Genomic DNA, 72,089 nt, shown 5'->3' on the forward strand with positions numbered 1-72,089 from the left:
TGCTTACATTTAGTGCCTCCAATTCCGTTAACCACGTTTTATACTTGGTTATATTTCAGCTTTAGGTTAAGCTTTGCCGTTTCTAGTGATAAACAATCGCATTTACTACTAGCTAATTTGTATTAATAATTTTATGTATAATTCCTTACCCGAACTTTAATTATTAAGTGAATGTATGTTTATTATATTAAATAGAAAAATTGCAAATAATTTAAAAGTTGCGCACAAACTCGCTGGATCCTCCTAACTCACCAAGATGACACTCGCTTAGATCACTTCTTAAGATGACACGCAAGTTCCCTTGATCCCATCCGATGACAGGCCACGTCCGATCAGCCGTCGATAATGTAAACAGCGGCTCCAGAGTTGTTGTGACTTCTGGGGGCGTTTCGTCTCTGATGTAACAGCACCTATTTGACAACTTCGAAATCGAAACACGTTTACCACCAATCATTACCGCACAAATTATGCAAAATTCGGACCCTTGAATCGTATGATGGCCACTTACAATCAATACTGCGAAACCATTGGCTTTACAATGTCTCGGCATGAACTTAAACATTTTTTAGCTCAATACGCAATAGCAACGCTTATTGAATAAAAAAAATAGTTTGTAAGTAAACATTGTATTAAAATATTAGAATATTGTATATTGTCTACTTCTGATTGACGAAATGAATAAATAAATAAATAAATCGGATATTTTCATACGCATATTCGTGTTTCAACTGAAATATCCGTAGTACTGATATGTGATTTTTAAATAGTCAGAACTTCACGTAAAATGAAACAATTGCGATGAAACCAATTTCTTTTTACTGGAAAACTATTTTAGTTTTTTAAAATTACTAGGGAAGTTCACGGAACCAACGGACACCGAACAAGTTCTGGATTTTAGGAGTGTATTTCAAAATGTGCATTTTTGCAACGCGTAGAACTTTTTCTAATATCTTGTTTCATTAAGGTTTATATTTTTCCAATGAACTAGAATTTATTCTGAGTTCATTGGTACCCAAAGGTAGAAAATCCGTCAAGAAACCATCGTGATTTTAATTAATTAAGTATGTACATAGTACACGAAAAAAATTTTGTAAGAAAAACTTTTGACGTAGAACTACGTCTCTCAGTAGGTCTGGCTACACACACGGCTACACTGCCTATAATCGCATACAAGTCCCATATGGATTTCCATCGTTTTTGAGAATATCAGATTCTATCTATTTCTTGTTCTACTATCGATTATAGAAACACAAAAGTATGTTTTATTTGAAAAGTCAGAAAAAAATGTGAGGTCAAATTGTCCCATCTTAAAAATAATCGCATATCAGTCCCACCAAATGTTTTTTCGAATGTTTTTGAGTATGGCCATTTTTTTCAATCCATATAATAAATACTTGGTGCTGTTTTTCAAGCTTTTTACTGTTAAAAAATCATCAAATAATCAATAAATCCATTGAATTTCAAATAAATTCCATACTAAAGTTAATTTTAGGTAGACACTGAAACTGCAGCTTTTTCTGAAAGTTCGATCCCGAAAGGCTATTGGTTTTGTCAATCAGAGGGATAATAGCCTTGAGCAAAGCTGCTTTATGTAACGGGTAATTTCCTGTTAATGATCTGCTCACTTCAAATGATCATTCAAGTTGAAATTTTCAGAACTCGTTTTTAGTTGCTTAGCTAAAAACATCTTGTACCTTTGTTCATCGCCGTCGTCTTCCGTCAAATCACTGTTGTAATGAAATTGGAAACTTCTTTTTCTCAATACCAGTTTTCCAATATGCTAAATACATGGGCTGATGCGGAATAATTTTATTCAGTACGTATTGCGAAGCACTGAAGACGTAAGAAAGGAAATTATTCACTAGCATATCCAAGACTTCAACATTATATTTTGCTTTTCAACGACAAGTCGGGGTAAGTAATGGGTGGACGTCCCCGCCATTCTCCATGCAGCATATTCAGAAGCTGTCTGTGGCCATAAACGTCTGCCCATATTCAAAATACTTGAGAAAAATATGACTACTCCTGCACCGAGCGGTTGAAAGTAAGTTTGAAAGTTAGACTGGTATGCGATTATTTTGCTACTTGATGGCGTAAATAATCGCATATCAGTCTCTTCTTTACTTTTCATTGTAATTTTCACGAAAAAGGCAGTTCTTTAATGATGAAGTTATGATTGAGGTCTAATTCATTACATTATAACGAAAAAAATACAATAACCCATCTCAAACAGGTGAAATACGCGAAACAAGAAAAATATCTTTAAGCGCTGTTTTCGCAACTCGATGATTTTCAAGATGGGACTGATATGCGATTATAGGCAGTACATAGGGATGTAAAATAAAAATCTAAAACCGGACAAAGTGAAAAATATGTCCAATTTCAAATGCTAATAAATCGGTTAGTTTTCAATGGACTTTCTTCGTTCTTGCAGCAATCGATTGGAAAATCTTCTAAGACTCCTCCTAAATGCAGAAAATTGTTATTTTAATATTCGAACTATCTTACTATTGAAAATTTTCAAGCCTTGCCAAAACGCAAAATTCGACCTCTGATTGGTCGTAATATGATTGCTTCCCAAGCACAGTCGAAGGAATTGTAATGTGCTATTTGCCTTTATGCAGTAGCAGGCTGCATCAGTAGTAGGTACATTTACATTAGCCGGCACCTCCTCTAATGAAAAGTTGTCGTATTTTGACAACACACAAACGTTCTGGGATGCTGGTATTTAAAATATATAGACAATCAAATCAATCAATCAAATCAATTCAGTGTAAAAATAGCTTTGCATACAACCCTAGTGATTTTTTTCTTTAAGCGTTTCCACTGAGTTTTTTTTAATAGGGGGGATGTTTTGTGATGAATTAATTATTTACTAATATTTATTCAGAATTAATATTCTGTGTTCTGCCACAAACGGTGACATATCAACACTATTACATATACTTTTTAAAATTTTATTTCATTGAAAGATAGTAATTGCTTCCGCAGTGAATATAATTGTAGGAAAATTGTAAACCTTCTTGTCACGATTCCACTGTGGTTTATTTTGAAGAGTTTTAGGTAACTAAATTGTCTATTTAAAAAAATTCGCTTGAAAGAAAATCTGAAATCTCTTTTTGTTTTAAATTTATATATTTTCGGTGCAATATTTTAAACTTAACTTTTTAATATATTTAAAGAAAAGTTCAGATAATTTTCTACAAGTTATCCATTTTGACAACCATTCTCTATCTCTCGTCATTATTTAGATATCTTGGTTTATAAGAAAAAGGTTTAAATACTTCAAACCATTTCAAAAGTTAGTCCAAATAAATAAAGCTTGCAAAGTTGCTTGATTTAATAAGGCCTAAACACACACAAAGTTTCATTGCGTTCTGCTAGGGTGCCCAAGAGAAATTGTACCCAACAAGAGTAAAAACTGCCAAAAACAACACCCATACTTAATTAGTTCATATCTTGATGGTTCTTCAACAGATTTTCAACCTTCGGGTACCCATGAAGTCGGAATGAATTCTAGTTTATTAGAAACATATAAACCTAAAAGAAACAAGATACCAGAAAAGGTCTACGCGTTGCAAAAAGGCACATTTTGACACACACTCCTAAAATCCGGATCATTTCCGGTGTCCATTGGTCACGTCAAGTTTTGAAGTAATACTTGGAAACCTGGATAGTTTTCCAGTAAAATGAAACCGGTTTCATCAAATTGACCGCTGTTTTGATCCACGAAAAAAAATTTCGTGGTACATCTGTTAATCTGTGCTAAAACTGTTCCATTGTCAAATTCAAAAACTTGAAGTAAACACAAACTGTGTTTAGTTGTTTGGCCGCTGGATATAGACTGTGTACACTGACGAACAGACATAACACTTTGAATAAATTCTCAAAAAACTCATCGTTCGGATGACAACAGTACTTTACAGCTGTCAATATTTTTTTATCCGAGCACTCAGTAAATCAGGTGCCGTTCTCGGCACCGAGACCCGGCAATTGATTTAGGTGAGATGGTAGAGCCACCTGGAGACTGGCAGTTAGCTTACGCTGGCATGTCGGTGGTCAACCTGTCGCCTGCTTTGCAACTCTAGGACTCTTTGAGAGGAGGCAAAGGCTGCAAAAACCGCCCTCCAAATGTTCGGTTATTCACACACCCTCTGAACTATGTTGTCAGGAGTAGTGTCTGGCCTGCTCACTACCATCATGTGACTCCGCGCGCGTGCAAAACAAGGACATACGAAGAAGACATGCTCAGCAGTCTCTTCCGCATCCACGCACTCGGCAACCATGACCTGACAAGATCTGCCTTAGGTGAAAGTCAACTTCTCCATGGCGCCTCCCGACGGCCGGTGCGTCCAATTGGGACATCCCTGCTGCCATCTGATCATCAATAATGATCTTCTGGTACCTCGTATGCCCCTTGTGTCACGTGGGTCGAAGCATTCTACGTCCTCTCTAATGGCTATGCCGATAAACATCACGCCGGACAGGACGCAGATTGTATCGTATGACACTATAGGAAACGCACTCACAATTCTCAGGCACATGAGTCTGTAGGTACTTTCCAGTTTACTACGATAACTGTTAGTACCTAGCGCTTTGGACAACACTGGGCCCCCATACCTGAGTTTGGACGGAACCACACTGGTAAAAAGTTTACGCTTGCTGCCATTCACCGCTAAGCTATCCAACATCATGCGGGATAGTGCTGCAATAGTCGCTGAAGACCTCTTGCAAGTATAGTTGACGAGACTCTCAAATGTGAGCTTATCTTCAACCAGAGCTTCAAAGATCGCTTTGAGATAATGGTGCAGTCTGACTCGCGCTAGTTCCAGTGCATCCAGGCTCCGACCTTGCGTATACAGTAGGCGTCCGTCAACTCGACCTCCTTGACCGACTCGCCGTAGACCTCTAGCGTTATGTCGTCTGCAAAGCCGACGATCACATCTCCTACAGGGAGCTAGAGCTTCAACACACCGTCATATATTCCACAACACCGGTCCCAGGATAGAACCTTGCGGAACTCCTTCGGTAATTGGGACGCAGTTCTGACCCTCCTCCGTGTTGTAAACAAGTACTCGGTATTGGAAGTAATTTTCCAGAATCTTGTACAGCGACACTGGTACATGGATGCTCCTGAGCGCAAGCGTTATAGAGTCCCAGCTGGCACTATTGAACGCATTCTTCACGTCAAGCGGACGATTGAGCAGTAGCGTATGCTCCTTCTCTTTCGCTGATGGCTTCCCTGGCGGTTTCCCAGCTTTCCGCAGTAGGACCAAACTCTGCCGCTTTTACCTCTCCGGGAAGAGGCAGTCATCTAGGCATCTCGGCATGACGTCGCACACGGATTGGATGTTCGGTAGGTTGGCCAACCATCCCTGGTCTGTGTCTGAGATACTGGAACGTCGGACGTGAGACTCGATTGTCGGATGCCAAGGACTGCGCTCGTGGCGTGGAAAGAGTCCCCCGATGATACGCTCCAGCATCGCAGGTGATCACTCTGCAGCCTATCGAAGCAGGCCCTCTTGCTGTCTTTAGTCGCATTTTTTAGCGCCGATCTTGCAGAACCGAATGCTGCACGGCGCTCAATCCTCTGTTCGTTTGTTCGCGCACGTTGCATCCTCCGTCTTGCACGAAGGCACGCACTGCGGACAGGGCCGACGTCACACTATTTTCCCGAGTGGGTAGTAAGAAATAGAGAAGGGTTCATGGGTAACAAAGGCGTAGCCAGGGCGCAACCTATTGATACTTGAATAAAATTTTTAACAGAGCATCAATAAAAGGGTGCCAATGTAATGTATAAGAGAAATTTGACCTTCGAATTTCGTTCAGCAGTAGGGCTCAAAAGTTTCTCCGATAATTCCGTGTGGGTAAGTACCCACAGAGATATATTACGAGTGGGTACTACTACCCATACTACCCACATCAACCGCCGGCCCTGACTGCGGAGGTCCGCTATCGCATCAGTCCACCAGTAAGCCGGTGGCTTCCCTTTCCTTGGCTGGCGAGTTCTAGGCACGGTGGCGTCGTACGCCCGCGATAGTATGGCAACTAGCAAATTTTCAACAAAATCATCGTTTGGATGATTCCAATACTTTACGTTGGGAACATTAGCACCATTTGCTGTCGTGTTCGCGCTGCATCTTGTATTTTGATATCAGCGCCAGCGTTACTGTATGTGTCAAATGGGGAACTACAAAGTATGTATGAGATTGCATGACAGAGCCCCAGACGGCGTTGTCGCGTGATGACTATTATTTGATTGGAAATTTGAAATGAACGTTTTTGTGGCGATGGAGCTAGGCTCCAGTGTTACGTCTGTTAGTCTATGGTGCCAGGTTTCCTAGTTGTTATTCGGGTTATTCGCGTTGAAAGAGATTTTGAAGGCTGTTCGCACTTACGTGAACACTCATATGCAATTGCCAAAATGTGCGTGATGACAAAAGCAAAAATATTTCCTTTTTTCTTTTTCGCATGCAAAAACCAAACAAATATCAGCAACACCGTCAACGCGAATAGCCGAGATAAAAATTTTATAGTTCATTCCAAGTCCAACTTTCAACCTGATCGGAAGCTTAAATAAACGTTCCTTGTTCACAACAAGTCTTTGCGTTCCGATACATAGTTACAATTTTTTTTCACAAAATTATAATCTACAACTTTGCGAAGACGTCACACCGATCAAACAAACTATTTTGGCCCTAAAAAAGTTTGTAATCATCAATACCTTCCCAAAATAACATTTTTCAATAGCCTCTCAAAAATGAATCGTGTTTCAAAAAATTAAACCAGTAGCACAAAATGGCATCGTTTGCCGATAAAAACGTCTATGCAAAGTTTCAGTCAAATCAAAAATGACAATTAAATAAAATAGTAATAAAACTGGGGCATTTTTTGCGGAACTGCCCATTTCAATGGGACACCCGAAACAATGTTCAATTCTCGACTACTTTGTGATAAGGTCGTATGTCTAAACGTCAACAAAACGAGTGAGAGATGATTCGTGCTTGTGAAGTACAAGGAATATAACTCTCACTCGTTTTGTTTACGTTTAGACATACAACCTTATCACAAAGTAGTCGAGAATGCTAAGAGATAGCGCTGTAGTGGTAGTGGTAGTGAAATCAAATTACTACGAGCATTTTGCATAATGACTGGAAAAACTGCTATTAGTTACCCTGTTGACGTTGACTAACGTCTATATCGAAGTTAGGCCCCTGAATTTGAAAATCTAGTAATTCAACCAGGGAAAACCTGGAAAAAGTGGTCAGGTTTTAAGCGCTTATTTTGCAGTCATCTCTAATCAGGTTTTCGAGGTTTTGGCATCAATCGATCAGAAATTCTTTTACGGTTAAATTTATGTAACAAAAACAAACTATTTTTTGAGATACACTATTGAAAAATTGGTAATCAATATCGATTGTCTAAATCATACCGCGCAGCCAATCACTACCTCTCTTCCCAAGCACAGTCGACACTAACGGATACAATCGATCTGACTTTGTTGTTATTGTTGTTGTCACTTTCTGTTTCCGATGTTTATGCTGCTGCTAGCGGATAAAAAACCTTGCAATATGCATCTTTTTGTTGGTGTTAATTTTACGACAGCGGCCGGCGCCCCATCATTCTGATTCCAAAACCGCACCAGTGACATGCGGACGCTAGGTGATAGCAGCTGAAAGGAGGAAAGACAAAAGAGTACCGGTCATCTCGTGCCGGTTTCACCCGTAATGCTGGTGGCTTTTAGTAGTAAATGGCTACTGCAAAACACTTAAATGGCTGGAATTCTGGACGGACTAACCAGAAAACAACAATATAATCGGCAACTGGCACCTTTTGGTGCCTCGAAATTTTGTTACAGAAGCGGCTAATTGAATTTTCTGTTTTACCAAATGCTGCTGCTAGTGGAAAAAACCTTGCAAAAATGCATGTTTGTGTTGGTGTTAATATTACGACAGCGGCCGGCGCAGCTTTCAAGAAACATTTGTTTCTACCATTTCATCATCTATGTAGCCCCTCCTTCTTTCTAATTATCTAACGAAGCCTTGGTATAAAACGTATCGTTCGAACATTTCACCCCATCAATTTCATTACTAAACCGTACCGGTTACATACGGACGCTATCTTGAAAGAATTCTGGACGGACTAACCAAAACCAAGGATATATTCGGCAACTGGCCCCTTTTGGTGCCTCGAAATTGTGTAATAGAAGCGACTAATTGAATTTTCTGTTTTACAAAATGCTGCTGCTGGCGGATAAAACCTTGCAAATATGCATCTTTTTGTTGGTGTTAATTTTACGACAGCGGCCGGCGCCCCATCATTTTGATTCCAAAACCGCACCAGTGACACGCGGACGCTAGGTGTTAGCAGCTGAAAGGAGGAAAGACAAAAGAGTACCGGTCATCTCGTGCCGGTTTCACCCGTAATGCTGGTGGCTGTAAGTAATACATGGCTACTGCGGAATACTAAAATGGCTGGAATTCTGGACGGAATAACCAGTAAACAAGAATAATCGGCAACTGGCATCTTTTGGTGCCTTGATGTTTTGTAAAAGAAGCGTTGCATTTCCCTCTACCACAGACTAACAGACATAACACGTCGAACAAATTTTCAATAAAATCATCGTTTGGATGATTCCAGTACTTTACGTTAGTAACACTAGCACCATCTGCTGTCGTGCTCGCGCTGCGTCATGTATTTTGACATCAGCGCCAGCGTTACTGCATGTGTCAAATGAGGAACTACAAAATATGTATGAGATTGCATGACAGCGCCCCAGACGACGTTTTCGCGCGATGACTGTTATTCGATTGAAAATTTGAAATGAACGTTTTTGTGGCGATGGAGCTTCGTTCCAGAGTTACGTCTGTTAGTCTGAACTTCTACTATATGCAATCTATATTTACCAAAAAAATGATTTTCTTATACAACTCCGTTGAGCCAATATAGTAGTACAGCAAAATCAAGTTTTTTGATAAAAATAGATTGAATATAGTAAAAGTAAGTACTAGAAAGTTAGAATAATATAAAAACAGAGTAACTAATAGCAGTTTTTTCGGTCATTAACCGTAATGCTCGTTTAAATTTCGGTTTTACTACCACTACCACTACAGCGCCATCTCTTAGAATTGAACATTTTTCGGGTGTCCCATTAGAGATTCGAAAAGGCTTTTACACTCAGCATACGTTAGCTTCATTCTCACGTTTTGCCATCAATCCTGCCATGGGTGTAGGCTTGGCTACAATAATTATAGTAAACCATACTTCGCTATCTATGGACTAAAAAGAGACGAACACTAAATGGTTCTTATATTAAATAAAGAATTTCGTGAATAAGTGTTACAAAATGAATTTTATCCCAGAGAGATGTTTTCATGGATTCAAGTTTCCTCTCTTTGTCAACGTCAACTTACGCCCTTCTATTGATGCATGCTAAATTTGACTCACTTGACAGATATTTTTTTACTCTCTACGAAAACTAGTTTGGAATTAAAAGCATTAAGAAAACGTCGCGATATTTATCGAAGTGCTCTCAAGTTTATAACCACATTTACTGCTTAAATAATAATATTCAATCATGGGGAAAGGATTCAACAATTATATGTGCAAGAAGTTCTTCCATCCTGCTTCACGTGATAATCTGAAAAGGGTATAATCGATTCTTGTAATACACTTCAGTTAATTGATTCTAATTTCCATATATCCTTTCAGGTATGGATGGCAGAGCAACAAGCAGACGCATATAAGAAAAAACAGGAGGAACTTCGGAACCAATATGAGAAGGAACAGGAATTGCACGATAACAAAGCAATGCTAAGTAAGGAAAGCAAAGACAAGCTTAGCGTAAATTTCATGTACGAATTGCCTCCGGGTATGAAGAAGGAACGGGAAAAAGAACCATCCGACGAAACCGAATACAAATTTGAATGGCAGCGGAAGTATAATGCACCGCGAGAGAGCTACTGTAAAGGAGATACCGAAATTCGGGATCAACCGTGAGTATGACTAAAATCATCGAAAAGAATTGCATAAACATAAGGTGAAATACATTCTAGATTTGGCATCCAGGTACGCAACGTCCGTTGTATCAAATGTCACAAGTGGGGCCATATCAATACCGATAAAGAGTGCACAATGTATAGTTTATCGATGAGTGAAGCAAAAAAAATCCATTCTGAATCGGAAGCAAACCAAATTTTATCGAAAAACGATCTGGAGCAAGGCTTACGTGAGGATGGACTTGCAATGAAGAGAAGTGCCAAAGAAATGGCAACATCCCACAAGCTAATCGAGGAACCAGGACTAGATAAAATCCACACAGAAACTGATTTTCTGAAATCACTTACTACAAAACAAAAGAAAAAATTACTGAAAAAATTGGAGAAAATTGAAAAACGTCACAAAGCAGAGGTGAGGCATAAAAAAAAGAAAATGGGTTCAAAAAGCTCAAAAGACTCGTCATCCGAAGATGATAGCAGAATGTATGGCTCACGAAGCAAAGCAAGAAGATATGATCGAAAGTACAATTCTGACCTAGACTCCGAAGAAGACAGCAGAAGCAGGAACCGAAAACGATCTCGATCTCCACATACAAAACGTTATAAAAGTGGTAGCAGTAAAAGTGACAGAAATCGTCCTGATAGCTTCCGAGACCGTAGAAGACACTGAAACCACAATTTATTATTAAACTGAAAAAAAATATTGCTTTGAAAATTGTTTATTTCAAAATTTATCGAATAAAACATATCAATTACTGCTATATTATGCTTGAAGATATGATATTGAATATCCATCGGGAGCCGTTCGGTACAAGGGTTACAAATCAACTGCGGAATTTTCAAGGATCTCTATTTAGTTTCTTTCTGAAGCGTGCAAAAAACTCCTCTTCATTTGGATTTAATCAATTGCGTACTAATAAGGACGAAGAGGATCCGGTAGCCGGAAGAATTTCAGTAGCATGGTTACTTTCGCGAGGCTGATTCTAGAAGTAAGAAAATATGATATTATTGAGCGTTAGATTTAGTTATCAATAGCCGACAACATAACAAATGGATCATATGCTCATTCACTCCATTTTCATTTCTCTGCCATTTGCATGACTATCTGTTGATTACTGTAACAATCAATCACTAGAGTCAATGGAAAATCGTGTAAATTGCATATTTACCTCTCCTGGTGAAGTAAATCATATATTGCACATACATTATATACACAAGCGTAAATATTTCGAAAGCATCGGTATCCAAACAGAAATTAAGTTAGCTGAAAATTTTCTTGTTAACGTTGAATTCATAATTAAATGTGTATAAATTCGAACTCACAGTTAACCCTCTAGTGCCCAAGTCATTTTTCCGATGGACCTCGGTAAAATCACTATGAATTTTCTTTAACATTTTTTAAGTATTAATTGAAGCTTTTTAGAGGTTCAACTGAAGCATGTCAAAAGGCGGCACTGGAACTGGACACTAGAAGCACCTAGAAGGTTAATCGATCATTCTGTTTTCTCGTTCTTATATCTGGAACCTCTGTATCGCATTGCACGTTGAGGTTCACAAACGAGACTACATTTAACCCATGCCAGGCGGGAATTAGGTCACCTCTTTCCCCTTGGGTGTCACCCCCACCAAATTGCAGTGAAATAATTCCGTTTTCAAATATTGTAAGAGTTAGTTCCAATTGCACTAAATCCACCCAATTTTTAAGAAATTAGTGGAAATTATACTCTCAGAAGAGAATTTATTCAATTTTCGAGGTCTTCACCTCGACCTCCAATTTATTGAGAACTAATCCCACGGAAGTCACCCTTTTGAGGTTGACATGCAAAGTTGCTCATGGGTGTCACCCTCTAGGGGGTCACCTACCGCCCCCTCCGCCCACCCGATACGCTACGCCAGTGACAATTATAATTGCAAATTTGCACAAAGAAACATTTCAATAACGTTAGAGAACTAGATTTAGATCTTTAAAATGGAATACAGTTTGTGGCAATTATGCTTATGGTTGACGAGTAATAAAAGTTTGAAATTTTAGGATTAAGGTCGACTAATATAATTCTGACTAAGAATATCAGAAACATATATCGACATCGTAGCTAAAACCTTTGCAAAGAGCACTGCTGCGTACATCGGAATGAAGGCCGAAGCCCAACAAATTAAACTTGTCATAAACATATCGAAGAAGAGGATCAGAAATCAAGCCTGCTTTTGACTCCTTTTGTCTCCGGAGGACACCGAATTCGCTGCCTCTATGTGGAGACACCTCTTACGTACAACAAAAGCAACATCACGGCTTGGGACGGTTTAGTAAGGTAGGTACGTTTAATAACAATTTAAATAAGGCACCATTAAAACATTGAGAGTGTTTTATTGCACACTAGATTGCAAGCCTTGTCTTATCTTCAAATATCAATAAAATTGCACGAGTGAACCTATTGTGATAGTATGAACCAAAACTCAAAAACTACTTGTTTAAACAAACAACGACCATCACTGTTCTATCAGGAATAAAAAGAGGAACAATATATCATCCAATTATGGAAAACCTACCTTAACATGGATATGGTGTCTAACCATAGCTGCTCTAAGAATCAGCATGCGTGAACGTCGCTGAAACTCTTTACCAACAATGATAGCCTTTTCAAAGGTTGCACTACGGTGGTCCGCATCTTTAGCATATAAAATTTTGTTGTGTGAATCAATTCGTGCCTGGATCTGCCCGTCCAGGATAAGCTGCATTAATTCGTTTTCCAGTGCTCCAACCGACCGATTGAATGCAGTGGCCATTTTGCGCATATCTGCTGACATGTACGGACTGAAGTACTGAACTAAAGCTCGATTTCGAATTTGCGTATAAAGTGCGTTAACATGTGGAGCTATGTACATATCCAAAAGAAGGTTGTCTTTGATTTCATCCAGCAATTTCAGACAGGAAGCGTATTTGGATTCATAAAATTTAAATATAATGTCGCGTAGCTGTGGTTCCAACTCTAGAAAAAGTTTAAACGAGCTGCTAGAAATCACGTTCTTTAGTTCCTGCCTGTCAAATGTTGCCAACGCACATAATCCTCCGTACATTGCTACGTTGTTAGTAGAAATCATTTCCGGAAAATCACACAAGTCAAAATTTGCTTGTAAAAAGTGTTTAGCAGCCGATTTATATTTTCTAGTAGCTAGCTCAGCTAATCCTGCAGCACACTTTAAACGAGTAACAACGGCTTGATTAGGATCCTTCTCTTTAGATGTATCCGCAATTTCTGTGGTTCCCTCTGCTTTTGAAACGTAACTTAGAACGTGAGACCAATTTTGCAGGTAAATTGAAACTTTTATGACATTTAGGCACATGTTAACTACATGCTTTCCGCTAGTGCAGTAATCTCGTGCTCGTGAATAACATTTCAGTGCATTCGACAGGTCGCCACAATTGAGATAGTGATCTCCAAGATCATCGTGGCCACGACGAATACTTTCCTTAATCGAATTGGCTTTATAATTTTTCAGATCGCAGTCCAACTTCTCCAACTTTAAAGCTGACTTTTTACTTTTAGTTTCAACCCATGCTGCATCAAAACTAGGAATATCCTAGATTGGGAAAAAGTCATTATTCTACTTAAATTTATTAATGCTGGTTCAAATACCTGGGAACCGGACTGAACAGCAACATCCGGTAACGTGCTTCCTGTTGATATGTCGGCTAGTTTTTTGTGCAAATGTTGGTACAAAGTCACATTGTAAGTAGTAGTAACATAATTGATGGCCATCTTAAGTGCTTCTAAGCGGAGAGAGGGGCAGTGATCCGCAATGTAGATGAGACGATGCAGCTTAGCCAATCCAATGTATTGATTGGCGTACACTTCAAGATCAAGGGATGAGTTTTCGACTATATAAGCGTCTTCCTCATTGTTTTCATTGTCTTCTGGTTGGGCATCAACTTGCATTGGTTCAACTGCGTTCTGAAACCATGATATAATATAATCTTCATCAAAAAATAGGAACCTGTTTCATTCAAAGATTACCGATCACAACAGAAACATTCAATACAATACCAACAATATAACAACGTACTTTTCGATAACGATTTCCATTGGATCATACTTACCGGTATTATCAACGGTAGCGGCATCATAAAATTTAATAAATATTTCAACTCCTAGGACTTTTTTGCAGAAGCAAACGGTGCGATATAAATATGAGTCTTAGATATGAATGGCTAACCTAGTATGTAACACCTTGTAACACCAACCAAACTGTCAGAAACAAAGTAAGTACTCTACCAAAAATGGTAAAAAATGATAAAAGTCGAAGCAACGAGATGCGATGATTCACAGCAATGAGTATAAAAGAGAGGTGAGGAGGAAACTTACTAACACTTGCACGCGCCCCTCTGCTCATCCTCCTCTGCCCATAGTTGATGCCAAATAGTGACGTAGTTATTTGGGTTTCCCATTGAGTTCATCTAGTTGTTTACATTTGAAGCATTTACTAATACTAGAAAATTTCACTCTCCTCCTCACCTCTCTTTTATTCTCATTGGATTCACAGTTTGGAGAAAACAAAAGCAACTTTACACGGGTTTGCACGTTTACTAGTGTGCGTAGGTGAAAAGTCACTTATCTCTATAGAGACATTCGTTGTTTACGTAACGCGAAATTCAGCAATTTTCAAACCCTCCTACCACCAAATAAGGCATTTTTGCACGGTGGCCTTACGTAGTGTAACACTTCACTGCAACATCATATGGAAAATCACCAAAGTTTTGATGAACATCTGGTCTCTGTGGTATATAATCGGTCTACCCAAAAAAAATTTACGATAAATTTACGTGAATGGACAATGCACAGTGGTCCAGATCGTCGATTTAGCGGTATTGAATTTTTTGTGCAAAAACAGCTGTTGTTAGGTTAATAGCACAGACTAACAGACATAACACGTCGAACAAATTTTCAAGAAAATCATTGTTTGGATGATTCCAGTACTTTACGTTAGTAACACTAGCACCATCTGCTGTCGTGTTCGCGTTGCGTCATGTATTTCGACATCAGCGCCAGCGTTACTGCATGTGTCAAATGGTGAACTACAAAATATGTATGAGATTGCATGACAGCGCCCCAGACGACGTTTTCGCGCGATGACTGTTATTCGATTGAAAATTTGAAATGAACGTTTTTTGTGGCGATGGAGCTAGGTTCCAGTGTTACGTCTGTTAGTCTGTGTTAATAGTATATCTGAAAGATAGTTTGTGTTTAAAAAGGCGCTTCTTTTTAGAAAATAAAAATTAAGGTGGCTCCATTTTTAGCAAAAATAGCAAAAAAAACTTTTTTGCTGATAAAGATACGGTTCTTTTTAGTTCAGAGAAGTTGTCGATCCATTTATTCTAAACAACTTTGCCGAAGAAAGCTAGTCTCTATCTTGCATACTTTTCGCGGTATGATGAATTTAAGATAGCAAGTTAGGGTGTCGCTGAAAATCTAGTTTTTTTTATGTAACTTTTTTATTTTTGATTCTATCAAAACTTGGCCTTCAAACAGTTTTTAGGTCTTTTTGAGGTTCATATTTTCTCTGAATACTTGAAAGCGCTATCTCATTCACAAGAAAAGTTATTAGGTTTTTCCCTTTCAAAATACGCCCTTTTCAAATGTTTGTATCTAGGTAAATAGCAAACACAAACTAAAACTATTGATTGCGTTTTAAAGATCGTACTTTTCTGTATATAATATCTTAAATTTGGAGGGTGGATATTTTCTATCTCAAATAAATCTAATTTGAACTTTGCGTTTTTGGTTGGATTTCGCGATACATGTAACATGCATGCTACTATTTTTTTTATTTTTTTTTTTATTTGATCGGTCTATATCATTAAACCCAAACGTACGATCATAATGAATAAGATGTTTTTTAATAGTTTTATGACTCATGAGAGCCGTTTTCATAAAAGTTTGCAACACTCAACAGAATATTTTTATGTTCTGTTTGTGTTGTGTTTTCAACATGGTATGCACTAAATGCAATGTGTTTTCTGATTTCTTCTGGCGTAAACAATTTGAATTTGAATTTGTTTCGTGCTTCCTGTGCCTCGTCGTTGCACAGTCCAATTGATAGAAGCGTACCTTTGAAATTTTACGAGAATGTGAATAAGAACGAGATCTAACAGTTTCACGGAGGCTTAGAAGAAAATATTTTCATCATCATAGCTCAAGTTCGATTTTCTCTGAATGTTTCATACTCCCATTTTATTGTTGATTAACGTTAGGATTACGTAGAAACTCTCAAATATTACTTCATTGAGGCTTGTGATCTCTGATACTAATTCATATATATTGACAAATCTGCGAGCTAAATTCTGCTATTCTCACCATCATATAGAAGCTCACTAATTCGCTTTCAACGCATTCCGAATGGCGATTTCTCGTGCTTTAGAAATCAGGTTGTCGCTACTTACCACAATGATTTAGCCATAGTTAACCACAGGCAAGAACAACATTGATCAAAATTTCCGTGTAAGTTTTCAAAGTAAATGGTGTTATAAATCACTTGTATACTAGCGCCGCCTGGTGACCTTGTCGCTACAATACATTTTTTTTTCGCTGGTGCACGAGGCTGGCGGTACTGGTAGCGCTATCTGGTTACGGATTGCTACTACAAAAAACTTTACACAAGTTTGGAACCCAGCTTGGACGTCTGTCTGCGGTTAAACGATAGCTTACTTTCGCCAAGAGTTGCATTAAGCGAATGTAGGCGTGCGAGGGTGCAATCCTAAATTTGTATTTTTGAGGATCGTCAACCTCACGATCGCTTTTCAATGTCCTTCCTTAACGATGACATATATAAAAAGCTTGTGAATTTATTTTAGTAAAATAATTCCCTTTGTCTCCTTTATTGTAGGAAGTCATTTTTTATGTAACCTAAATGCTGTCGATAGAAGTAGCACAGACTAACAGACATAACACGTCGAACAAATTTTCAATAAAATCATCGTTTGGATGATTCCAGTATTTTACGTTAGTAACACTAGCACCATCTGCTGTCGTGTTCGCGCTGCGTCATGTATTTCGACATCAGCGCCAGCGTTACTGCATGTGTCAAATGGGGAACTACAAAATATGTATGAGATTGCATGACAGCGCCCCAGACGACGTTTTCGCGCGATGACTGGAATTCGATTGAAAATTTGAAATGAACGTTTTTTGTGGCGATGGAGCCAGGTTCCAGTGTTACGTCTGTTAGTCTGTGGAAGTAGGGTGAAGTTTTTTATTTTCCGAGATGATTTTGCTAATTTCCTGGGTTGTCATTTGAGCGTTTCGTGTTTAAAAAACCTTTTTTGGTAAACGTAGCAGAGTTAAAGCACAGACTAACAGACGTAACACTGGAACCTGGCTCCATCGCCACAAAAAACGTTCATTTCAAATTTTCAATCGAATTACAGTTATCGCGCGAAAACGTCGTCTGGGGCGCTGTCATGCAATCTCATACATATTTTGTAGTTCCCCATTTGACACATGCAGTAACGCTGGCGCTGATGTCGAAATACATGACGCAGCGCGAACACGACAGCAGATGGTGCTAGTGTTACTAACGTAAAGTACTGGAATCATCCAAACGATGATTTTATTGAAAATTTGTTCGACGTGTTATGTCTGTTAGTCTGTGGTGCTAGTGTTACTAACGTAAAGTACTGGAATCATCCAAACGATGATTTTATTGAAAATTTGTTCGACGTGTTATGTCTGTTAGTCTGTGGTTAAAGCTTGCATATAATGCAATACTTTCAGTGCTGAAGTAATGCACTCCATGCTAAAACACATGTAGAATATAAAAATATACTGTTGACTGTTTTTTTATGAAAAAGGCTTACATGAATCATCAAACTATTTGAAAAAAACTTATTTTTCATGATCTTACGTTTGGGTTTAGTGATATAGACCGATCAAATACAAAAAAAAAAAACAAAAAAAATAGTAGCATGCATATGCATTGAGAAATCTAATCAAAAACCGCGAAGTTCAAATTAGATTCATTTGAGATAGAAAAATATCAACCCTCCTGATTCTAGATATTGTATACAGAAAAGTACGACCTTTCAAACGTAATCAATAGTTTTAGCACAGACTTAGTCTGTGGTTTTAGTTTGTGTTTGCTATTTAACTAGATACAAACATTTGAAAAGGGCGTATTTTGAAAGGGAAAAACTCAATAACTTTTCTTGTGAATGAGATAGCGCTTTCAAGTATTCGGAGAAAATATGCACCTCAAAAAGACCTAAAAACTGTTTGAAGACCAAGTTTTGAGAGAATTAAAAATAAAAAAGTTACATCGAAAAAACTAGATTTTTCAGCGACACCCTAACTTGCTATCCTAAATTCATCATACCGCAAAAAGTATGCAAGATAGAGACTAGCTTTCTACAACTTCTCTGAACTAAAAAGAACTGTATCTTTATCAGCAAAAAAGTTAGTTTTGCTATTTTTGCTACAAATGGAGTCACCCTAATTTTTATTTTCTAAAAAGAAGCGCCTTTCCAAACACAAAATATATTGCAAATACACTACAAACCTAACAAGAGCTGTTTTTGCACAAAAAATTAAATACCGCTAAATCGACGATCTGGACCACTGTGCAATGATTTTATTTAGTTTTTTTATTGTAACCATGAAAACATGATATTTTTACTGTAAGCTTGCAAACGGTTATTGTCATTACCATGTTTCAACAACGTTTTTTGTTGTTGAGCTTTCCACCGACAATAATTTTACCATGAGACATAGTCAGTGACGTCTGAATGTATGGGGAAAATGCCTATAAAAATGCTGTTAAGAAACATAACAACACCCCTTTTCATGGTAAGAATGTTCTGGACAATAATATTCAATGTAAAATTGATGTATTTACAATGAAAAGCATGGTCAAACTATAGTATAACCACAGACTAACAGACATAACACTTCGAACAAATGTTCAATAAAATCATCGTCCGGATTATTCAAGTACTTTACGTTAGTACACTAGCACCATCTGCTGCCGTGTTCACGCTGCGTCATGTATTTCGACATCAGCGCTAGCGTTACTGCATGTGTCAAATGGGGAACCACAAAATATGTATGAAATTGACAGCGCCCCAGACGGCGTAGTCGCGCGATGATAGTTATTCGATTGGAAATTTGAATTGACCGTTGTTTTGTGGCGATGGAGCTAGGTTCCAGTGTTACGTCTGTTAGTCTGTGACAATACCATTCTTATAACCAAATAGATTTTTTCTGATTTGCGCCGAATCAAAATATAAATTACTTAGAATCGGCTCAATCACATAGCGATTCTATATTCATATCCAGCTTTTCCAAAATAGTGTGACGCCGGTCCTGATTACGAATGTGAACTTACCTTATACCGCAGACAGACGCCCAAGCTGAATTTTCAACATTAAGTAAAGTTTTATATAGGTACTAGCAATACGTTACCAGATAGCACTACCAGCGACATCAGCTTCGCATACCTGTGAATTGATTTTATTGTAGCAATTAGCTCAACATGCGGCGCTAGTGTAGTGAATTCTAAATGACAACTCAACCGAATTTCTATTTCTATCTATAAAGTGCATCCTACCATTTTGTTATTAACTTTGATAAATAAGTTCTTCTTTCTTAATCTTAATTCTCAATGCAATAGTTTATAATCATAAGATCTCAATTTTGAATATAAAGTAATTGCGTTTTGATCATCAACAAAATTGGTTGAATACACCAACAAAGTAAAAAGGGCGGTAGATTATTCTGAGGAGTATTTACTTGAAGTCTAGTTTCAGCAATAGTTATTTCTTAGGTTCTTTGTATAGCAGACGAATTACAAAAAAAGTAACTCATTTATCCATTAAAATTTATTTTACCACTTCATGTAATCATTAGAAATCTTTTTATGTACATCGAACAGACTACAGAACACATGATTGTCATCTACAGTTTGGCCATACTTCCGCGTTAGTTCATCGGCGGATTTTTCGTGCACCAATAATCCATACCAGCCTGCATGCCTCGCTCCAAAATAATCAGTTGCCGGTGTTGCTCCTATATGCAGGCATTCCTGGGGTTTTAGGTTCTCTAGCTCTGCAGCTTTCATAGCAGCTGCAAAAATTTCCTTAGCCGGTTTCATGTATCCAACATCATAAGAATTGAGCACAAAATCAAAATAATGATTTATTTTCATGTTTCTCAATAAAACATCTAGCCGTGGATCGAAGTTCGAAATTACTCCAAGTTTGAACGGAGGATCCTTACTACTACTAGATTCTACATGTCTCTGAAGCTTCAGGTAATTTAAAAAATCGATAGAACCATAGCAATGTTGCCAGAATCCACTAGTTTTGAAAAATTCCATAAAGTGCTCAGTCATTTGTTCTATTTTGTCCTCTGGAATATTATGAGTGCCATTTTCGTTGAAGATTCCTGAAAAACAATCAATTTTTATATTTATTTTTTTGAAATGTGAAAAAAAAATATTATAAAAAAAATGCTGACAGGAATTAATGGCTAGACTAAATCTTCAAGAAAAATATGTTGATAATAGTATACGATATTGGTTGACATATTTTGATATTTATCATTTTTCTGTCACATTGATATCACACCGACGATAACGTGACTTAAAGGAGTTTTGATATAGATATAGGAGTGCCTAAAAGAGCAACAATAAATACTTTGTAATATTGTAGCCTGCATACGATATTGGAAATAATTCATAAAATATCAAGAGTTTTTTATCCCAAGGATAAGAGTATGTCCGATATTCATAATTCCTTTATTCCTTTTCATTCGCTTTGTTTTCAATAAAATCTAAGAGAAGAGTTTATTAAAAAAAAGTTTCCTATTTCAACTCGCGTTTTTCAAACCAGTCATCTACGTTTGTTAAAACTATACTGCCGCGCATAACATGTCAGTCCCATCTGCATTTTCTGCAAAAATGCGTTTTTGTATGATGTCATTAAATTGCTGCTTATGAGATGGGACAATATGTTTGGATGTTTTCCCGAGGGTTTTAGAACAAAGTTTATGAGTTCATCCGTTTTAACGAAACTATGCATAGTTAGCTACTATTTCGACTCAATTTTATCAAAAATGCAAATGGGACGGACTTGCTATGCGCGGCAGTATAATAATTTGTTAAATTACCTTGTTTAAACTCCACAGTAATTTTATTTTACTATTTGTTAATGAAATTATTTCGAAAAGTTCACAGCTTAAGGTTTTGAAAAAAAAATTCATTAACTTTTTGAATAATTAAAAGTTTTACATTTTGCCCCTTCCGCCTTTATTGATCACACTTCCGATGATCAACCTTGGTTTTAAAAAAAAACAGTAGACAAGCCTTTGCAAATCTGCATAGGGCAGCTTTTTTTGAACAGTGTATGTATTTAAACAAAAATAGTTGATGTTAAATGTAATTGTTTACTTCGTCATGATGTACGATAATTATACATCAACAATAACAGCCATAACGGAAAAAGAGAGCTTCGATACGAAATGATAAGACGTCATTATTTACAGTTTTTAGTGCGTTAGTTAAATTTATGCCTTATCCTTTATATGTGAACAAAATGTCAAACCTAGACCGTATTGTAATGCTTTTTCACAAAAGACCTGTTTTTTCCAATTATAAGTTATTTCTGTAGATAAAATATACGAATGCTTCCTTTTCAGATGATCATTACGCGATAGATACCCCATTCTCAAACGCAGTACATTGGGTTATCGTAGTAGAGTACATGTAATCTATGAGGCCAAGATGCTAAATGTATATGAAATGTGCTGTTTATATTGCTTCATGAAAGCTAAATAAATACAACTTAATCGTAATAAATAAAATTACAAACGGTTGTTACGAATTCGTGTATATTCACCGATTGCTATGAAAGTTCGGTTTTTAAGTTTATTATATACTTGCAGTTTTATTCAAGGGGTTATATACCTTTTTGGTTGAGAAAAATGAGGGAAGTTTGAATCTATTTTTAAGTGCATAGCACCATTTTCATTGCATCAAAGGAGTATTTTTCTGAAAGTACAGTTTTTTAATAACAACAAAAATACGTTTGATTTTGAGATATACCAATTATTACTGGAGTAATGGCCGTTTCCCCGAAACGCTATTTCTTTGCAGAGGCTTACGGCGATCCTGATAGAGACTCAGCGGGTCAACCGAAATCAAAAAACTCATGTTATTTCATTAGTTTAGAAGTGTGCCGGGTCCTTGAACGATCGCTTTTATAAGTTTTTTGTTGTCATTGCAAATGGGATCGTTTTTCCCAAAAAATGCACGTTTTGAGCGCTAAAAATTGCATTAAAATTTTTTTTTGCGGCAAAATGTAACTGTATGTTTCAAAAAGCGATCGTTCAAGGACCGGCGAATTTAATAACGAAAATTTAAATAAAAAAAGATGAAGAAAATCGGTTCAGTAGTTTTCCCGCAATCAGGATCACGGCAAAGTCATTTTTCGGAAAACACTATTCCGAGATAATCGCGTGTAAAGTTTCAAGTTTAGCTTATGCGGCCGTCGCGAGGCGCGCTGCAAATCGCTCTAACTTTCTTCCTATTGCTCAGATCTTTATGAAAATTTGTGAAAATGTTCTCAAGATGTTGTATTTGAAGATAATACAATAATTTTTTTTTCGGTTATAACCCCTTAATATAACCCCTTAATCTCCTCCTAAGTTCCTCGATGAACTTATCACCGAGAAAAGGGTATCTAGCCGTTTGTTAGAACATTGGTTGAGTCTTGTTTTTTTTTTTCATGATTTGTAGTTATTGTTAATATTAAACGAACAATATTTTAACGATTTTACCTACTCAAACCCATGTTTCTTACTACCTAATCTATCATTTTGAACTGATTGTAAGAAGATTATTTTGCCATCTCTCATGTCAAGAAAAATCTTTATCATGTTTGGTAGACACAGGTCTAGCTGTTACAAAGCGAAGATAGATCCATTCGAATGCACTTCCACTAAGGTCCTATCTTGTTCGATCGATGTATTTGATTTTTTTTCTCTGTGTGGACTCATCACTGCGACCGGGGGCATTTCATCTATTGTGATATTGCCCAGGTGTTTTTTTTATTCCGCATTTCATACTATTGGCCAGTATCACTATTTAAGTAAATGAAACGCTTTTCATTTCATATTCGTGCTTGTGTGTGAAATTTTACCCTTCCATTTCAAGCTTAATGCTCTACAATACCGAGGCTCTTTCTATCCTACCAATATCGCCATATTTTAATTCCCTGAAGTGAGACTTCACCTAACGTTCCTCTCTGGCCAGAATTATTCTAAGAGGGACTTATTATGTCAAGAGGAAGGAGTCTTATCGAAACCTCGATCCCCGTGCCAATATCGCCAATTACAATTTCCTGGAGAGGATAAATATTCCTATGATCAGTATTATTATAAAAAGGACTTATTTTGTTAAGAGGAAGGAGTCTTATCGAAACCTCGTTCCTCCTACCAACACTGCGTCACAATTACAATTCCCTGAAGAGGCTCTTAGTAGTTGTTTACGTCTGGTAAGTTTTATTATAAGTAGAACTTTTTTTTTGTTAAGAGGAAGGAGTCTTATCGAAACCTCGTTCCTCCAGCCAAGATCGTGCCTTGAGTGATGAATGACCAAATGGTTGAAATTACTTCCTAATAAACAAACATCAATAATAAAAGATCGTGCCATAATCACAATTCCCTGAAGAGAACTACTATACGTTACTTAGACCAGTTTTATTATAATAGGGACTTATTTTTGTTAGGATGAAAGTCAGCAGGGATACTATAGAAATCAGCTTGAAGGAAGGGTATGTAGTGGAGAGCCTGAGAATAAACCCATGTTAAAGTCCTTGGACAACCAAATGGCCTGATTCTACTAAGATTCGAACCCACGACCACCCGCTTAGCAAAGCGGACTCTGTAACCTTGCAGCTACGAAGCTCCCTAGATGTATTTGATTAAATTTTAATGATATCTTCAACAACTTTTCCTAACATATAAGATCGATCGAAAAATCAAAGCGGATTGGATGGTTTTAAAGTATTTCGCTAGACATATTTGACCGAAAGTTTGAGAATCGCAGGAAATCACCAACTTTAGATATTCCGAAAATATCTTATAGCCAAACAGCTCGTAGTTATGGATAGAAACAACGGTGAATACCGCAAAATACCAGAAAATGTCGATTTACTTTGAATTAAAACCTTATCTTAAAAAGTATTGTGTACACATGGTGTTTTTGCCTGCAGAACCTTTTTCAATTTCTTAGGCATAATTTTTTATCTTTTCCATATTACCCTGCTTACGGAAATACGAATAATTGAGCGTTGCAAACTTTTCACAAACTGGAAGTTACCATCTAGGGCTTCAAAATAGCGATTTTCAGTTTTTCATAAGCAATAAATTCAACTAGGGTATCGAACGTCTTCGTCACTGGTTTTCTTCGGCATTTTTTTGCAGCAATCTTATGCAAAAGGGGGCCGCAGAAAACCACTGACGAAGACGTTCGATACCCTATAAAATCTGTGATATAACAATTTCGTAATAATTTATAGATTAGCAATAGGCAAAAGTTCCACCGGTTCCGCTAATATGAGTTTAGCGCTTAGCGACTACCGAACTAAATTTCCCAGTTCGTGCGAATTAGGAATTGGCGTCACTAAATTTTTGGCGATGACTACCATTGTCACAATGTCGTTGTTAAAATCAGATAACAAAACGGAAAATCAAAATGAGTTATACAAAGATTATTTTGCGATATTACTGCGATATTACCCAATGTCTAGGTAAAATCAAAGGATAGCCTTGGTGCTACATTCCGATTCGGAATTTGATCTTTTGTTTACTATACACAGACTCCGCAGCCAACCGTTAAGGTGAAACGCCGTCAAATTGATTTTCTTTTCTTTTTTCTTTCTTTGAAAGTATTGGATTTACATAACAAACAAAATGCTCTAATAGTGTGCGTACTTGTTCCGCGAACTATAATATTGAACTATTCTTGTTTACAGGAATGAACAACCCACATATCAGAATAAAGGACACTTCTTACAACTTATGAGCATTTGTTTTGGTGCGGAGAATGGTTAATTCACAACCGTTTAAATGTTATTTTACACGATAACACTCCTTTGGTTTTTTTTTTCTGTGAACGATTAATATGTCGATTAAGTAGCATAAATGTAACTTTCAGTTTGTAGAAAATGTAGCGGATCACAACATGACCATGTATTAACAGGTTTAGAAATTTATTTTCCATTTTGGAAAATTTTTATGCAATGCTTTATTCCGGAGTATCAAAAAACGGTACAAAATGGTAAAAAGACGAGACGGGTAAAAATGTTCAAAAATGTTAGTAAGCCTACATGTTGGAGTAATCAATTCACTTGATTATCAGGGAGTTTTCGTTGTAGTTCAGAAAAAGCATTTCATAAATATTTTCATATTTGAAATATTTCAATTTATTGTCAATTTTTCATGGGAACTCCTTCTTGGCAAACTGTTCTTACTAAATAGTTTTCAAAAAATTCTTCAACTTTTCCTTCAATTTTATGTTTAAAAAAGAGGTCATCATATTCCAATTGATGCAGTATATAGTCCATGTGATTGGCCGAGTTGGTAAAATATATAAAGCATTTGTGGATGCCACAAATGTGCATAGCCGTTTGGCACTCAATTTGGGTGCATTTGTCTAAAATTAATTTCCAATCTCTGAAGCTACATCCCAACCCATTTTTTGGTTTGGACGCATACTCGATAATTTTTCCTTTTAAATCCTTTTTTAATTATTAGAATTGCTGAGGCATCTTGTGAAATAGCCTAAAATAGAGAGAAAAAAAGAGACATGGAATATAATATAGCGTCAGATAATTGCAACACTGTCACAAATCAATAATTGAATAATTATATTTATTTTATAATTTTTTTACCATCAGGGACGCAGCACAAGTAATTATGGCAACTATCCACAAACACCTTCCATGGCCAGTTTAAATTCAGTGTATAGGACAATTGCGGGGCTAGCGCTATGATCCTACTGACACTAAGAGTCTCTCCCGAGTTAAGACTCGAACCTACGACGACTGGCTTGTTAGGCTAGCATCGTACCTCGAGACCAGCTGGGGAGATGTCTAGGTATAAACCTACCCACTTAAAACTGGATCTCGAGCTCGGCAAAAAAACATCCGAGTTCACTCGGCATCTTTGGATTCAACCGGTATTTCAGCAAAATAATGCCGGTTGCTGACAGTTGTCAGATCATTTTGCCGAGACTTCGTCCAAAAAACTAAGCTTGACGAATCTCGTCTCTATTTTTTGCCGAATTTATCGTTAAACACCGTTGATGCCGAGGTCAGCAAAAACATTACTGGTATCTCGGCACAAATTTTACTCGTTGCCGTGTTTCGGCAATACAGCTGTCATTCTCATGAACGAGTTGCCGCCATTTTTCTTAGTGCAAATTTATGCGTGTTACGGGTGAGCAAACAGGAATCAGATACAAGTTTGGCTGAAATTTGTGCAAATTACAAGTGTTTACAATCCGGTAGTCGAAAAAAATGTAGTACAGTTTGGGGGGAAGTGGCTGGAACTCAAAAAGTGTAGTTTTAAATCGTGTGAATACAATATTGTATTTGTTTTAGGGATAGGCATTAGACGTAATTTTAGATTAGATGTTTAGCTCAATGCCCTACTGGCGAGCAAGATAAAGATAAGTAATCAAGATTTAGTATGAATGAATTTCTTTACTTACTAAAACTCATCGAGCTTATAATTTATCTTTTGAAAGAAAACTACCTGATTCACAGCAAAACTATTTTCTGCGATTGGATTCCACTGAAAAAACGGCTCTTTACTGTGCCGAACATTCAGCTTATATAACCGAAAGGTCGTTGGACTGGTTTGCCGCTTCTCGGCTGGATTCGCCGAGAGCACAGTCAACTGTGTACCGCGATTCTCGGCATAAAATGACATCTGTCAAATATTGGTTTTCCGAGATTCTCGGCAAAAGAGATTCAACCGAGATGGTTGCCGAGCACTCGGCTGTCCAAATCTCGGCACAAACAATGCCGAGATTCGGCGAAATTTTTTAAGTGTGTAATTTTGTTAAAAATCAAAAGAAGGTTGTATGCAAAGCCACGACCGCAAGGTTGAAGAAGAATACTTTTACAAGAAAAATAACCCAGCTGCTTGCGTGTCAGTTGGCAGTATTGTAATTTCTTTTTGTCTGATATTTTGAATGAAGTTCATTGAATATTTTTAAATTTTGTGCAAATGAGACGTTGAAGTGCTGCCGAATTGTAATATGCACATTTAATACGACATCATTAAACGGGAACGGAACAAAGGCTACGGTTATGCAGAACGCGAATGTCGGCGCGATGCGATTCGCCTTACCGTGGTGAAATGTACAGCTCTTTTTAAGGCGAAGTAGAGCTATACATTTCAACAGATTTCGTCTTGCCGAATCGCATCGCACCGTTATTTGCGTTCTGCATGACCGTAGCCAAACACTAAGCGACGCAAACACGCAATAATAATCAGAGTATGCATGTAGATGAAGATAATTAACTTTGGATTATAGCGCAAAACGAGAAAATATTAACTCTTCAAATAATCATTTGTGTTCTTCAAATTTCAGTTGTTCAATTTAATATCCGATAAAATGTTTGTTTATTATCTGATGAAGCTCTTATATAGGCCAAATGATGCATTCCCAATTTACTAGGTCCATAACTCTGCCGACCGTGCTTGGGAAAGCGCGGTATAACGACCAATCAGAAGTCGAATTTTGTGTTTTGACAAGGCTTAAGAGTTTTCAATAGTACAATAGTTCGAATGATAAAATTGCAATTTCATGCATTTGGTAGGAATCTTAGAAGATTTTCTAATCGATTGCTGCAAAAACGAAGGAAATCCATCGAAAACTAACCGATTTATTAGCATTTGAAATTTTTCTCACTCTTTTCAGTTTTATATTTTCATTTCACATCCCTATGTAGCCGAACTTCCTGAGAGAAGTATTCTAATTCAAAATTAAATCTTCATTAATTCATTTGTTGTCCTTATAAGGACAATTGTTCAATTTATCATAGGATGTAGTGTTTATCTTACATCTCTGGGTTACCTTGATAGTGAGGATTAAGGCGCACTGTCAACACAATGAGAAAGGTGTTTTCACATTGAAAACTAGACACGGCTTTACTGGAGGAAGTGTCGGCAAATGCATCTACCGCTAATACCACCGCTATCATACGAAAGCGCGTCGTTTCATGTGGGGAATATCAACAACGAAAAATGACGCGCGTCTAAGCATAACCCGAACTGTTTCGCCGTGCTGCTCCCATTTACCTTTACATCGGCCTCAGGGAAGTACCGGCTGCATCTGCATCTACCGCTGAGGCTGTCACTATACTGCTATTGGTACCAAAAGCTATTAACTCTTCAAATAAGTGTTTTATTTGTTCTCAAAAGAACAATTGTTCAATTCAAAATCGGATTTACGCAATCGCATCTCTGTAATATTACCGACAATAATATTCTTCTGAACAAAATGATACAACTTTCCCATTAGGCCTCTGCCATAATAGACGCGAAAAGCGACGCGAACCGATTCGCTCGGCTGTAGGTTAATGTTCAGCCATCAGTAGAGCTGTACATTAACCTACGGCCGAGCGTATCGGTTCGCGCCGCTTTTCGCGTCTACTATGGCAGAGGCCTTAGAGAAAGTTGCTGGCTGATGTATTCACTTCATGCAAGCCTGCTGCTGATGCTTCCCGCTACCACGCTGAAACAGCATTTTAGTGAAGGGAGTGTCGTTGCATCAGCTGACCCTGCTACTATCGATGCTGATATACCCGCTGCAACAGCTACGCTATGCATAGCCATGCCACAGTTGTGGCCGCTATACGCTGGCCCAACTGCTGAGCAACTGCAACGCTATCCGCAGCCATGCCACAGTTGTGGCCGCTATCCGCTATCGATGGTACCCACTGCTCGCTCCCGCTGCTGCTAAGGGAGGACTGCTGTCGTCGCTGTTCAGTACTATTTTGAGCGGCTTCGACTAAAACAGGCTCTTATATAGGGATGAAAATAGGAATGAATTATTTTACGTACGTGGTGGAATGATATAACTTGAAAAATATGTGTGACTTCATTCCGGCTCAGAGCGATCACTTGATAAGCTCAACCTCTTTTTTCAGTTTCTAAAGTTTTTCCTCAGTTTCGTGGCACGGATTCACAAAAATGATTTCTTGTCGAACCGGACCGATTGCACTCTCATTGAAGCAACAAAACAACATGTTTTGTGTCGTGTTGTGCAGCTTGGTTGAAGAAAATGTTCCCGTCCCCGTGTCGCATGTAAGCAGATTATTGCGTTCAGTAGACAGTAGATAGTGTATCCAGCGAATAAACACCGATGGTGCTCTCACACACGCAACGGTTTTAACCCGTATCTTATTGCGGTTTGTAACATCAAGCGATTTCGTTTGCTCGCTGTTGCGTGTTGCATCATGTTGCAACTTGGCAGCTGGGAGACGACGAAATTCTGTTTATGCTGATTGATTGAATCGACTTCATATTAGCTCTGCATAGTCGAACTAACTGCTTTTGTGAATGCGTACTAACAGGGCAGTTAATTATTCAATCTCGGTTATGCTGATCGCAGCCTTTGCGCTGCCCCTACAGTGGGGGGTTTACTAAATAAAGTGAAAGTAAAAATTAGACAACTACAACAGAATTTGATTGCATCCCGCACATAATGACTGCTTGTGTTGATGCCAGAAAATTATTAACCTTCAATTATTTTTTTATTTGCCTTGAAAAAAGCATGTTGCGGTTCAAAATCGGTTGCTAATTACAACCTTTGAGCTGCCCTGACATTGGGGAATTAAGATACACGGACAACATGCACTGTGGAAGCTATTTCACATTCAGTAAATTAGACGGGTGCGACAAATTTGAATTGCTAGGATGCAACACAGAATGCTTGCTTGCGTTGACAAAAATTATTAACTTTCAATGACTTGTTTATTTGCCTTAAAAAAAGGCATTTTGATTTCCGAAATTGGACTTCCTGATGGCAATCATCATGCTGCCCCAACACGGGGGGAATAATGGCTGTCTGGCGAAACACGCTGAGAAAAACCACGCTGCTCCTGAGACGTGGTGACCAACCACAGGGCTAGTGCTAGTCGCTGTCTAGAACTATTATGAGCGGCTCCGGCTGAAGCAGGCTCTTATATAGGCCAAATTGCAAGGTATATGATCCTGTCGACCTTGCTTGGGAAGCAAGCATATAACGACCAATCAGAGGTCGAATTTTTCGTTTTGACAAGGCTTGACTATTTTCAATAGTACAATAGTGTGAATAATAAAATTACAATTATCTTATTTTGGGAAGAATCTTAGAAGATTTTCCAATCTATTGCTGCAAAAACGAAGGAAATCCATCGAATACTAACCGATTTATTAGCATTTGAAATTGGACATATTTTTCACTTTTTCGGTTTTAGATTTTCATTTCACATCCCTATGTAGCCGAACTTCCTGAGAGAAGTATTCTACTTCAAAACCTAAACTGTTAAAAATTAGTGTTTCACTACAAAAGAGGCAGGCAAAAAGGGAATATTTTGGCGTTTTGGGACTGAAAATTTGGTAAAAATGCTACCACCGAAAAAGATACTTGAAAGTATTTAGGCGTTCAAGCGGTGTTTTTACCATCAATCGATTAGCAATGAAACACTATTGATAGACTGATAAATCAAAAGCATCATCTAAATCAACGAAACATGCAATCATTCTTTTTTATCAACCGACGCTTAAGTACATTATCAACTTGGCGATTTGTAAACAATTTAGCGAAATTATTTGCATTCTTGCAGAGTAGTACACAGGTACATGTAGCAAATTTATATCCAAGCAATCGAAGCCTATGAGGACAGAATCGTCTACACCGCTCTATATCAAACACCTGATTACCTTGAGTGGAAGTAGAAATATATTTTTTGTTGAAACACAATAAACAAATTTGAAATCAAGTAATTCATTCATTCTAACCAAAAGCTTCAATGTTCAGGGTAAGAATATGTTGAGTTCCTAGGAGAAATAGAAGCAGTAGAGCACACCCAACCTTTTGGCTTGTCGACCCATTTTACTAAGTACAAAAAACGGTTATAGTTTGACATCACAGCAGAATTTCGACCTTCAAACTCATGTCTACCATTGGCAATATCAAACACGCAACAATCTGCTTCCATGCGACACGGGGACGGGAACATTTTCTTCTTTCGAGTCACGCAACATGACACAAAACATGTTATTTTGTTGCCTTTATGAGAGCTCTATCGGTCTGGCTCGACAGAATGTCCACAAGAAATCATTTTTGTACACCCGTATTACGAAACTGAGACAAACTGTAGGAACTGGAAATAAAGGCGGGGCTTATCGAAAGATTGCTCTAAGCCAGAATGAATGAGATGTATCTTTCGTACATAGTATTGTGAAATAAAAAAGTTACGCCTTTGTTTCCAGTCATACCATTTTCTAACGTTCGAAAAATTTATTATGTCAGAGCGGATATCGCATGCGATCTGACCATGAAGCATTTATGCGATAGTTGAATGAATTGAAATTGCAATTGCAGTAATCGGCCTTTTTCGAGGCAACTACAGGTATTTGGAAAAGCGCAATGAATGGTTATCAAAAAACTGCATCTGAGGTTCGATGCTGCTGCAATTGATACCAAAAAAAAAAAAATAAAAATACGAAACAAATCCGATTTCAAACAGAAAAGTTCGGCACGTTCCGTTTTAGAAAATCCACAACACTTCATTAACAAGGATGAAAGGTCTTAAAAAAACGGTTATAGTTTGACATCACAGCAGAATTTCGACCTTTATATCCGACTCGAGAACGGGAACATTTTTTTCCTTCAAGCCGCGCAACATGACACGAGACATGTTATATCGTTGCCTTTATGAGAGTTCTATCCGGTTTAGAGTAGAAAGTGAGCTTGTGATTGGATAGCCGCTGATAATTTTCTCACTGGTTTGATTGGAAAGATATGCCAATCGTTTTATCAAAGCTTTGGGTAATACTTCGAAGTTGACCAACCCTGGGCGACTAACTCTGATCATGCAACTACGAAGTCCTTCAATAACATTACATAGACTTACTTCACCAATTTATACAACCCCCATGACTGTATATCTTGCAGTATTTCATTTTAATTCCGAACACGGCACCACGAAGTAACCGATGACGGTCCCATCGGGAACATTCAGTAAATGAACCGGACTACCCTAAACCTGGGAGGGAGAAACGAATACTACACTCTAAACAGAGAACACGCGCATGCATCGTTTTTTGATAACGTGTAGCTATCTTTTTGCTGTAACGCATGCATGACTCAAACGAAGTTTTTAGTAACATCAGGAATACTGAATGCAAATTACACAGTGCAACAAAAATTGACTTTTTTTCTGCCTTGGTTTCAATATATATTTTTTTGTGGATTTTGATACAAAACTAAAGTTCCCCGAGTTTGAACATATTTTAACTTAAGGGGCAACAATGGCGCCGTTTTGAATTTTTGAGAAATCAGAAATTTTCGATGTTTTTTCAAAGCCATTTTGTTTTAAGACCAAATATCAAAATTCTAAGAGTTTGTCCATATATTATCATCTTCTTACCCGTCTCTTAAAAAACAGATCCTGAATCGGACGAAAACTGAGCTCAAAACGGTGACTCTACGAAACCGGTCTTGGCATGGTTTACGTATATTTCACAAAGCAAAATAATATCGAGTAGGTCTGAGCATTAATGATAATGTGCTAATATCTAAAAGCGGTAGTCAAATTATGTCTTATATTGAGTAAAAAAGTCTCAGAAATTGATTGGTTGGTGTCTGATCCACGTAAAATGTCCGCAACACATCAATTTTGCCCCGATTCCCCTACAAAACTAAAATAGGTTCTTCTCGATTAACTTACTTGAAATCTGTTTAATGTAATATCAAGAGTGTAAGCGATACTCAAAGATACAATAACAATTTGTCTTTACATGATCTCCACCCCCTTTTGCGGGGAGGAGGTTGCATTCTTGGCCAGGGCCGATCAAAATATAGAAATCTCGCTTCAGCTATGAGACTTCGATAAAGTTGAATGCGACCGGGAGGGCCCCGCAAAAAGGAGAGGATTATATGAAGACAAATTGTTATTGTATCCTTGAGTATCGCTTACACTCTTGATATTACGTTAAACAGATTTCAAAAAAGGTAATTTAACGTCGAGATGAACCTATTTTAGTACTGTAGGGGAGTTAGGGTAAAATCGACATGTTGCTGACATTTTATGTAGATCACACACCTACCAATCAATTTCTGAGACTAGATGGGTAAGAAGATGCTAATATGTGGACAAACTCTTAGAATTTCGATATTTGGTCTTGAAACGAAATGGCGTCGAAGAAACATCGAAAGTTTCCGATTTCTCAAAAATTCAAAATGGCACCTTTGTTGCCCCTTCAGTTGAAATATGTTCAAACTCGGGGGAATTTATTTTCGCATCAAACTTCATCAAAAAATCATACATAGAATCCAAGGCAAAAAAAATGTTAAATATAGAAAAGCGCATGTTCAATAATCGAAGTACGCAAACATGATTATAACTTAAAGCTTATGAAATTTATTATTTTACGTAAAAATAAACCAAAATATTTTGTAAAACGACAATGAATGCAACAACTGTTTTCGATTAATATTTTTCCAAGCAACGCGATACCTTTCAGTTATAACAATACTCATTACAAAAAAAATGCTTTTTTCTCCTTGGTTCAAATTGACAGTTAATGACAGCGCATTTTGGTTCATTTTGACACTCCCACAGCTTCGTATCCGTTTCTCCCTCCCAGCTCTAAACCATTAAATTTCGTTTGTCGCAGTTCTGCCGGTAACTCGAATAGAATTCCGTTGAATTTAAAAACTATTTCTAGAGAAACATTTCAAAAGGTCCTAACTGCTTTGATCGATCACTTTTATTTAATCATCACAACTTATTTAACACCTTTTATGACACGTTATTTGGACAAGTTAATAGCGGAGGGATCACTCTAGCCTTCTGACCGAAAACCCCGTTTGGGAGAGTTCCTAAAGCTGAACCATTATTTACTAAAATGAAAAGACGCTCCGGAAAAACGATGAAAGCAGATAGGACCTTTTGAAATGTTTATCTAGATTTGGGCAATTAAATTTAGGTGCATAGTTTCTTTGCGTATGAAACTAAATAAAAACTGCACTGGCGACAGCTGTTTATTTCAAGGGAATAGTCACAGTTTTTCGAAAACAAGTTCTTTTGAGAGATGCTATTCCACAAAAAAATGGGTAACCAATTTAATCGACTATTTTTGATCTGGCTGAAACTTTGCATAGTCGTTTTTATGAGCAAAATATGCCCTTTTGTGCTTTTGGTTTTTTTAAACACGATTCATTTTTGAAAAGCTTTTATTGTTCGACATTATGCGCATTGTGCATAGAGTAAAAAAAATAGAATGTCGCAAGTCGATTTTTCGATTTTCAGCTGGAATGGTAATATTTAAATGAACTTCCAGCTGGTCTTGAGGTACGATGCTGGCCTAACAAGCCAGTCGTCGTAGATTCGAGTGCCGGCTCGGGAGAGACTGTTGGTGTCAGTAGGATCGTAACGCTAGCCCCGCAATTATCCTGTACATTAAACAGTTGGCTGCGAAGTCTGTGTAAAATAAGCAGAAGGTCAAGTTCCGATAGGGGATGTAGCACAAAGGCTTTGCGTTGGTAATATTTAAAAATTCACTGTTGGGAAGATGGTAATAATTACAAATACTTTTAAGACCAAAACGGTTTGTTTGATGGGTGTGACATCTTCGGCAAACTTGTAGATAATAATTGTCGTTCTGAAAAAAATATACACGCTAATTTTATTAAACAAAACAAAAAATTCAAAATAATTATTTAGAAAAGTTTATGCTTTTTCAAATCTATTTTTTTTATTATAAAAATTACAAAAGATTGGCTAAACATTAATGACTGTCCGATCACGGAGAAATCAGAAAAAAAGTTCTAATTTTTTCAGCCTCTAAAGTTCTAAAGTTTCAGCCAAATCAAAAAATTACACTAAAAAAAATATTAAAACTGGGACGTTTTTGTGGAACTGTTCAAAGGTAAAAACAAACAATCTCAAAATATTTTATGTTGTCGTTGAAGTTTTTCAAACATACGATGTATCATTGAACATAACAGTTTGTGCAACTTTGGCTCCGGTATTTCTGGATAAGTGGAAGAAATAATTATCAGGGTAACAAGTGAATTATATCAAGTTACCACGGTGTGACTTCGCTGGATCTAAACTGTTTGAGATTCTTGTAAGCAAAAAACTGTTTCGGGCAGCAAAATCGTTTACATCACAAGAACAACACGGCAACAACAACAACAACAAACCTAGTGCAATTTACCTCTTTATGTCTAAAGTCCATAGAGCAGGGAGCTCAGGTCGAAACAGTTTACACTCATTTAACATCTGCATTCGACCAAGTGAACCACCGGGTTCTTTTGGCAAAAATGGACCGTCACGGCTTGGCAACAAATGTGGTTAGATGGATGGAGTCATATCTGACTAATCGACAACTGAACGTTAACTGGGAGCTACCGAATCTGATCCGTTAAATAATTACTCTGATGTACCCCAAGGCAGTAACCTGGGACCATTATTATTCTCCTTATTTCTCAACGATGTTTGCCATGTTGTACCTCAGGGGTGCACTTGGTTTACGCTGATGACTTCATAGTTGACTGGCTGATAGACACTCGACGACTGCCAAATGCTTTCGTGCTTACTTCACTAATACTATCAGTAAAGCTAGCAGAAATTTGGGATTATTTTCCGTCTATCCCGCGAACTCCGCGCGAGTGCGTTCTATACTAGAAAAAGCAGGTGTAGTTTGGAGTTTCTCTCACATCTGGATTAAGATTATAGAATCCTGATAAAATTCTTGCGATGAACCATCTTACGAGAGTCAATGCCGCCTGTTAAATATTAACACGCTACAGAGGTGACGAAAGGGAAGTGAATGCGGCATGGTTTCTCGCTCAGTTCGACTTGAACGTTATCCCCCGACCACTGAGACAACGAAGCTTTCTCCGACTTGAACAACACCGGACAGATTATGCACAGCACGCGGTAATGATAATGATAATAATAAACATTTTTACATCTTAAAACATTTAATTCAATTCACGAAAAAGCTGTTGACACTTATTCCAGCTGCAAAAATGTAACGTAATTTATGAAAATTATGCGAATTGCTTCATAATCCACCGTAACTACATCTTCTGTTGTAGTAATCGATTAGAATGAATATTATGTACGCCTTTAATATAAGACTTTAATCAAAAATGTAGTAGGGTAGCGAACGGCTTCGGCAGGTTTTCTGCAGTAATCTTTCGCAGAAACCTGCTGAAGAAAACCACTGCCGAAGCCATTCGCTACTCTCATTGGATCGAACGAATAAAAACGCTTTGTTTCTATCAAAAGGTATCCTCAGAAAAAACAAGGCATTCATAATATGACTTATCATAAAATTGAAGATCGCTTATTTTGCTACAATTGAATCACAATCTAATAATTATACGTATGAATGGACTATAACATACCCCCTATCATCATTTGCCACCAGTGCTTGTAACCAATTTTAGTTTTCAGTCCAAAGTTTGGATGTAGCCGATTCATCTTTTGCCTAAAACACAATAAATGTTATTGTTGTAAATTTGTATATCAATGTTAGCTTTTTACAAGACTACTACTATTATTAAACTATCTTAACTCTATCCCGGCGTAGAGAACTACTACTCATCAACTATATGCACATTTCAAATCATCGAACAAATCATTGAACTGTATCATCGTGCAACTTTCCAAGTATGATTGTTAAACTTAAATCAAAGTTTAAATGTCAGGTGATGCCATTGTATTGCATCAACCGCCGACAATAAGTCATCTTGAACCTTGTTCCTCTCCATCTTTTCAAATCACACAATGTTAATCTAGAAAGAATTAAAATTCCTTTTATTTTTATTCTAGTCTCGACGAAGCACCACGTCTCACTTTAGTTGGGTGGCATTCGGTGAAAAGTGTAACGAAAAAAGAGTGGTGAATCACTCTAGAGAGAATACACAAAAGAACGCCGCGGAGTACTCTGCTGAGATCAATTCGATAGAATTCGAAGAGCAAAAATGCAAAGGGAACAGAACATTTTTAGGTTTTTTGAAAACATATGCCCGGGTGTCTACTGTATTCCGCACTTCTATATTTAGCAGTACCACAATTAAGAAGTGGCATGCTTATTATAATTTTATCCGTGCTTGTGTGTAACATGGTTTTACCCTTCCTTTTTTTACACGCTTACTCAGCGTTGCCAACCCTCCAGTTTTGTCTGGATATCTCCAGTTTTTTTGGGCACGCCAGCGAAACAGCTAAAGGTTAAATAACTCCAGTTTTAAAAAAAATGTTCCAGTTTTATCCAGCTCTCTATTCGTCAGCTTATTTATTGAATCCATTCCCCTTAACTGTATGGTCTTTTTAATATTTCGTACATTTATGCCCTATAGTTTGAAGCGAACTTCAGTCGCATCTTCAAAATTTCGAGTACACCAGACGTTATAGTGACTATAAACTCCGTCATTACAAAAATAGCAATACATTGGCTTTTTCACCGTTTTTGTTTTCATGAATTAATACGGTTGCATATATTGCAATATTGCGTATAATTGTTATTTACGCAACATTTTTGAACCGAAAATCCAAATTTCTACAGAAGCTTCAAAATTTTTGCCTTTCTCCTAGAAAGGTATAGCAATCACTTGCAAAACCGAAAGTATGAAAGTGCTCCAAAGGGCCGAATGGCATATCTCAATCGACTCAGCTCGACGAGCTGAGCATTTTCTGCATGTCTGTGTGTGTATGTGTGTGTGTATGTGCAGATTTTTATTCTCACTCACTTTTCTCAGAGATGGCTGAACCGATTTTCATGAAATTAATTGCAAATGAAAGGTCTTGGTGCCCCATAAGACCCTATTGGATTTTATTGTAATCGAATTTTTAGTTTAGAGGTTATGTTTAAAAATGTAAAAATCACGAAACAACAATATCTCAGAAACCACACAACCGATTTGAACAAAATTGGTCTCAAAAGAACGGGCTACCTAAAAAACCCTTAACTTTTGAATTTTATGAAGATTGAACATGTGGTTCAAAAGTTATGAAAAGAAACGTGTTTTGAAGACTACTTAATCTCACTCATGTTTCTCAGAGATGGCTGTACCGATTTTCATAAAATCAGTGTCAAATGGAAGGTCTAGTTGCCCCATAAGACCCTATTGATTTGTTTTGCAATCGGACTATTACTTTGCCTGTTATGTTTAAAAATGTGAAATCCAGCTATGCAAAGGAACATATTCCGAAAACTACTTGGACTCACTCACTTTTCTCAGAGATGGCCGACCCGATTTCCACAAAATGGTCTAGCTGCCTCAGAAGCCCCTTTTGAATTTTACAGTAATCGAACTGTAACTTCATTTGTAATGTACCGACTTGTGAAAATCACGAAACTTCATTATCTCAGAAACTACACTACCGATTTGATTATTATTATCAAATGAGCGGGCTAGTTAAGGGTTAACTGATGAATTATGATTGAACACGTGGTTTCAAAGTTTGGCTGCCCTACACGTTCCCATTTCATTTGAATATAATCGAACTTAAGCAACCGTTATGTATTAAATTGTTAATAAAACAACGAAAGTCTATTATCTCAAAGATTACATGACTCATTTGAACATAACTAGTGTCATACGAACGAGTCATCTCTCGAACTTACAAATAACAAACTTCATAATAATTTGATATGTGGCTCAAAAGTTATGGAAAGAAGAGAAATTCAAAGACTATTTAAAACTATACCTGCTTTGATCGATATATGTGGCCTCAACATAATTTAAATGCGGTATCGTACTATTTGAACGTACCAAATTCATTGATTCCTTGCAATGTGTTTAAAGTCTGCAAATGCACGACGAACCGGTCATAGGATATGATCAAAGTCAAATAAAAAACCGTTTGAAATGATTGGTTTTATCGAAATGACAATATCCTCAACTTTTGGCTTCTGTACATCGCCTTAATTCTGAATATATTCATATTAAGTGGTATTCTGTCATTTTCAGCAGACTTTCTGGCATCAATCTGACACGGGAAAAACCCATATTGGGAGGTATTTTTGGTTATTTTCTAGAAACTAAAAGTGGTCGTCTTTAAATTCAAAATGGTGTCCAGGGTCAATGTTTGGTTTCTATGCATCATCACGTTTACGGAAATATCCATATTAAGTATTATTCGGTCATTTCCGACTGTTGCCTATAAGTTGCCATTTAGCAATTCAAAATGGTGCCTGAGGTCAATTGTTAGCTCCTTGCATCATTCTGGTTCCAGAGATACTCAGATTGGATAGTATTTGTTTATTTAGGCTGTTTTTCACAAACCGGTAGTCGCCATCTTGGATTTCAAAATTGTATTTAGGATACTGGTTAAAGAAAAACTCATATTGGGTGATATTTTGTCACTTTGGACTGTTTTTCAGAAGCCGAAAGACGTCATTTTGGACTTTAAAATTGCCTGTGAAATCAATTTCTGTCATCTGGGCGTAGTTCTGGTTCCGAAAACATTCATATTGAATGGTATTTGGTCATTTCCGGCTGTTTGCCAGACACCGGAAGTCACCATCTTAAAATTCAAGATTGTGTCTGTGATCAATTTTTAGCTTCTGTGCATCTTTCTGGTTCCAGAAATACTAATATTTAATGGGAATCGTCCATTTCAGGCTGTTTTCCAGAAACCGGAAGTTGCCATCTTACAATTCAAAATGTTGTCTGAAGTCGATTTGTGGCTCCAGTGCATCATTATGGTTCCGGAAATACCCATATTGGGTGGTATTTGGTCATTTGCCGCTGTTTTTCCGACACCGGAAGTCGCCATCTTGGATTTCATAATGGCATTTGGAGACAATTTCTGGATTTTGAACGGCATACTGGTTAAAGAAAAACTAATATTGGGTGGTATTTGGTAATTTTCAGCTGTTTTCAGAAACCGGAAGTCGCCATCTTAGAATTTAAAATGCTATCTGTGGTCGATTTTAGCTCCTGTGTATTATTCTAGATCCGGATATTATTATATTGGGTGGAAATCGGCCATTTTTGGCTGTTTTCCAGAAACCGGAAGTTGCCATCTTACAATCCAAAATGTTGTCTGAGGTCTATTATGGAACATATCTGTTACCACTAAAACATTCACCTGTCAATACGGTTCCATTTAGTTGATTAGTTCGCGAGATGTGCAGAAATTTGTACTTCCAGAAGAGGGAGGGGCGTAAACCATTCTGGACATATTTGTTACCTATACAAACAATCACATACCAAATTTGGTTGTATTTTCTTGATTGGTTCTTGAGCTGTGCGAAATTTGTGTTTCATTTTCATGGGACCCCTCCCTTCTAGAAGAGGAAGTCGGGTGTCAAACCATTATGTTCATATTTGTTACCACTAAAAACATTTACCTGCCAAATTTTGTTCCATTTGGTTGATTAGTTCTCGAGATGTGCACAAATTTGTGTGTCATCCAACTATAATGGACGTATTAGTTACCCATTAAAACATCCACATGCCGAATTCGGTTTCATTTGCTTGGTTTGTTCTTGAGTTACGCAGAAATTTATGTTTCATTTGTATGGAACCCCTCCCTTCCAGAAGAGGGAGGGGTCTCAAACTATCATAGGAACCTTTATCGGGACCAAAAACCCCTACATACAAATTTTCACGTCGATCGGTTCGGTAGTTTTCGAGCCTATATGGATCAGACAGACAGACAGACAGACTTGACTGCATTTTTATATGTAAAGATTACAACGTCAATATTTTAGAACCTAAAGAGTGAATATACATTTATTGTATTGAAGCGGTCATGTAAATCTATTTTTACAAATAAAAAATTGAATGAGAAAGGTTGGGTCTGACCGCTAGGTGGATTAATTTAGGTTTTATATCCAGTTTTCTCCACCTTTTTGTTTTGAATTCTTCCAGTTTTTCTGCAATTCTTCCAGGCTGTAAATCTGCAAAATTGTTCGTTGGGGAGGAACTTATTTTGTTAAAAGGAAGTCACACCAAGGTATTATAGAATTAGACGTAAAGGCAGGGTAAGTGGCGAGGAAGTTTGAGAATAAACCCATTTTCCCCCTTGTAGGAGCTTATGACCACTGCTACCATTAGTTAGATGTATTGTGGTCAACCCGGTGGCATCACTGACGTTTACGTACAACATAAGTGAAGCCAGCATAAGCTGGATCACTGGATCAATTTCACATGCAATTTGACAGCTGATTCATCGAAACACGGGAAATAGCAGTGTTCATACGTGCATACAGTGTCGGTGTTCAGCTGCAGTGTGTTTATGTGTTGTTTTCGGGTGATGTATTTATTGCACATAACGTCGAATGCTTTGCTTGATGAAACAAAAAATGAATGCGTTGCATCATTATAGAATGTACACAACGTTTATTCTTGCCGATTTCGAACGGCGGTGTTTCTTGCAGGCGGCTGACATCGCGCGATGATTTAGGGATTAACATCTCAACGTATATGTAAATGATGTATATCAACGCTACCTTTAAACATTAACAAAGTTAAGCTAAGCTTTTATTTACATGAATAAATTGATTCGAGTGCATAATTCTGTACAACATATATTATGCTTCGTTCGTCATGCTTACACTGCTATGTGAACAAACCTTCAAAAACATAGATGAGACTAGCGCCACTGTCTTTCACGGCAGCTTCAGGAAACAAGGCCGAAGCCACCGGGTTGATTGTGGTATACTCCGCGTTAATATATATGTGCTGTCAGTTCGTTCCATCACTATGGGTATCAGTGACGGTCGCCCTAGGACTTTGCATTTCCCCCCAGGAAGAAATGCCCTCTTTGATGAAGTTTATTACCTTTGTTAGTTCAGCATTCCATACCTCGTTAGACACCTTTTCCAAAAATACGCTGCCTTTGTTGAAATAATGCGCTCGTGTTCCGAAGTTTCAACTTCAAAATTACAGAAGCGACTATGTCATCTGTCAGTTTACCTATTTTTTTGAGGTGATACCTAATCAGACAGTGTCCAGTCAGTAGGCCTGTCAACGTACTTTTTAGGTTTTTTGAAAACATATGCCCGGGTGTCTACTGTATTCCGCACTTCTATATTTAGCAGTACCACAATTAAGAAGTGGCATGCTTATTATAATTTTATCCGTGCTTGTGTGTAACATGGTTTTACCCTTCCTTTTTTTACACGCTTACTCAGCGTTGCCAACCCTCCAGTTTTGTCTGGATATCTCCAGTTTTTTTGGGCACGCCAGCGAAACAGCTAAAGGTTAAATAACTCCAGTTTTAAAAAAAATGTTCCAGTTTTATCCAGCTCTCTATTCGTCAGCTTATTTATTGAATCCATTCCCCTTAACTGTATGGTCTTTTTAATATTTCGTACATTTATGCCCTATAGTTTGAAGCGAACTTCAGTCGCATCTTCAAAATTTCGAGTACACCAGACGTTATAGTGACTATAAACTCCGTCATTACAAAAATAGCAATACATTGGCTTTTTCACCGTTTTTGTTTTCATGAATTAATACGGTTGCATATATTGCAATATTGCGTATAATTGTTATTTACGCAACATTTTTGAACCGAAAATCCAAATTTCTGCAGAAGCTTCAAAATTTTTGCCTTTCTCCTAGAAAGGTATAGCAATCACTTGCAAAACCGAAAGTATGAAAGTGCTCCAAAGGGCCGAATGGCATATCTCAATCGACTCAGCTCGACGAGCTGAGCATTTTCTGCATGTCTGTGTGTGTATGTGTGTGTGTATGTGCAGATTTTTATTCTCACTCACTTTTCTCAGAGATGGCTGAACCGATTTTCATGAAATTAATTGCAAATGAAAGGTCTTGGTGCCCCATAAGACCCTATTGGATTTTATTGTAATCGAATTTTTAGTTTAGAGGTTATGTTTAAAAATGTAAAAATCACGAAACAACAATATCTCAGAAACCACACAACCGATTTGAACAAAATTGGTCTCAAAAGAACGGGCTACCTAAAAAACCCTTAACTTTTGAATTTTATGAAGATTGAACATGTGGTTCAAAAGTTATGAAAAGAAACGTGTTTTGAAGACTACTTAATCTCACTCATGTTTCTCAGAGATGGCTCTACCGATTTTCATAAAATCAGTGTCAAATGGAAGGTCTAGTTGCCCCATAAGACCCTATTGATTTGTTTTGCAATCGGACTATTACTTTGCCTGTTATGTTTAAAAATGTGAAATCCAGCTATGCAAAGGAACATATTCCGAAAACTACTTGGACTCACTCACTTTTCTCAGAGATGGCCGACCCGATTTCCACAAAATGGTCTAGCTGCCTCAGAAGCCCCTTTTGAATTTTACAGTAATCGAACTGTAACTTCATTTGTAATGTACCGACTTGTGAAAATCACGAAACTTCATTATCTCAGAAACTACACTACCGATTTGATTATTATTATCAAATGAGCGGGCTAGTTAAGGGTTAACTGATGAATTATGATTGAACACGTGGTTTCAAAGTTTGGCTGCCCTACACGTTCCCATTTCATTTGAATATAATCGAACTTAAGCAACCGTTATGTATTAAATTGTTAATAAAACAACGAAAGTCTATTATCTCAAAGATTACATGACTCATTTGAACATAACTAGTGTCATACGAACGAGTCATCTCTCGAACTTACAAATAACAAACTTCATAATAATTTGATATGTGGCTCAAAAGTTATGGAAAGAAGAGAAATTCAAAGACTATTTAAAACTATACCTGCTTTGATCGATATATGTGGCCTCAACATAATTTAAATGCGGTATCGTACTATTTGAACGTACCAAATTCATTGATTCCTTGCAATGTGTTTAAAGTCTGCAAATGCACGACGAACCGGTCATAGGATATGATCAAAGTCAAATAAAAAACCGTTTGAAATGATTGGTTTTATCGAAATGACAATATCCTCAACTTTTGGCTTCTGTACATCGCCTTAATTCTGAATATATTCATATTAAGTGGTATTCTGTCATTTTCAGCAGACTTTCTGGCATCAATCTGACACGGGAAAAACCCATATTGGGAGGTATTTTTGGTTATTTTCTAGAAACTAAAAGTGGTCGTCTTTAAATTCAAAATGGTGTCCAGGGTCAATGTTTGGTTTCTATGCATCATCACGTTTACGGAAATATCCATATTAAGTATTATTCGGTCATTTCCGACTGTTGCCTATAAGTTGCCATTTAGCAATTCAAAATGGTGCCTGAGGTCAATTGTTAGCTCCTTGCATCATTCTGGTTCCAGAGATACTCAGATTGGATAGTATTTGTTTATTTTAGGCTGTTTTTCACAAACCGGTAGTCGCCATCTTGGATTTCAAAATTGTATTTAGGATACTGGTTAAAGAAAAACTCATATTGGGTGATATTTTGTCACTTTGGACTGTTTTTCAGAAGCCGAAAGTCGTCATTTTGGACTTTAAAATTGCCTGTGAAATCAATTTCTGTCATCTGGGCGTAGTTCTGGTTCCGAAAACATTCATATTGAATGGTATTTGGTCATTTCCGGCTGTTTGCCAGACACCGGAAGTCACCATCTTAAAATTCAAGATTGTGTCTGTGATCAATTTTTAGCTTCTGTGCATCTTTCTGGTTCCAGAAATACTAATATTTAATGGGAATCGTCCATTTCAGGCTGTTTTCCAGAAACCGGAAGTTGCCATCTTACAATTCAAAATGTTGTCTGAAGTCGATTTGTGGCTCCAGTGCATCATTATGGTTCCGGAAATACCCATATTGGGTGGTATTTGGTCATTTGCCGCTGTTTTTCCGACACCGGAAGTCGCCATCTTGGATTTCATAATGGCATTTGGAGACAATTTCTGGATTTTGAACGGCATACTGGTTAAAGAAAAACTAATATTGGGTGGTATTTGGTAATTTTCAGCTGTTTTCAGAAACCGGAAGTCGCCATCTTAGAATTTAAAATGCTATCTGTGGTCGATTTTAGCTCCTGTGTATTATTCTAGATCCGGATATTATTATATTGGGTGGAAATCGGCCATTTTTGGCTGTTTTCCAGAAACCGGAAGTTGCCATCTTACAATCCAAAATGTTGTCTGAGGTCTATTATGGAACATATCTGTTACCACTAAAACATTCACCTGTCAATACGGTTCCATTTAGTTGATTAGTTCGCGAGATGTGCAGAAATTTGTACTTCCAGAAGAGGGAGGGGCGTAAACCATTCTGGACATATTTGTTACCTATACAAACAATCACATACCAAATTTGGTTGTATTTTCTTGATTGGTTCTTGAGCTGTGCGAAATTTGTGTTTCATTTTCATGGGACCCCTCCCTTCTAGAAGAGGGAGTCGGGTGTCAAACCATTATGTTCATATTTGTTACCACTAAAAACATTTACCTGCCAAATTTTGTTCCATTTGGTTGATTAGTTCTCGAGATGTGCACAAATTTGTGTGTCATCCAACTATAATGGACGTATTAGTTACCCCTTAAAACATCCACATGCCAAATTCGGTTTCATTTGCTTGGTTTGTTCTTGAGTTACGCAGAAATTTATGTTTCATTTGTATGGAACCCCTCCCTTCCAGAAGAGGGAGGGGTCTCAAACTATCATAGGAACCTTTATCGGGACCAAAAACCCCTACATACAAATTTTCACGTCGATCGGTTCGGTAGTTTTCGAGCCTATATGGATCAGACAGACAGACAGACAGACTTGACTGCATTTTTATATGTAAAGATTACAACGTCAATATTTTAGAACCTAAAGAGTGAATATACATTTATTGTATTGAAGCGGTCATGTAAATCTATTTTTACAAATAAAAAATTGAATGAGAAAGGTTGGGTCTGACCGCTAGGTGGATTAATTTAGGTTTTATATCCAGTTTTCTCCACCTTTTTGTTTTGAATTCTTCCAGTTTTTCTGCAATTCTTCCAGGCTGTAAATCTGCAAAATTGTTCGTTGGGGAGGAACTTATTTTGTTAAAAGGAAGTCACACCAAGGTATTATAGAATTAGACGTAAAGGCAGGGTAAGTGGCGAGGAAGTTTGAGAATAAACCCATTTTCCCCCTTGTAGGAGCTTATGACCACTGCTACCATTAGTTAGATGTATTGTGGTCAACCCGGTGGCATCACTGACGTTTACGTACAACATAAGTGAAGCCAGCATAAGCTGGATCACTGGATCAATTTCACATGCAATTTGACAGCTGATTCATCGAAACACGGGAAATAGCAGTGTTCATACGTGCATACAGTGTCGGTGTTCAGCTGCAGTGTGTTTATGTGTTGTTTTCGGGTGATGTATTTATTGCACATAACGTCGAATGCTTTGCTTGATGAAACAAAAAATGAATGCGTTGCATCATTATAGAATGTACACAACGTTTATTCTTGCCGATTTCGAACGGCGGTGTTTCTTGCAGGCGGCTGACATCGCGCGATGATTTAGGGATTAACATCTCAACGTATATGTAAATGATGTATATCAACGCTACCTTTAAACATTAACAAAGTTAAGCTAAGCTTTTATTTACATGAATAAATTGATTCGAGTGCATAATTCTGTACAACATATATTATGCTTCGTTCGTCATGCTTACACTGCTATGTGAACAAACCTTCAAAAACATAGATGAGACTAGCGCCACTGTCTTTCACGGCAGCTTCAGGAAACAAGGCCGAAGCCACCGGGTTGATTGTGGTATACTCCGCGTTAATATATATGTGCTGTCAGTTCGTTCCATCACTATGGGTATCAGTGACGGTCGCCCTAGGACTTTGCATTTCCCCCCAGGAAGAAATGCCCTCTTTGATGAAGTTTATTACCTTTGTTAGTTCAGCATTCCATACCTCGTTAGACACCTTTTCCAAAAATACGCTGCCTTTGTTGAAATAATGCGCTCGTGTTCCGAAGTTTCAACTTCAAAATTACAGAAGCGACTATGTCATCTGTCAGTTTACCTATTTTTTTGAGGTGATACCTAATCAGACAGTGTCCAGTCAGTAGGCCTGTCAACGTACTTAGATCAACTTTATTTATAGGTTGCAGGTTGCGGGTGATTCTGTTACAAGGTGTAATAGTTTATATTATCTTGCATTGGAGTTGGCACTAATCATCATTGTTTCCCAGCCTCTGAGCTGATTTCAGGCAGGATGTAGAAACCCCACAGAATGGCTTCGGTCCGACGAATGTGGTTGGAGAACCAATTCTTGTTAAGAGATCGGCTTTTTTATTTCCTTCTGTACCACAGTGACCAGGCACCCAGCATAGATTTAAATCGTTTGTTACAGTCAGTTGCATGCTTGGTTTCGATTATTATTTCGTAGGTACTAAAAGAGCAGCTCTCCCGGTTTTACAAGCTTGGCCTGACTTTTACGCTGTATCTATGGCAATTTCAACAATACAATGTTTGGATAAATTGTAGAGATAGAGTATCTATACAAATGCTTCATATATGACTTGTTCGAATTCTGCCTCTTTGACAAAATACAGTCTAATGAGCATTCATAGAGCAAAAGAGCGAAACCAAGCATGGTCAGTTGTCGTAGGGATAGAATACCATCCCAAACTAACTTCGATTGGCATGTGTATGCTTTTTATGTATTAAGAGTTGCTTGACTATCAGAGAAAATGCAAATATTGGCATATCTATATTTCCTGGCTAAACAAATATTTGTGCATGTTAGGATAGCATTTATTTCAGCTTGAAAAACTGTGGGCCAATATCCCATTGGAATTGATACATTGGTTCCTGTTCCAGTAACCCCAGCACCCGTAGATTAACTTACATATAGCCATCTGTAAAAAACAAGAGTGATCCTGGACGTGTTTTAGGACCTCCTTCTTCCCATTCGCTGCAAGAGGATTGAATCACATTGGAGGGAATATTGAAGTTAGTCTTGGATTCCATCCAGTCTTCATACATTGTTACTAGGTTGTTCAATTGAAAATCTTTAAGGTTTCATAAGTGTTCTTTTAGATCCCCTACCTGAAAAAGTTTGACGCGTTTGAGCCTGAGAGCACATTTTTCCGCTTCAAGTTGCACATATTGATGCAAGGGCAGAAGATATAAAAGAGCTTCTAAGGCTTTGGATAGTGCGCTTGCCATCGCTCCAGTTATTGATAGGCATACCAGACGTTGATGCTTATCCAGCTTTTTCTGAGCTAATGTTTGTGTAGTTTTAGGCCACCTAATGAAGTATAAGTTACTCTGGGTCTCACTAAAGCCAAGTAAATCCGATGAATCATCCTTGGTTTAAGTCCCCACTTCTTACCAATGTATTGCTGCAAGCCCAAAGAGCATTGTTGGCTTTTGAGAATGCGTACTCTAGATGGTCGTTCTAGTTAAGCTTATGGTCAAGCATGACACCTAGGTACTTGGTTCGCTTTGATAGCTCCAACTGTGTTGTTTCCAACTTAAGAGTTGTAATATTATACTTCCTCTTTCTTGTGAATGGGATAATGACTGTTTTAGAAGGATTAACGTTTAGTCCGTCCTGCTTACACCATTTGAGTATGTAGTTTAGGGCAGTTTGCATTCTAGTAGTAATTCCAGGTTATTACTATATATTACCTATATATTATATATTTACCCCTAACTAAAATAGTAATGTCATCAGCAAATCCAATGACTTCATAACCTAGGTTTGTTAAGTTGTTAAGAAGATCATCGACTCCCAGAGACCACAATAAAAGAGATCAAAACCCCCTGCGGGCAGCCTCTTGTTAGTTTTGTTGAATAAACCCATGCTTAAGTTCTTTTTAACATTGCCCTGATTCTACTAAGATTCGAATCCATGACCATCCGCCTAACAAAATGGACTCTGTAACCTGTAACGCAGCTCCCTATAGCTACCCCGTTAGACCTTAATTGATGAAATACCATTAAGAAATCTAGTCGTAGCTGCTGATACTGTTGAAACTACATTTCATGATCTGGAATAATAACTCCATACATTAGTCAGAGCCGTTGCAATTCCGTTTTGAGTGGAACGTCAGAGGGGCTCGAAGATTTTTAACCCAATTTGATGTTTTTTTTTTTTTTTGACGTAGAATTACGTCTTACGGCAACATTCACAGGGGACCAATTTCAATACAGTGATCCAATTTCGAAAACCGAAACCATCGAGAGCGTCACGAAAATTGTCTAGTTTCAAACGATTTAAACTCAATCAGTTTCCAACCGATTTCCGTCATTTTTGCAGCATTCGATTGGAAAATCATCTAAGCACCCGTTCAAATGCAGAAAGTTGTTATCTGATTGTTCGAACTATTGTACTATTTAAAATTGTCAAGCCTTGTCAAAACGCAAATGTCGACCTCTGATTGGTCGTTTAATGCTTCTTTCCCTAACAAGGTCAACATAATATACCTAGTTAACTGGTAATGCGCGCTTTGTGCTTTATGTATAATTCTTTCCATGACTGTACCGATACCGCACGGACGTTGGATGCTGATCGTGGCGAAGAAAGAAAAGCCGGGTTTTAATTTCTGGCTGATCGTGCCAGGCGCGTTGATACTTAAGCATCTGTCTATCTGGCGACTGTTATGGAGTTTTCGGTAGCTGCAGAGTTATTGGAAATGGCAGGCAATTCTACTAGAAAAAACGAGAGAATCATCTTCGAATGGTTATCCGAAATGATGATGATTGAACAAACTTGTTACTGTTGTTACTGTTGTGAAATACAATAGCACCTTTTGGTATTCTACAATTATGTGATTGAAGTAGTTAAGATTTTTCATTAACAAACGTAAAACCACAGACAAACAAACGTACCACTCATTATCAAAGTCAAAAACCATCAGTATATCACGCTTATGTTGATTTAAGCAAGCGTGCACACCCATTAGCAAACACGAAAACCGCTTTACGAAAATAAGTTAGTGGGCAATAAGCTCACATGGTGGCGCATGAGTGTAACAATTCGAATAGGGACGAAGATTTTTCAGGACTTTTGTTCAAAGAGGCAAGTTTGTTTGTCTGTGGTAAAACTGTAAATTTTGGCATTTGCAAGGCAAGGAAAATTCTACATTACCTCAAAAACGTGTTGGTGGCCCTGAGGAGGGCCGGTTCTAAATTATACTTGTTCTTGTGCTGGATTGCAGCCGGTAACAAAAATGCAGCATTAACGCTATTGCGTCTTAAAACAAAACGGTTTTTATTTGACATCACAGCCGAATTTCGACCTGCATACTCATGTCTACCATAGGCAATATCAAACACGCAAAAATCTGCTTCCATCCGACACGGGGACGGGAAAATTGTCTCCATCAAGCCACAACACGACACGATACATGTTATTTTGTTGTCTTAATGAGAGCTCTATCGGTCCGGCTCGACAGATTAGATTTAATTTGATTTTTATTAGAGAGCCTTTAACCTGAGGGGTCATTCAGCTCTTCCACTGGCTCGACAGAATGTCCACAAGAAATCATTTTTTGTGCACTCGTATTACGAAACTGGGACAAACTGTGGAAACTTAAAACTTAGGCAGGGCTATTCAGAAGATAGCTCTAAACCAGAATCAAATAAGATTCATTATGTCAGAGCGGATATCACACGCGATCATGAAGCATTTATGAATTAATACAATTTCTTTTCTTTTTTCTTTCAACAGAGTCAACTTACGCACATCGATTAGTTCACTTTTGACGTAGAATTACGTCTTACGGGAACATATATAGAGGTACAAATTGTGAAACCGTCATGAAAATTGCCCACTTTCAAATGTTTTAAACTCAGTCAGTTTCCAACGGATTTCGTTCATTTTTAAAACAAAAATATACGAAAAAGAATATAAGAAAAAAATATATACGATAAAATATACCACTTTTAATTAACCGAGTGTATGTCCAAAAAGCTGTATTGACATACGACAGGCTGTCGTAATTCTATGTTAACCTTGCGGTCGTGTCTTATAAACAAGCTCAACTATTTTTTTTTGTAAAGAAAGCAGTTTAAACGTAATACATTTAGCTCGAATATACAATAGCTAATATAAAAACCTAAATTAATCCACCTAGCGGTCAGACTCAGCCTTTCTCATTCAAACTTATTATTTGTAAAAATAGATTTACATGAATGCTTAAATCCATAAAGGTATATTCACTCTTTGGGTTCTAAAATATTGATGTTGTAATTAAAGTATAAAATATGAAATTTGACGTAATGTTAGTGCTTCAGAAATAGCGAAATATAAGAGATGACTCTTAATTTCGAACAATTTAATCACGAGCGATACCGGGAACATTCAAATGGTACGATACCACATTTAAATCATGTTGATGCCATATATATTGATCAAAGCAGCTATAGTGTTGAATAGTCTTTGAATTTCTCTTCTTTACAAAACTTTTAAACAGTATATCAACTTTTTATGAAGTTTGTTATTTGTAAGTTTGAGAGATGACTCGTTTGTATGACACTAGTTATGTTCAAATAAGTCGTGTAATACTTGAGATAATAGACTTTCGTTGTTTTACAAATTAAAACATAACGGTTGCTTAAGTTTGATTACAATCAAATGAAAAGGGAACGTATGGGGGAGCCAAACTTTGAAACCACGTGTTCAATCATAATTCATCAGTTAACCCTTAACTATCCCGTTCATTCGATATCAATATTGTTCAAATCTGTTGATTTGATGAAGTTTAAGTGATTAAGTAATGAAGTTTAGTGATTTTCACATTTCGATACATTACAGACGAAGTTACATTCCGATTACAGCAAAATTCAATAGGGTGTTATGAGGCAGCTAGACCTTTCATTTGACACTAATTCTGTGAAAATCGGGTCAACCACCTCTGAGAAAAGTGAATGAGCCCAAGTAGTCATCAGAATATGTTTCTTTTCATAGTTGGATTTCACATTTTTAAACATAACAGGAAAAGTAATAACCCGTTCGCAAAAAAAATCATTAGGGTCTTATGGGGCAACAAGACTTTCCATATGACACTGATTTTATGAAAATCGGTCCAGCCATCTCTGAGAAACATGAGTGAGATTAGACAGTCCCCAGACGCGTTTCTTTCTGTAACTTCTTAACCATATGTTCAATCTTCATAAAATTCAAAAGTTGCGAGTTTTTAGGTAGCCCGTTCATTTTAAACCAATTTTGTTCAAATCGGTTGTGTAGTTTCTGAGATATTGATGTTTCGTGATTTTTACATTTTGATACATAACCTCTAAACTAGAAATCAGATTACAATAAAATTCAAAAGTGTCTTATAGGGCAACTAGACCCCTCATTTGCAATTGATTTCATTGAAATCGATTCAGCGTTACACACACACACATGCAGAAAATGCTCAGCTCGTCGAACTGAGTCGAGTGGTATACGACATTCGGCCCTTTTGAGCACTTTTATACCTTTAGTTTTTGCAGTGATTGCTATACCTTTCTAGGAGAAAGGCAAAAAGTGAAATGATAGAAATGACTTTTGATTTCAACTTCAATCCCGAGCAAGGCCGAAAACATTGAAATAGTACAATATCAAATTTAAATGATGTTGAGGCCACATATTTTGATCGTAGCTATAGTTTCAAACAGTCTGCGGGTTTCGTTTCTTTCTATAACTTTCAAACCACATGTTTAAACATTATGAAATTCATTGTTTAAGGGTTTGAAAGCCCATTTATTTGAATTCAACTATGTTCATAGCTTCTGAGATATAAGAGCTTTTTTCACATTCTGACGCAGCGCCAAAACTAAAAGTTTGATTACAATGAGCGGCAAATAGACTCTAACCGGCAAATAGACCCTTCATTTGACACCAAGATGAAAGAATCGGTCAGACCATCTCTGAGAAAAGTGAGTGCGAAAAAAAAGGTGCACATACACACGTACACACCCACACACAAACATACACACCTATACAATCATATATGCAGAAAATGCTCGATTCGTCGAACTTAGTTGAGTAGTATATGACATTCGGCCATTTCAATCATTTTTCAACCTTTTAATTAGCCAGTGATCGTTAGGAGAAAGTCAATATGTTTACTTTCATTATGTGATTTCACATTTTTATGAACAACGGGCATAGTTACAATCCGATTGCAATGAAATTCAATAGCAACCTATGGGGCAACTAGACCTTTCATTTGACACTAATTTTGTAAAATTCGGTTCAGCCATCACTGAGAAAAATGAGTGAGTTTAAACAACCTCAGGATAACTTTTCTTTACATAACTTTTGAACCATATATTCAATCATAACGAAATTCAAAAGTAAAGGGTTCGTGATTTTTACATTTTGATACATAACCTCTAAACTAAAAATCCGATTACCAAGAAATTCAATAGCAACCTATGGCGCAACTAGACCTTCCATTTGCAATTAATTTTATGAAAATCGATCCAGCCATCCCTGAGAAAAGTGAGTGAGAAAAAAAAGTTGCACATACACACACACATACACACATACACACATACATACATACATACATACAGAAAATGCTCAGTTCGTCGAAAGAAGTCGAGTGGTATATGACATTCGGCCATTGGGACCACTTTTATACCTTCGGTTTTTCCAGTGATTGCTATACCTTTCTAGGAGAAAGGCAAAAACGTGAATATTAAAAGGATTTACTTTATTCACACGAGTTGTTTACAGTATCAATCACAAGCATGAAGAAAATGCGTGAAAGACAATGCAAACGCGTGCGTGATGAGCCAAAGTCTCTTTAGCCCCTAGGTAGCAGTGTATTAAAAATTGAGCTAGCGAATTAGCTACCACAAAAAAAAAACAATCTTTTGATTCAAAATAACGTTGAATTATAATAACGATCTATTTGCATAGTAAAAATAATAATCCACATCTGCAAAATTAAAACTGATTCGATTTCCGACGATTCATCCTGCTTTTATGTAATCATTTTCACTTTCATCTGAAAGGCTCGTCTGTTTTAAAAACACTATTACACTTACCAACTTGAAACGTAGTTTGCCACTAGCTGGTTTCTGTTGTTGCTAATGCCGAACATAGCGCCAAGTTCACCATACTTTTTGCCAGGCGCAGAGCGAATTTGCAACAACGTATTATGCACATCGAACGTGATTAAACGAAAACGCGACAAGCTGCTCATTTCAACACTCAATTTTGTTAAAGACGGGATACGACAACACGATTTAAACCTGTTTCCTGCAGGTAGACACCGGTTTATATGGTCGAGTATAGAAGCACAAATGAGAAATAAATCGCCAAACAGCAAATTACTTCGTCTTGCAGTAGAATTCAGCTCGAAAAAATCTTATTTAGAGTTTTTCTTATCATCTCTCGTCTGTTATTCCCTGATAAGAAAGCAGTAATATATGTACAGCTGTAAGTAGTGGTTGTAAGTAACGAGGCACCGGTAATCCGTATTCCAGCCTGGAACCTGGAAGAGATGCCAGAACTATTTCGTGAAAATCCGTAGATTCTACGGATTTCTACGAATTTCCCTGTTTTCTTCTTCTTTTCTACGGATTTCCCATATATTTGTAAATCCGTAGAAGGGACAAAATCCGTAGATCTACGGATAAATCCGTAGATCTGGCAAGCCTTCCAGGCGTAAATTAAACCCAAACAGCACGTACACAAAACTGGTAAATGCGTGGCACTGACACGAATTCCAGAACTGAACTATTCATAATCCTCAACTGTTTACTCTACCGAAGCTACATAACAGAGGTATAACAGCAGACGCACACAACTTAAACTACTACTGCCTTTACATCTTATACAGCACAACAAAGCATATTTCACATTTTGCCGTGTATTGACCATTTTTGTAAGGCGAATTTACTCATAACTTATAGAACAAATTCCTAAAATAAGTACGTACCAATATTATACCGGCAAACAGGCTGTTGACGACCGGCTGAAAAAAGCCAACTCATGTACCAGCTGCAATCTAGCATTACATTCAATCGCATATATTCTAATAACAATCGCCTCTGGTCGAAATGTTATCTGTTATACGTTCGACACGCATCGTTTTTAAGTCCCTACATAGTAAAAGTTGAAGAATATCTAATTGATTCGAAATAATTATACTGCAAGCATCTCGTTTTACAGTGACAGGCTAGTCTGATTATTGATGTGTATAATTGCTTTGTACTGCGGTAATTAAACTAAGACATAATTTACTCTTTGCACATAGATAACAACTAAACTAATATTGAGAACATTGCATCTAATAGTGCTGCCATATAAAAAAGTTCAGAGAAAAAGTAATGAAATTTTAAGATTTGCTATACTACAATTCGGGTTATTCGCGTTGAAAGAGGTTTTGAAGGCTGTTCGCACCTACGTGAACACTCATATGTAATTGTCAAAATGTGCGTGATGACAAAAGCAAAAATATTTCCTTCCTTCTTTTTCGCATGCAAAAACCAAACAAATATCAGCAACACCGTCAACGCGAATGTTCATACTAAATGTCCGTTTTATGTGTGGCAAATTCCGGTAGGCACAAAGAATAATTAGATTGTTATGTTATGATTGTTATGCAAGATTAGTTATGTTCAATCTCTTTTATTGTAGTATATTTTATTCAATATTTTTCAAATGTATTATTTTTTTTGTATTTAAAGTGTAATGAACAGACCTGTGCGCAGTTCGTTTTTTCTGTAAACGTTATCCGAATTGCGATTTATATATATTACTCGCTTGCATTAACTGCTAAAGTGATTCAAATTTAATTGCAACGAAAATAAAAAGAATGTTTGTTTCTTTAGAAAATATTTGTTTATTTTTAATATTTATCTAATTACCAGAATAATACAATAAAAATCCTACTCAGTTTCAGAAAGTTGCAGCCAGATCATACATAGTATAGGACACTTCAAGCAAACATTAGACACATCCCGGTCAACATTGAATGTAACACAATGTTGCTGTTCTGTAACACAGAAGTAACATTGTTACGTTACAAAGTTATCTAATTACAACATAACTGTTACTGAAAAAATGGTAACATTGTTATGTAACAGTATTTAATGTACATGCAACGTAACAAAAATGCTTTACTTGTAATGTAACGAAATATCCTTTTGGTAATGTAATTGTTACGTTGCGATTGTTATTAATTATGCACTTTGCAAAGTTATCAAAATGTAACGTAACATTTATCTAAATTAATAGTAACATTGTAATGTTGGTGTTTCATTTCAAGCGCATCAATACTGTATTTGAAATTTAAAGCCTATAGTAAACACATTTTGGTTTCTTTACGCGGAGATACGTTCCAACCCGCGAACCGCGTAAAAAAAGACTTAATTGAGTTAAAAGAATAACGTAGAAAACCGTCCCAAAACGTGCGAACTTTGATTGAATATCGTGGTGGACAGTCTAAACACCAAAATGCAATATTATAAATTTTCAGTATTTAAACCAAAAATTGTGATTTATTTTGGAAAACTGATATATGATTACGGAAAATGTGATTAGAACGAAGTCGATATCTTGTACCATTTTTGAGTTTTTGAAGAAAGCAATCGCGTAAAAAACCTGACTGTACAATACAAACATTCGAAGCTACCGAATACCGCTGGTTACCGTACCATACACACCTTTTATTTGGCGGTTATAGACGTAAACATGATGTATAAAGACATGGTGTAACGATATGTCAAAGGCAGAATCGGCCATATTGGAAAAAAAATTGCCAGCGAGTAGGTTTGTTTATAAACAACTAGGGCATAAAAATTATCGCATCTCATAATATATCATTTGGATGCATTTATATTATAAATATGGCAATGCTACATACCTTGCTACCAATATTCATTAATTTAAGAAACAATTTCCAACTTAAAACACCTGAATTTGCGATATACAATTACCTAGTTAGTGAGGATATATCAACAAACACGAAAAAGTTATTCGCTGTTGCATAGTGATGCTTCGTCTCCAACCCTCTGAAGTGAAAAAACGCTTCCTCACCCCGCGCCTAGTTTTTGATCAAACCGTTACACCATGTTCTACTCATCATGGACGTAAAAACACAATAATGAGTAGAATGATACTCAGAGCAGGATTTAAGGGGGGGCCCAGGGGGCCCGGGCCCCCACATTTTTGGGGCCCCCACAAAACGAGAAAAAGTTCTTTTCTCTATCAAAAATGAGATTCAATCAAAAGTTCAATTTACAGTAAGAAAATTTGAACAGACCATTTCAATCTGAAACTTTCCTTCAGTGTTATTTTTTCGCGAGCGCCAATATCACAACCACATCCATAAGATTTCACCTTCGATTCTCTTGGAATGACACACATTAACACACCATTTGAATCGAACCAGCGCGCATGGGAAATCAAGCAGGAAAGAAGATAATCCACAAGTTTTTTTAATACATTGCTGTTGATTCCGAAAATAAGTTTACCTGTCCGAATCAGGGATACTAGATTTGCGTTGCAAAATGCAGATTTTCAGAGTCCGTGTGCAGATTTTATTGACCTGCAGAAGTGTGTAGAGGTAAGGGGGGTAAGACCGCCATGCGGGGTAAGACCGCCCACTGTAGTTTTACTACCAAGTTATAAAATAATTGAAAAATTTCTTTAACGTGTTCATCACAGTATAATTACATAACATTTTGCACGTTTTTCTGTGTTGATAGTGCGCGAACGGTCGCAGAAATAATCAAAAACAACCTTTCAGCTGGCAACCAGACAATGCGCTATTGTTTTGCGGCAACGGGACTTAAGGTTTTTCAGTCTAAAAATCTATTGTTTTGTTCGTGAATATACGTTTAATCGCTTGCCTGAATCTATCTTCTTTCGGGAATATCGAAGGCCGTGAGTAATCTTGTAATTTTGACTACTTTTTCGGTCAAATATGAAAATGTTCCACTTGTGTAATGTGTTAATGTGTATGGGGGTAAAGTCGCCCACTATACAAGGGGTAAAACCGCCACGTATCCAACTGCTTGTTATTTTACTTCAAGACCCAAATGCCTCGACACTACAAAGGGAATATTTACAGGATCAGTAAAGCAACTTCAAGCCACATAAGACATCGATGTTAATCGACCATTTTCGATTTGGTTGAAGCTTTTCTAGTAATAAATGTTAACAAGGCTTATTTTTGAAAAAAAGTAAACCTGTGTGAAAATGGTGTTAATGAACCAAAATAATTTTAGAGCCATGACGGTTTGTTTGATTGGTATGACGTCTCCGGCAGAATTGAAAATAGTAGTTTTTTACCTCCGAAAAAAATACACACTCTAAAAAAATTTAAAGAAAAGATATAAAAATAGAACTAAAAATATTTTTTTTTTTCAAATTTATTTGAAAAAATATGTTTTTGCCTGTAAAATCTACAAAAGGTAAGCTAAAATTTTAGGGTTGTTGGATCATGGAGTAATAGAAATATTAATAGCTAAATTTTTGTGAAGAATTTTTTTTTTACGGTTTGTTTGGTGTATAGAGTCGTTGATAATTTTGTTCTTAAAAAAAAACATAGAAAATTGAAAATATAAATAAACGAAAGAATAATTATTAGTATTTTTCTATACATAATAAGTCTTCAAAAGAATCATACAGACAGGTTTAATGAGTTTTAATTTTTAGCTTAAAGATAGGTATATTATGAATTCAATATCTTGAAAACCCCCAATTCTGAAAAATCTATTTATTTTGAAAACCAAAAAAGTTACCTAAACATTGATCTGAACTTGAATAATCAGAAAACAAAATAAGTTGAAACTTAGAATTTTTTTTTTCAGATTTTTCACAGTGTATATTTTATTTAAAAAGAAAAAAAAATACCATCTACAACTTTGTCAGAGACACTATACCGATAAAATCAACCGTTTCGGCCCTAAAAATATTGTTTATCCTCAAAAAATGGTGGGCGATCTTACCCCGCGGGTGGGCGGGCTTACCCCGCATGAAAAAGATCTGCACATTTTCAATGAATTTTTAAAAATTGAAAGAAAATGGGAAAATAAACAAAAATATTTCAGTTCTTATTTTTTAAATGCGGGTATTGAATAGAAGAACCTCTTAGCGAAGAAAAAATTAAATTGCAGCCGCAACTTTATTTCTATAAACAGAATTGCTTAAGGGGGCGGTCTTACCCCGCTTACCCTTAGTTTTTTCCTAGGTTCTGTAGATTATTGCCAACGTAGCCTTATATTTGCGCAGTCTTTCTCAAATTGTGTGCAAATTTTTGCTTGCGGATCGCATTTTTTTCGAAATGCGGTAGGTTTTTATTTTTCAGATATCAAGAAAAAAATTCCGGATTTCGAGCAGTTGCATACATTTATTTATTTGAGCCTAATGATCTCGAACGCAACTGAAGAAAGGTCTTTATCGAAGATGAAACTGATTGAAAATAGGTTGCGTACGACTATGAAGAGTGAAAGGCTGTCAAACTTAGCATTGTTAAGTTGAGAGTACAATATTCTGAAGGAGCTGAATGTTGATTATTCAATCAATAAGTTCTCTGCAAAAAAAAAACTCGTAAGAACAAATTCTAGCAAATTTTTGGTAACTTTTCAATGGGAAATAAGTGTTTTTAACTCGTACGATAAAAAAAAACGGGTTTGTTTTATTCTGGGGCCCCCACTGTAAACTGGGCCCCGGGCCCCCACAATCGTAAATCCGGCTCTTATGATACTTGTCAGAGAGGAACGATATCTCAGTGAAAAAATGTGACATCGGTAAGTTGTTTTTTTTGTTGAAACCGCGGGACATTTCAAAAGCATGCGGGACCCTTTGATGAACATAGGACATTTCGCAGGACGTATTCCTAAGCGGGACAATTTGTTCAAACGCGGGACTGTTCCGCGAAACGAGGGACGTCTGGTCACTTTGAATTATGAGCAATTTTTCTCGTGGTTAAACTTTGGAATGTGAACTTATAAACGACAAACCGGAAGAGGTAAAACAGATTAAGTTCGTCGCATAGGAACGTTTGGGAAGGAATCCATGTTGCTCTTCGGCGATGACGTTCTGGCAATAAGAATATATTGGTCCCATGACCACCAACTCGAACAATTTGGATGTAGCACACAGTGCAGATATTCCTCTGTAGTTGTCTATGTTGCTTCGATCGCCTTTCTTATGAACCGGAAACATAAACGCCTGTTTCCAAGCAGAGGGGAATCTTCCTAAGGCTACAGATAGGCGAAACAGATGCGTAAGAGGAGTTAACAGTCCGGAAATGCATTTTTTTAGTAATGTGGCGGGGATCCCGTCAGGGCTAGGTGAGTTTGAATGCTTCAACTTAGAGACAGCGGCAGAAATGGCGCGATCGTCCATATTAATCGAGGCGATGGAGCTGCTAGAAGCGGCGACTTTGTTGGCGGCTGCGAATATCTGACTAGTGGTAAGAGATTCATCGCAAAAAAACACTCGAGAATTTTGCTGCAAATATCAGCCGGATTATCTGCTTTTTCGGTAGGTAATTCCATCACTGACGGCAGTCCCGCTTCATTCCGCTGTACGTTAACGAAGTTCCAGAATTGTTTAGGATTGATTTCGACGTTGAAAAAAGTAACAGTCAGTGTTGAGACCGTTTGCCTTTCCATTTGTTAGTGATTAGTGCTCGAAATTTGAATCAAAGCCGTTTTCTGAATTCTCGTTATTTTTATATACAAATCACGTTTAAATCTATAAAACTAGCACTTAATTGCAACGAAAATAAAATAACCAACATGCTAAATATTTAAAGGCCCAAATACACACACGACGTAACGACGCCTTCTCCATACAAAATGGAAGGCGGGGTAGCGATCTCCTTAAGATCGATGAGAAAATTCATTTGTCGTTGATTTTTTAGTGCAGGAAGTTACATCATAGCTTATTTGCTCAAAACTTGATGCAATACGGTATATTAAATACAACCATTCTGTGGAAAATTCTGAGGAGCTGAAAAATTCCTTGTGTGAAATGGGAGCGCTCTTTGCGACATTTGCAGAGCAATACAGCAATAGACTAAAAACATTTTGTTTTGCTTTACTGAAAGAGGTTTGCGTTGAGGCTGTGGTTAAGATTTTCAACTCATTAATTCGGAGAGTCAATCTCGCTTGAAGTGATCTTTTTACTTGTATTTGTTTTTTTTTTTTTTTTTTTGTTACGATACTATACGACACGATTAAAAAAAATAAGCGTTATCCGCTTTGGATATTTTTTCCAATAAAAAATTAAGAACAATAGAGCCCTAAGATTTTTCTTAGTTGTGCCTATGTGAAAATTATATGACTATGACTAGAGTATCTCTCCTACAAAAAAAGTGCAAACAATATCAGCAAAAGAAAAAGTTTACTAATAGTTAATGATATTTTTTCTCACTGATAACTATAAGTAGTTCCCATCCTAAGCATAGTGCATTCTTCATTTCGCTTGCGCCCATTACCAATCGCTGCTGGTGATGCAACATGCAAATAGTCGCAAGATAGTTATGATGGTGCACCTCGAGTGCCAACTTTTACTAACCGGGACTTCACCCTAAACAAATCAAACTGAGCAGCTAAATGAAATCGTATTTAATACTCGCAGGTTTTAGATCTATCCCTCGCACGATGGATATTCATTGCCAGTCGGTAGTCGGCAGTGAAACAAGGCCGCAGGAACAATTAAAATATACAAGGGAATAAGTAGTGTAGTGTAAAGAATATTCACGGTCTTATTACACGATTTTTTTCTTTTACGCGGATTTTAAAATTTAGGCAGTTTTCGGAATTCACGCGGATTTTTCAGAGAAGTGGTTTTTTATTTTCAAATCACTTATTTAGACCGCCCGAAAAGTTTACTTAATTTAATTAGGTACTAAAGGTTTACTGATTTGGCCAAACATGTTTATATTTTTCCTTAATATTCAACTCGATCTACAGGATAAATAGCAAATAAATAAATAGCATTACAGGGTAAATAGCAAATAAATAAAAAGCACTGCAGGGTAAATAGCAAATAAATAAAAAGCACTACAGGGTAAATAGCAAATAAACAAATAGCACTACACTGTTCGTTCGCTAACTGGGCTGAGGGCCTAGCCCAGTTAACGAATGTCGTTCGCTAACTGGGCTGACATTTCAAATGTCGTCAAATATCGAGGGGGATTTCGATGCAATGGCGCTAGGCAAAACTCTCAGCGAAAATTTGAAAATGTTTTGAACAAATACACTAAGAATCCTGACTGATGAACAGAAAATGAGGAAAAATAAATTATTAGCCTTGCGTTTGCTTTATATGCACTTACCGTTGCCTAGAAACATATTCTTTTCATAAAACATTTATTTGACCTGGAAACGAATAGATAAACATCTAGTCGATGACAACCAAAATCCATTGAACTGAAAAAATCAATCTCAATTCACTATTCATGTGCCCCTATCTCGTTTTGACAGCAATATGCCAAACGCTGATTTTTGACGTTCATCTGCTTTTTAACTGGGCTTTAGCCCAGTTAGCGAACGCCCAGTTAAAAAGCAGCCCAGTTAAACAGCACCCAGTTAGCGAACAGTTACTGTACAGGGTAAATAAATTTATTATATATATATCGCGAAATTTCCGAAATATGCTTCAAAAAATTTATTTACCCTGTAGTGCTATTTGTTTATTTGCTATTTACCCTGTAGTGCTTTTTATTTATTTGCTATTTACCCTGCAGTGCTATTTATTTATTTGCTATTTATATATATATATATATATATATATATATATATATATATATATATATATATATATATATATATATATATATATATATATATATATATATATATATATATATATATATATATATATATATATATATATATATATATATATATATATATATATATATATATATATATATATATATATATATATATATATATATATATATATATATATATAAAACAATGTTACATTAAAAGCAGGAAATTATCTCCAAATTTACATAACAGCTACATTAATGTCGTTACATAACTTCAATATAAGTATTGTTACGTAACAGAAATAATAATGTTACATAACGTTACATTGCTACAATATAACTACAATGTTACAGTTATGTTACCACAATGTAACATTGTAATGTTACAATGTTATGTAAAAAAGTGGGAAAAAGAAACATTCTACTTACTTTCAGCTAACGTTAAACTAACATAACATCGTAACACTGTTACGTAACAATCTATATAATGTTACGTAACAATGTTGACCGGGATGTTCCCAGAAATGCACCGAATATTCGGCTCGCCAAATAGTAAGTTACATTATTCAACCGAATAAATCGAATAGTGGTCAATATTAGGGGCCATCCACATACCACGTGGACAGATTTTTAACGATTTTGAACTCCCCCAGCTTTGGGGGGGGGGGTTGGCCAATGTCCACGGTCTATACAATTTTTTTAGAATTTATATGAACAGTTGTCAAAATCGTTAAAAATCTGTCCACGTGGTATGTGGGTGGCCCCTTACCAGTACTACAGAGTGACACCGTAAAAGTGATACACACATTTAAGTGTCTCCCGGTGCAAACGACGCAACCTTACAAATTTCGCGATCCGCGTTGCATGCGAGAAAAAAGGAAGGAAATATTTTTGCTATTTTCATCCCGCTTATGTTGACAATTGCATATGAGAGTTCGCGTTGGTGCGAGACAACTAGCTGACATCTCTATCCTAATCCCATTACTCTTGTTGTCTTGTTTTAGCTTTGACTGGTTTTGTTTTCTTCTCTTTTCAATTACCAAAGCAAATGTCAAATCATATCAGCTCACTCTAATGTGAACGCTCGAAGTGATATCCGATATCATCTGGCGATATCAGGTGATATCCGGCGTAGTCTGAACATGGCATTAAACAAACAATTTCATCTCAAATATGAACTGGGATTGAATAAAAATGTCGATAATGTACAAATTACGACTGCTCAAAATTTCTACATTAAAAAACGGCAACCCTTCTCATTGCGATAATATCGCTAAGAGCTGAAAAACTATCGATTCCATCAAATCATTGACTACTAATAGCGAATTTCTTTATTCCGCCAGCTCACCTCGTTTTGACCTGGAAGCGCACTAACTGCTGTCAAAACCCTTCTTTATTCGCTCGATTTTGACCCAGTTTTGACCTGGCTAGTTGCCCGAAGCGCACTGTAAAATTTGTCAGCTTCAACCCACTACCGCACATGCTTAGTTCGTAAACAATTATCTGGCATCTCTTTCTTACTTGCGTCGTAAATCACGATGCCGTTTTTTTATTGCTCGTCAGATTTGCCCGGACGCAGTGGAATAAAGAAATTCGCTATAAGTGTTCTTAAGGCCCAAACACAACGGATACGTTTGCGTTGCGTTGACGTTAATTTGACAAAAAATGTATGGCCTGACTGTCAAATTGCCGCAAACGCAGCCGCAACGTATCCATTGTGTTTAGGCCTTTAACACCACCATACTGCGTATTGATGGAAAAGTTATCGATATTCATCGGTAATATCGATAATTGCTGCATATCGATAACATCGTTAAGTTTCAGCGCTAACGATAATTCTCGCTAAACATGTGAAAAGGGCCCATGTGCCATATGTAAACAAGCCACAATTTCACGTTTTTCAATGAATGCAAGCTTAATCTACCCGTACAAATAAGATTGTTAGATTAAGAGTAAATTCTTTTATCAATAAATCTTATTAATAAGGCTAGATTTCGCTTGTATTCATCAAAAAACAAGAAAATTTGGCTTGTTTACATATGGCACATGGTCCCTTTTCACATGTTTGGCGAGAACTCTCGATAAGTCACAGGTAGCACAAAGTATGCGAATTATTTCTTGCATTTGCAAAATATCATATAGTAGTTATCCAAAATAGCCGATTTTTGTTCCCAATTCTTTATTGACCGAATAAACTTCGGTAAAATTCACAAGTGAACAAACATTATCTTTGCTTTTGCGACTTCGCGCCCCTCCAAAATTTATCGATAATCTGTCGATAATATCGATAAAAGCTTGGAAACTATCGATGTTATGGTTAACGATTTTGGTGGCCTTAGAGTGCCTATATATAACCTAAGACAAGACGCGATAGCTGGCTTCTTATTTTTCTTTTCGTAACGGCCGTCATCCCCGTCGAAATTTTTTTGAACGTTACATACCGTTGATGCCAGAATGATTATTTTTAACAACTTCTGCAGGTCAATGAAAATAAAACAAATTAAAATTGCTATATCTAGGCGAATAATACTCAATTCTTATTTATTATTTTATGTTCAATAAAGCATACTTCTATTATCAAATTTTTTCTTCCTAAGTTTCTTGGTACCCAAATTTTTTCTTTCTAAGTTTTTGGACTTCAACCGAAATAGTAATAAACGATTAATCAATGCATTTTTAAAGTTATAACAGTGAAATACATTACTCGGTAATATCATGTACCTTGCATACTTTGGCATCATTATTTATGAACAATTATAATAGCTAAATTATGACTCTCCAGCATCACTGCTTTACAGTGAAAAGTAACCTCGTTGTATTTTCTACGTGACGATTGCGTTATCGAATTCAGCCAATCAGCAGCCGGTTCAAATTGGTTGAATGTAACGGTGACCAGCTGTCACGTCTTGTCTTAGTATATAACTAGAGTGGCGCCGTGTCATCCAAAGTAACGCTAGTAACACTGGTAACACTGAACATCCTTTCTCTTTTCCACACACGTGTTTAATAGGTTGTTTGATCAATTCGCGTTGACGGTGTTGCTGATATTTGTTTGGTTTTTGCATGCGAAAAAGAAGGAAGGAAATATTTTTGCTTTTGTCATCACGCACATTTTGACAATTACATATGAGTGTTCACGTAGGTGCGAACAGCCTTCAAAATCTCTTTCAACGCGAATAACCCGAATTGGAATGACACTGACAGATAATTTTTATTCCAATCCAATTTTGACAGTGTCGCCACTCTATATATTTACAGGCACTCTAGGTGGCCTAACGCATTGTAACACTTCGCTACCTTACCCCTCTTCTAGTGTGCCTATATTTAACTACATTTACAGGCACTCTACCCTCTCCCAACGAGCGCGTTATGTAATATACGCACGCTGCTTTATTTTAACTCTAATTTGATTAGGATCTACTCAGTTTGGTATTCTTATGCAAAATGTCAAAAAGTGAGTAATCGAGTACTGGACAATTGAGTAACATTAACCCAAATTTTCATAATTACCATGTTTACTCAGTTTTAAGTTATTATCCATGATGTTTACTCACCCCTGAGTATATGTATATGTCAAAAGTTTTCAACAGCAATATTATCGGTTTCCGAAGAACAATTGGTGTCGCTTTTTATTCGTTGGCTAGCAGTAAGTATCTGATCTGTCATCAAATCAATAATTTCTTAATCAATTAATAATTTCAGCCCAACATCAGTATTGCAGAGGATTTGAAAACACCTAAAAGATCTCTTCAAAATGAACAACCGCATGTTGTATGTTCTACGATGCCGTTCAAAGCCGGACTTTTATTCGTGATAACAAACGGAAACATTTGTATTGATGTACAGTGCTCAACAATCGATGCAATTTAAAACCTTCGCAGTATTAGGTGACGAATGATGACGGATTATCTGGCACAAAAAAGTAAGTCACAGTTCACGGGCAACTGTCAACCGGTTGGGTGCCGCATTCAATGAAGACACGGGAATGATTTAGTAAATTTTCTAATGTTTCGATGAAAAATAAATCTGTGTTTTTGATTGTTTTGAATTTATTTTATTTATTGAGTCACACACTTAAAAAATTTCGCCGAATCTCGGTATTGTTTGTGCCGAGATTTGGACAGCCGAGTGCTCGGCAACCATCTCGGCTGAATCTCTTTTGCCGAGAATCTCGGAAACCAATATTTGACAGATGTCATTTTATGCCGAGAATCGCGGTACACAGTTGACTGTGCTCTCGGCAAATCCAGCCGAGAAGCGGCAAACCAGTCTAACGACCTTTCGGTTATAAAAGCTGAATGTTCGGCACAGTAAAGAGCCGTTTTTTCAGTGGAATCCAATCGCAGAAAATAGTTTTGCTGTGAATCAGGTAGTTTTCTTTCAAAAGATAAATTATAAGCTCGATGAGTTTTAGTAAGTAAAGAAATTTATTCATACTAAATCTTGAATACTTATCTTTATCTTGCTCGCCAGTAGGGCATTGAGCTAAACATATAATCTAAAATTACGTCTAATGCCTATCCCTAAAACAAATAAAATATTGTATTCACACGATTTGAAACTACACTTTTTAAGTTCCAGCCACTTCCCCCCAAACTGTACTACATTTTTTTCTGCTACCGGATTGTAAACACTTGTAATTGCACAAATTTCAGCCAAACTTGTATCCGATTCCTGTTTGCTCACCCGTAACACGCATAAATTTGCACTAAGAAAAATGGCGGCAACTCGTTCATGAGAATGACAGCTGTATTGCCGAAACACGGCAACGAGTAAAATTTGTGCCGAGATACCAGTAATGTTTTTGCTGACCTCGGCATCAACAATGTTTAACAATAAATTCGGCAAAAAAATAGAGACGACATTCGTCAAGCTTAGTTTTTTGGACGAAGTCTCGGCAAAATGATCTGACAACTGTCGGCAACCGGCATTATTTTGCTGAAATACCGGTTGAATCCAAAGTTGCCGAGTGAACTCGGATGTTTTTTTGCCGAGCTCGAGATCCAGTTTTAAGTGTGCAGATTTACAAAAAACAGAAATCATTAAATTTCCGTATTTAGGCAAACTGGGTAACTCGTACTCATTTTCATTAATTTCTGGTTTGCATGAACAGAGTAGATTCTACTCAGTTTTTGACGTATGACGCCCTTACTCAGAAGTGAGTAACCGTAAGAGTACCCTAATTAGGGTACCTCCACTTTTTTCAAAAGTGGGTGATATCTAACTCACTTTAGAGTAACAAAAAATGAGCATGTTCCCAAAGATAATTTAAAAAAAAAATCTGGCATCCCTGGGAAACAGTTAATAACAGTACAATAATACAATTTCAGATGCAAGTGGAACCATCATTGGCACAATTTGCATGAAATGGCTTTAACTATCCGTTTATCTCTAAGACGCTGTCATCGGATATGGACGTGTAATGCCAATCGTTTATTACACGACGAATTCACCTGCCCAGAGAAAAATGAACCTCGTCAAAAACAGAGTACCAGCCATTCGTCCGAAATTCTCTCATCAGCCTCAATCGCAAATAAATACCAAATATTTCGGGACATAGATGCCACTGTTATTCTGGACATTGAAGAGGAACGTCAAAGGGAACCGCCAGTGATTGTCGACATAGGTGATGAAACTGCACAAGGAAAATTATCAGGAATCTATAGCGGAATAAACTTGAGTCGTAAGCTATATTTCAAAATATTTATACTACCACTAACATGTACTTATTTTTTACAGGGGGACAGACTGGAGTTTATGACATAGAAGATTTAGTAACAGTACTCCGAATAAATAACGCAACAGACATATTCGTGTGTAGTGTCCCCAAGGAAATAAAGTATGTCGATTACATCTGTGTAGTAACGGGTATGAGCTTCCGGCATATGCGCGGCATTGCGGAATTTGTTCGTAAAGTATATAAGATGAAACGAAGACCAGAAGAAATTATACCCAGAATTGAAGGAGCAAACAGCTCCGATTGGATGGCTTTAGATCTAGGCAATATTGTGTTACACATATTTTCCGAAAAAAGTCGTAAGCACTTTGATTTAGAATCCCTGTGGGCTCTGGGAGCGGAATATGATGGTGACTATAATAAACCAGAAGAACTATTAGTAGAGCTATTTGAGCGCCATACTGAATATTTAGACGATCTAAAACCCCTCAAAATGACCTAAGTTATGGTAAAATAAATCATTAGCATATTGTAAATAAAATACAACAACATAATAAAGAGAAGAACATGTCTTTAGCAATTTCAAAAAAACCGAGTGTTATTAAGGTACATTCCATTCGATAAACTTACTTTGAGAATTTGTGTTAATTTACCATCCATCGTCAGATTTTAATGTCGTTTTCGCGGTGTAGCTACCCTTTTTCCGTGCACTTTGCAGCTTCAAATAAAACATTTTCAGTGTCATTGCATTGGTATGCGTAATAATGGGATAGCTGTCAATTCGTTTTGTTTTGGTCATTATCGCATTCGTCATTTTGTCTCGTTTCCATTTCATATGTCCATCTCGCAAATGTGCTGAGAAAATATTTACCTGACACTTTACCACGTGGAACGAAAACCAAAACAAACCAGTTTTGACACATACGTGTGAATGTGTTGGTAACTTCCTTTTTTCGGGTGTCATCAGTGACAAAGAAAGTGTAGGGAGAGACAGAAAAAGGGTAGCACGAAAAATCAAATAAAACATTTTCGGTGTCAAAAGTGTCGTTTGAGTGTAGCTACACCGCGAAAACGAAAACGACATAAGCTACCGATTTTGAACCGTGTGCTTGTAATTCAACAGTAATAATTGATCAGCAATGGAAAAAAAACCTCTAGCGATTTTGAAAACATATAAAGCAAGCCTGCGTTGCGTTGACATCGTTGTCAGTATGCGAATAACAAAGTATCGGTGTTGGTTCACTCTCTTTGCTTTCTTTTTTACGATATATTGCTTGATGTTAGTGTACACCACAACATATGGTTCTCAATGTGCACAACTCGGTATATGAAGTTATTCGTCTCTGTTACACAGAGCGATCAGATCTTGTTATGTTCTTACTCATTTGACTCATGAATGATTTTTTGTCAGAAAAAGAAAGAAAATGACAATGTATGCTCTCCTACTCTCGATCAAGTCTACCGCTGCCGAAGTAGTCCCTTCCCCCACACTTTCCCTCTCACCACAGCACACCTCTGCTGCTGCTCAGGCGACATGATATTCTTCTGCTGTTTTTCTTTGTTCCCCTAACGACCGGCATATGGATATGGAGAGACAAACGCAACGAGCGAATCGCTTCTCAGAGCAGATGTACACCCTTATTCTTGTTTACGGCCGTATCGCTTTCGTACGAAAGCAGCAGCGGCGTACGAATGCCATACGAACGCATACGAATCCGATTCGTTCTAACCAATTCGAGCTTTCGAACATCGTTGCTTTCGTACGAACGTGCCATTCTTGTTTACGTACGAATGCGTATCCGTATTCTTTTTGCTCTCGTTCGCAAACGTCAGTCAAAAGTTGCGAATCGCTGTACGAATCGCCGGCGCCGGTAGTTTTTTCTTGTTTTTCTGCCGTTTGGTGTTAGTTTTTTGAAAAAAAAATTAAACCGAATAGTTTTTATTGATTTGTGAAGTGTAAGTAAATTCTAAAGAACATTTGTGAAAATCCATTCTCAAAAACCTCCAGTTGATACAAATCGCCGTCGCCGAGAATGTTTTGGTTGTTTCGCGTGAAAAAAAAGCCGCTAGAAACTGATTGAGGTTTGCCGTTAGTTCTGGGAGAATGGTGATAGAAAAAAGGAATAAGTCGCTACCATCAAGGTACTACAAAAATCTGCCGAATATTTGGATCGTCTTCCCGGCAACAGCAAAGCGTCAACCAGCAAGCAGATTTGATTGGCGCAGATAGTTGACTGGGTAACATGATACAGGATTATTAATTTATCATTGCTCTTGGATGCCGATTTGTGTACTAGGTAATTAGTTCAATTAATAGTGTTTGAAAATAATAATATTTAAATCTATTGATATTGTAGAAATAATCGATCAGGAGCTACTGGCTACTGGAGATACAGGAGATAACTTTGCTGGGTAAATTAGGCAGTTTCCAACGCTTTTGAAATTACCAGCAAATAAGGTATTTTACTGTTTATTACATTATTAGTATAACTATTTCATGTTGTTATTTTTGTAGAAGACCAAGAATACAACAAAGCAACCAATTTCTTCGGATGCCTCAAATTTTCACAATTGGGTCAATGAACCACTACAAGCTACAAAGGACAGTTTTGAGAGCTGGTTCCGTTTGGTGTTGACCAAAAATACAAATGACGGATAATTTTATTTTATTTTATTTAATAATGTTTATTAATATTAAGATTAAGATTTAATAATAATTTTTTTTAAATATTTTCATAATCGATTATTATATATATCTAGTTACGGTTCTGGCGTGAAGCACTTCGGTTTATCTCCCAAGAGTGTTGGTCATCCAAAGGGCTTCAATTGTGGTCAAAATTGCAGACATGGATTTTCGATGAAAATAACCAAACCGCCGTATTTTTTCATTAAGTCGTCAGAGTGACCAGCTCCGAAATAGGGTGATCCTAATAAAAACAGCTTTATTCATTGTATTTTATTCTAAAAACTTTTTGGAATTTTTTATCTTTTTGGATCAAATCAACGTATATTTTTCTCGTTTCAAGAAATAATACGAAAAAAAAAATCGGTGTGCTTTCACTGTTTAGAATTAAAGCAGCTAAAACATCGTAAAACAACTTCTATCCATAAAAAAGTTAGATATTTGATTTAATCGAAAATTTGGGTCACCCCAATTTTTAATCATTTTTCAATAAGCGCTTTATCATAAGTAACAACTTTGTTGAAGAAAGTTTTTCTCTAAAACTTTGCTATCGAGCTCTATATCTGAAATTCCCTATAAATTTCGTTTCTGGACCGCTGCACTGACCAATAACGACGTCGGCTGCACTACTTGGGAAGGAAAAGGATGATGATGCTCGTTTTGTTTATAGACCGCAAGTTCTACTGCATTTCTACGAGTGTCACAAATAGGAATTGTTTTAAAAAGAGTGCCAAAATCTGGTCACTTTTTTTAAAGACTGGACGATTAGAATAGTCAAAAAACGTTGCTGTGCCGTCTAGTTAGCCTAAGTGTAGTAAATACATCACAAACATGTTACATTTAGAACACTAAACATTTCAAACATCCTCG

General features: G+C 37.0%; 4 protein-coding genes and 1 long non-coding RNA gene across 9 annotated transcripts; 3 read left to right on the forward strand and 2 right to left on the reverse strand.

Annotated features, from left to right (window-relative positions):
• Positions 1-9,434: 9,434 nt before the first annotated feature.
• On the forward strand, positions 9,435-11,327 carry LOC129724214 (corepressor interacting with RBPJ 1). The gene is made up of 3 exons (XM_055678919.1): positions 9,435-9,649; positions 9,712-9,995; positions 10,056-11,327. Exons 1-3 carry the CDS (start codon positions 9,578-9,580, stop codon positions 10,666-10,668), a joined length of 969 nt encoding a protein of 322 aa, XP_055534894.1. The 5' UTR covers positions 9,435-9,577; the 3' UTR covers positions 10,669-11,327.
• On the reverse strand, positions 10,702-14,259 carry LOC129724213 (COP9 signalosome complex subunit 1b). Its single transcript, XM_055678918.1, has 4 exons — positions 14,095-14,259; positions 13,634-13,948; positions 12,546-13,577; positions 10,702-10,981 (listed from the first exon to the last, which is right to left on the reverse strand). The coding sequence occupies exons 1-4, from the start codon at positions 14,119-14,121 to the stop codon at positions 10,901-10,903; spliced, it is 1,455 nt and encodes a 484-aa protein (XP_055534893.1). The 5' UTR covers positions 14,122-14,259; the 3' UTR covers positions 10,702-10,900.
• Positions 14,260-19,845: 5,586 nt separating this feature from the next.
• Positions 19,846-55,407, reverse strand: LOC129725301 (rhythmically expressed gene 2 protein-like). 5 transcript variants are annotated; one of them, XM_055680923.1, is made up of 4 exons: positions 54,812-54,892; positions 54,164-54,555; positions 36,687-36,769; positions 19,846-20,428 (listed from the first exon to the last, which is right to left on the reverse strand). In XM_055680923.1, exons 2-4 carry the CDS (start codon positions 54,319-54,321, stop codon positions 19,869-19,871), a joined length of 801 nt encoding a protein of 266 aa, XP_055536898.1. In that variant the 5' UTR covers positions 54,322-54,555; positions 54,812-54,892; the 3' UTR covers positions 19,846-19,868. The 5 variants fall into 5 exon arrangements, with proteins under 5 accessions (XP_055536898.1, XP_055536900.1, XP_055536902.1 ...); XM_055680925.1 differs by having other exon boundaries at positions 54,164-54,612; positions 54,812-54,859; XM_055680927.1 differs by having other exon boundaries at positions 54,164-54,526; positions 54,812-54,849.
• Positions 55,408-68,145: 12,738 nt separating this feature from the next.
• Positions 68,146-69,120, forward strand: LOC129725304 (uncharacterized). Its single transcript, XM_055680931.1, has 2 exons — positions 68,146-68,542; positions 68,599-69,120. Exons 1-2 carry the CDS (start codon positions 68,227-68,229, stop codon positions 69,036-69,038), a joined length of 756 nt encoding a protein of 251 aa, XP_055536906.1. The 5' UTR covers positions 68,146-68,226; the 3' UTR covers positions 69,039-69,120.
• A 1,047-nt stretch (positions 69,121-70,167) lies between these two features.
• Positions 70,168-71,275, forward strand: LOC129725305 (uncharacterized). The gene is made up of 3 exons (XR_008728056.1): positions 70,168-70,833; positions 70,894-70,994; positions 71,052-71,275. It is a non-coding gene; the product is annotated as an uncharacterized LOC129725305 (long non-coding RNA).
• The last annotated feature ends 814 nt before the right edge of the window (positions 71,276-72,089 follow it).

Source organism: Wyeomyia smithii, chromosome 2 (assembly GCF_029784165.1).
Source record: "Wyeomyia smithii strain HCP4-BCI-WySm-NY-G18 chromosome 2, ASM2978416v1, whole genome shotgun sequence".
Taxonomy (NCBI): domain Eukaryota; kingdom Metazoa; phylum Arthropoda; class Insecta; order Diptera; family Culicidae; genus Wyeomyia; species Wyeomyia smithii.

Bases quoted from the DNA above. Each gene is read 5' to 3' on its own strand.
- LOC129725301 (XM_055680923.1), bottom strand. From the start codon at position 54,321: ATGAGCAGCTTGTCGCGTTTTCGTTTAATCACGTTCGATGTGCATAAT. The intron at 36,770-54,163 runs GTAAGTGTAATA...ATTGTGTTTTAG, and splicing joins GCAAACTACGTTTCAAGTTG to GCAAAAGATGAATCGGCTAC. The intron at 20,429-36,686 runs GTATGTTATAGT...ATTGTTTTTCAG, and splicing joins GTGGCAAATGATGATAGGGG to GAATCTTCAACGAAAATGGC.
- LOC129724214 (XM_055678919.1), top strand. From the start codon at position 9,578: ATGGGGAAAGGATTCAACAATTATATGTGCAAGAAGTTCTTCCATCCT. The intron at 9,650-9,711 runs GTATAATCGATT...ATATCCTTTCAG, and splicing joins CACGTGATAATCTGAAAAGG to GTATGGATGGCAGAGCAACA. The intron at 9,996-10,055 runs GTGAGTATGACT...AATACATTCTAG, and splicing joins ACCGAAATTCGGGATCAACC to ATTTGGCATCCAGGTACGCA.
- LOC129724213 (XM_055678918.1), bottom strand. From the start codon at position 14,121: ATGATGCCGCTACCGTTGATAATACCG. The intron at 13,949-14,094 runs GTAAGTATGATC...TCATGGTTTCAG, and splicing joins CGCTACCGTTGATAATACCG to AACGCAGTTGAACCAATGCA. The intron at 10,982-12,545 runs GTAGGTTTTCCA...TCTTACTTCTAG, and splicing joins GACACCATATCCATGTTAAG to AATCAGCCTCGCGAAAGTAA.
- LOC129725304 (XM_055680931.1), top strand. From the start codon at position 68,227: ATGGCTTTAACTATCCGTTTATCTCTAAGACGCTGTCATCGGATATGG. The intron at 68,543-68,598 runs GTAAGCTATATT...TATTTTTTACAG, and splicing joins TAGCGGAATAAACTTGAGTC to GGGGACAGACTGGAGTTTAT.